At 38.2% G+C, this 72,089-nt stretch overlaps 1 protein-coding gene, 1 pseudogene and 3 gene segments (V, D, J or C); 3 read left to right on the top strand and 2 right to left on the bottom strand.

The window, feature by feature from the left end:
• The first annotated feature begins 26,599 nt into the window (after positions 1-26,599).
• Positions 26,600-28,546, top strand: LOC125263999 (GTPase IMAP family member 6-like). Its single transcript, XM_048183268.1, has 2 exons — positions 26,600-27,411; positions 27,521-28,546. The coding sequence occupies exons 1-2, from the start codon at positions 27,189-27,191 to the stop codon at positions 27,736-27,738; spliced, it is 441 nt and encodes a 146-aa protein (XP_048039225.1). The 5' UTR covers positions 26,600-27,188; the 3' UTR covers positions 27,739-28,546.
• A 1,378-nt stretch (positions 28,547-29,924) lies between these two features.
• On the top strand, positions 29,925-33,343 carry LOC125263996 (annotated as a pseudogene).
• A 15,492-nt stretch (positions 33,344-48,835) lies between these two features.
• Positions 48,836-50,172, top strand: LOC125264046. The segment is given in 2 exon segments: positions 48,836-48,852; positions 49,782-50,172. Coding segments are annotated over 2 exon segments (408 nt in total).
• Positions 50,173-68,129: 17,957 nt separating this feature from the next.
• On the bottom strand, positions 68,130-68,620 carry LOC125264003. The segment is given in 2 exon segments: positions 68,130-68,482; positions 68,572-68,620. Coding segments are annotated over 2 exon segments (387 nt in total).
• Positions 68,621-70,300: 1,680 nt separating this feature from the next.
• LOC125264001 lies at positions 70,301-70,973 on the bottom strand. The segment is given in 2 exon segments: positions 70,301-70,651; positions 70,760-70,973. Coding segments are annotated over 2 exon segments (432 nt in total).
• Positions 70,974-72,089: the final 1,116 nt, after the last annotated feature.

Here is a 72,089-nt window from a genome sequence, read left to right as displayed (position 1 = left end):
GAGAGAGAAATATAATGTTGATAAAGCAGAGAAACACATTAAGAGGAAACTGGATGAGAAATGGAGTCAGGAGCACAAGAAGATAATGAAAACAATCATTCTGAAAACTAAACAACTGGGATAAAAATATCTAGAATATATTATCATATATAAAGTCTGAAATGTGAAGTCGGACGTTTGTGTCTGTAAAACTACAAACAGTGTTAATAAAAATGTCCATATATCTGCCACTGTAAAAACTGTGATCATTTTAACTGTATATTTTGTTACGTCCCAAGCTTAAAGTTTGTCTAGGGAAAGGGAGTAACAGTGAAAATAAAATAAATGAGAAATAGGCTTATTGTAGCCTGAGTTTTGTCATTTAGTCATTGTTGCTGTCATCTACATGCTGAAACGCTCTGATGCCAAACGAGTCTGTTTTTATTGCCTAGATCCAGGTCACCTGATATCTGACTGCAAAGCGTGGAAACGGAAGTTTGCTGCTGAAAAATCCAAGAGTGTAGCTTTTGCTCAAGCTGGTTCTGTCTCTGACCACTCATTTCCACAGCTCCAGAATTCTGGTTACCAACCTTTCCTCTTAACTGGCTCTGTGTCTCTTTCAGCTGACTTACCTGGCCGACCTGTATCCATCCTGCGAGATACTGGGGCAGCTCAGTCCTTTATTCAGTCCTCAGTCCTGACACCTTACCTTTCTCACCCAAACGTACTCTGGTGCAGATGTTCTAGTTCGAGGGATTGAACTAGGCTGTGTTAAAGTACCGTTACATACTGTCTGCACAAGCTCGAAAGTGGGATGATGTTGTGAACCTCATGGATTTATTTATGAACCCTGTGTCAGATGTTTCGGAGTGCACACTGTTCATTAAACCTGAATTGTTTTCCTCTGTTGAAAATGCTAGCTCTTGTAATGACTGAGACAAATCAGACACAATTATTTGTTAGTTCACCAATAGTTTTAAGCTCACTCTGGGATCCGACTGTCCCCATCCCCCGAGAAGTTCTCAGTTACAAGTTTTATTGCACCAATAAATGCAGCATGGAGAGCAGAGAAGAGACACACAAAAATGTGCATTTTTCCTGCATTATCCACACATAACACAGACTCTCTTGCATTAATGTATAGACAGACTGTTCTATAAATGAACAGACACAATCCCAGGAAATGAAATATTATCCATTATTACTGTTGCTGTATTACAATCATTGTATTCACGTATGTATGTGTATGTTTTATGATACATTTAAGTTAACTTCAATCATGCCTATGTTTAGTGTCTATGCGTTCGTATCGGGAAGATTTAAATGCTTGTGTATGCGGTATGTCCATACCTGCGCAACACATAAGTATTACAAGAATCTTTAATAGTTCTTCTTCAAGAACTCATAATCTTCCTTGTTCATAAAAGCCCCGACAAGGGGGTGTGTGGTCACCCGGAAATACAACGACCTCATTGGCTGCATCAACCTTAAGAGGTTGGAATTTGACCAGAGGTTAAAAGCTAGAGAACAATGCCACTCCCTCTCTTTTCCTTGCCTCGTGGAGAACTGAACAGAACCCTCTTGGCCAAAGGCCGCTTCAGGCCAAGGCCTGTTAGGCCAAGGCCTATAAACCAGCCATGTGCTCGACATCCAACATAGAAAAGACTGGAAACAACCTCAGACGAATTCCTCAAGATCTCTCCTCAACCTGCAGATCCAACGCTCCTCAGCCTAAAGGCATCGTGCAAATATCGTACATTTTAACACTAAACAGCGATTTAGTATTGATTTGTAAGACTTACCTTTGCTATTGCTGAAGAAAATGATTCCTTTCCAGATTGTCTTTGACTTTCCTATAGCTCTAATAACAGCATCTCTTCCGGTTCAACTCTATCATTACTCATTCTGACCCACATATGTGTGTGACCCTTTGTGTATGTTATGTTACGTGTTTGTTTGTTAGTTTAGCTATGTGTTTGTGAGTTAGTTAATAAAGATTGTGCACAATACATGTTTGGTTCTGACTCCGTCTGCTAATAAACTGCCTCTTAAGTGATTCAGATCCCGATTTAGATATGGTACAATAAGAATGTTATTTTTCCATAACCTGGAAATGAACACATTTTAGAATTAATAAACAATCAACACTGAGTGTTCACTGGACAAACAGGTTAATTGACTGTAATATTAATCTTAATGTAGCTACATCCAGTTAATCCAATTAACGGATTTACATATTCATAATTAATCATAATTAATAATCATAATGAGTTATGAATAATTATTACTATTTCCCCTTTGAACCGGCCACAACATCCATAGAAGCTGGAAAGGAGAGGTTAACTGCTGCACAAAAGGCTGATCCATCTTTGTCATTCTGTCTAGATGCTGCTGTCAATCTGGAAAAAGCCCCCTGGTGGTCCAGTTACTTACTATTGGGATGATGGCATACTCATGAGACGTTGGCAACCGCAAGTGAATGGTGATGTGTTAGCGGTGCATCAGCTTGTTCTGCCTTCTGTTTACCACCCTCAGGTGCTGAAGTTGGCGCATGAGCACCCCCTGTCTGGTCACCTTGGCATCACTAAAACATAAGCGCATCTTAAAGTTTGTCTAGGGAAAGGGATTAACAGTGAAAAGAAGATAAATGGGATGTTGGGGTGAGTGAGTGAGTGTGCCCGTCCCCTGCCCTGCACGACAGAAGCTCAACAAAAAAGGTTTATTAACAAAAGATATTTTAGACAAAGTAAATCAAAAGGAAGCAAAAGAGACTTCAGGAGGGGGTATTGCCAAAATAACAAACAAAAGTACCCTCTGACTAGTTAAGGAGTAAAACTACTTAGACTACCAAAAGAAAACAAATAAACAACAGAAATGTACACCAACTCCCTAACTAGCCAAAAACAGGAGAAAACTTAATACAAAAATCAAATTGGCACCCACCTCCCTACAGCTTCCAACACGTTTGAGCATGTAGATGACAGCAACAATGACTAAATGACAAAACTCAGGCTACAATAAGCCTATTAGCTTTGTAGAAAAGCTACACCATCTCACACAACTCAGAGCAGAAGAGGGACACAACACTCTGAAAGGCAGGCTTCAGTTTGAAAGATTCTGGGAGCTTCTTTTGAGTGTGCAGACACAATGAGCATCAGGTGTAACCAATCATCACTCTCTCTCCAGCACCTGGTAGAGCAGCAGAGAGACACACACTACTTATGACACAATCATGGAACGTAACAATTTGTACAGTTTGTTACCACACATTTACATATGTTGTTCTCCCATTTTTTTAATAGTACATATGTTTTGTTTAAATGATTAAACCGTGTGATTCATTAATGTTTTATGCTGGATTTCTAAGAAACATTATTGGATTGTCGTCCTAATTATCTGAAATTCACTAATATCGTAGCAGGACCTTCTGCTCCTACAGGTGAGATAAATATCTTTGACTGTATGTTGTTATTTATTTATTTAATGCTATGGCATAATTTAATCATTGGTCGGCAGGAAAAACAGTAAGCCCATAGCCTAACTACATTTGTATTTGTTTATTAATACATGTTTGCAAATCTGCATAAAGTTGATTTAGAGACATTTTGAGTGAAATCCAGTGTGTTTTGACTGCTGCAGAAATCTGCCGGACGGGTGTTGTCATTTCACTGCCCTCAATGTAAGAAGTGTGTGTGTGTTGATGACTGGATCTGACTGAAGAAAACTGACTGCAGAAAAGAGGAGGATCACTAAGAAAAATAACAGAATATATGATTTGCTAAACTAACTGATTTAGCTTTTAATTCATCTGAACAAGTTGATATTTCAGTAGTTTGTGGTTCTGTATTTTGTGTAATATGATGTAGCTATGATAATAAACAGTAAATCTGCTAAACTATGTGATATTAAATAATCATTGTTCAATATCCTGATAACAAATTCATCATTGCTAATGATTTCAAGAGTAACCTTAACAATAAACCATGTGCAATCTATTTTTGATTTCAGTCTTTGATCAAATTCATCACTTAAACATTGATAAAACATCTCTAATAATGTTTATTACACAATACTGTGATCAACATGTCTGATGCTCCATGTTCAGTGAATTATAGCAAAAATAAAACAACAGACCATAATAATAATTTCTGACTGACACTGAGACACACAGATCTCTGTGAAGCTGCTTTGAGATATGAAGCAGTCGTCAAGTTCCCATTATTGAGTAAATGTATTTCCACGGACACATCTGCTCCTCCTTCAGCGTCTCATCATAACCTCTTCCAGCGCTGGTTTTCAGCAGGCGTTTCGTTCCTCCTGCTGCTGTTACTGTGTCTCCACACAGAAGAACAAATATAATCAAGGTCAGGACATTCATTTATCTGTCTTGCTGCTTCCTCCGACTGTTAAATTGTTGACTGTGGTGACGGGACAGTCTTCCTGAAAACTTCAGACTCGGACTGCAGTGGAACCTCTCTTCTGGTGATTGTTTCTGGGATTTACAGAGATATCCTCAAGTTTCTCCAGTTTCTCCAGTCCTGGTGTGTGTTTGATGTTGTTTTCTGAGTGTCCAGCAGGAGGCGCCAGATATCCATTATTGAAATTTTTAGTGTCAGTGATTCAATCACATGGAACCGAAAGTGAAAGTCCATCTGAACAGCAGCTCCACTCCTGGTGAGATCATATTTCCTCTGTTTTATGCACTTTTATGTCTTTTTAGATCAAATAAATCATTAAGTAGAGGCTTGGTTTAGTTTTTATGTTCTGGATGTGTTTGTTTTCATCTTTATAGGCTCGTTGTGGTTAGATTCAGTGAAAATGGCCGTGAGATGTGAAACACTGATCAAGAAACTGTCTGCGATCCGCTCCAGTCCAGATGATCCAGCGATCCGGATTCTTCTGATGGACAGAAACGCTCATCTGGAAACACTGTACTGGGAGAAAATGGATTTATTTTGATGAACAATCGTGAAGCTGACGTATCTTAGGACTGATTCTGATCTAATGTACTCGACTCCTGAACCGATGCTTGTGAATCGAGTCACTGATGAAGATGTAAGAAAACTGGAGAAACTTAAAGAAGCGCCTCACACTTTGAAAAAGCCTGATCTCCAATGGGATTGAGAAGCAGAGGAACAGAAGGATCAGAACTGTCATAGTAATCGGTTCGACACCTTACACTGAATGTAACTGGACTGGAATATACTGGACTGGACCGAGGAGGCGCTCGATCTCTGCTTGGATTCATTATACAGGATCATGCCAGACACACATCTGGAAGTCGCCGTGGTGAAATGGCATATTTCATTATGCACCTGCGAACTGGTAGACAACAATGGCCTCCGCGTGCGCGTGATCGTGAGGCATTCTGCTTTCAGAAGTGTGCTTCCTCGATGCGCGCGTCCGCGGAACCTGAAGCGGGATGACAGTAAAAGCGGCGTTACGTCACACGTCTGGGATAAATGGCTCGTGCAAAAACAGACCTGTCATAGGATTCCTGCACTTACTTTGAGGGAGGACCCGATTTAAGGTATGAAATATTTAAAAAAAAAAAAACATTTAATTACGGTTGACCGTGAACCGTTTTTTGTAAGTTTTCATGATTAGCATGGTTATTAAGTTGAATCAATATTTTATTATTATCCGGGGAGGATTTAGGCTGATGAATGAGGAATTTCAGAAAGGACAAACATAACAGAAATAGAAACTTCACTTGTCAGTTTAATCTAATGAAAGTATAACTGAAAAAAAGTGTTTTTATCGTCGCTGTTTGAATGACGGTTCAACTTCAGACACATAACTGTAAAACAAAACGATCACAATAAGCGATGAAATAGACAAAAATGAACTAACATTTAAGAAACAGAGCTAACATAGACAGAATTACAGTAAAATATGTCGAGTTTAAATCTTTAAGAAGTTTGATTAGTTTAAGACCCCAAAACAACGAGGAGTGTATGAGTTTATTTATTAGTCAAGAGTGCGTTTTTATTTTGATGAAAATCGCCGCTTCCCTTTGCGCGCTCCCGCTACTAGGACTCTCTTCTGCTGCTATCTTTCTATAAGAGCCCAGGCTTTGTTGATGCCCTAGGCGAGATTTTAGATATCATTGATGCTAATGACAGAAAGTCCACTGAGACACTCTTGGGCCATGGTAGACCTCAGGAAGGGTTTTTACTTATTACAACACAGAGAAATATGAGAATGGAATGCCTAAAATAGTCTAACAGACAACAAAGGCAACAAAATAAAGGCTACATATAGCCTAGTAATTTATTTGTAGATTTTAACCAGCAAGCTAGTTAATCCAATTAACATACTTCATTTCCATTTTGTGCATACAGTGGAAAATGGCATACTTAAATTATTTTAATTCATGAATGCTAGATTATAGTCCTAGTCATGGTCTCTTTCAAAAGACATTTAGGGCACTTTTTGGTGAATTAAACGCAAGCAGTGATGTACCTGAAATTAAAACAACATTACAGAAGCTTATTTTTATTTTGAAGAAAATAAAGTCAAATTAAATAAGCAGTTAACTCAAGCAAAATCGTTCACAGTGTGTTTCCATTTAAGATGTTCTAAAAAAAACTATTTTTAAAATACTGTATAAACATCACAGGCAATTTTATTTCACTCTAACATTTTAATCAGTTCGATAATCGATCAGTACTAAAATTGTTAATTGTCAGTATTTGCTTAATATATTGGTGTAGGAGCACACGATAATCACAAGAGGGCGCTCTTCCGAGACAAAATAAACTTGTGTGGCGCCCCCCGTCTTTTTTGACCCTAGTCATTTGTGCCCTATAGGCAACTGCCTATGTCGCCTATGCCACAGGCTGGTGTGGTGCCGAATTCCTACCCCCGCCAATTTATTACCCCCCTAGTATCGGTAGGTTTAGGATTAGCTGTGGGGAGGGGTTAGGAATAGGGGTGGGGTTAGGATGAGGCAATCAGAAAGCGACTTAAACGAGGGAGGTAATAATTTGGCAGGGAGTCGAAATTCGGCACAACACCTGCCCTAAGCAGCTTTACAGAAAAAAACATTACAGAACTAATGTCTTATTTTCCATGAGGTCCTCCTTGATCAGTTATTTCAAGATTTATTGAAAAATAAGAGCCTGGTTTCTGCAAAGATGTTCTTTCTCTTCTTATATTTTTCACTAAATGGTAAAGATAAATGATTATTGATAAAGTTGATTTGTAAAGCGCTTTATTCAATCCTGCCAGACATCTATCGGTTCATCCAGCAGCATGTTATTCCCCGATAACAACTGCTGAAAACAGATAACACAGGCTCATCCGGGTAACTGAAGTCAGCAGTGCTATATGCCTGATAGTTGTTCTTCATCAAAGTTTTGTGTTAGGTGAGCTAATAAAATATTAAAACTCTGTCAAATCCATATTTTGTGTTCAGTTTTTTAATTATGTCATCCAGTAGTGTCGTGGATCTCTCTCTCTCGTTTCATACAAAAGCAGCTGCTGACATTTTGCACTATTGTTTTGTACACTGTTGGATTATAAGAAAACAAACAGGTTCGATTTCAGGTATGATTTTTAAAAGGTTTAATCTCAGATCAATATCTCTTATCCCCATAACTATTCATGTGGTCAAATGTCGTTTAATAAGTGGTGTGACTGTACCGTCTCCCTTAAATGTCCGTCTAGTTTGAACTTGCCACACTAGCAACTGCTCTCTCCGCGGAAGCTTTGCGTTTAAAGAGCTAATAAAATATTTAGACTCAGATCAGTATTTTGTGTCTAATTATTTACTCAAGTGGCAAGTAGCCGTGTAATTAGCGTGAATGTACATCCAGCCGGTTGTTATTGCAGAATAAACCCCTGATGAAAGACTGATCCTCCTGAGGAGTTTATTCTGAGATAACAATTGGCTGGATGTACATTATCCCTTACTTAATCATCTCAACAGAAAGTGGCCATTTAACAATATTTTATCAACAGCTATTTAACTAGACTATGTATAATCTGCTACAGTCTTCACAACATTTGATGTAGTTAATCCACTTAAGGGGTTAGTTCACTTGAAAATTAATGAAAATTACCCCAAGCTTTACTCACCCTCAAGCCATCCTAGGTGTATATGACTTTTTTTCTCTTTGATGAACAGAATCTGAGATACATTAATAAATATCCTGACGCATCCGAGCTTTATAATGGCAGTGAGTGCGACCAAAGAGTATGAGCTGAAGTGTCTCCATCCACATTCATACATCATAAATGTGCTCCACACGGCTCCGGGGGTTAATAAAGGACTTCTGAAGCGATGAGTTTGTGTAAACAGATATTATGAAGTAAAATATCTAGTGTCCGCCTTCAAGATGAGTTTTCTGCTCGTATAGCATACTGTGTCTGTGTCCACTGAAAACTTGGTTCAGCTTGGACAAAGAATTTTTGCACATTGCAGTCGTTTTGAACCATTTAAGATATTTTAGACTTTTACGTCCTCGCGCTTTAAAAAATTTAAAGTCATTATTTTAAGGACAGATCTACAGATCCTGGTTTACAGCAGACAAAAATACTGACACATATATTACTCTAATAAAAAACATGATTTTCTGACAGAGGAGTTAAATATTGCGCATAATCAGAGCCGCATCGAGTCAAAGAAGGCACACGAAAACATTTTACACGTGAACTTAAGAAATATAATCATTTGACAATATAACAAGTCATAAAACAGTTGACAATGAAACTGTTGCCTATTAAAACGGATATCAGCTACTGAACATGTGTCATACCTGAAGCGAACTGCTGGGACAAATTTGATAAGAGCAGAAAGAAATTCCTCTTGCACCGCTTGTTTGGTATATGAGCTTCACCGGGCAAAGAGAGGGGAACCCAAACACACGAGAAACATTGCGTAATAAGCTGATAGCCAATGAGAAGAGACACACGAGAAACAACGTAAGCTGATAGCCAATGAGAAGAGTCAGCCTAAAATGCATGACAATAGTTTTTAAACAGGTCTGTTAGCTCCACCCTCCCTGTTTTAACCAATCAGATGTGGTTTGGGCGGGTCCTACGCCCAACTCTCTGGTGTCTCGCATGTAATTAGCATGTCCACCTGGTCCTTTGTTCTCAAACTTTATGGCTTTTGGATCGGCACTTTGAGAAATTAATTTCCCTAGTTCAGATATGGTACATCATACACAAATCATTTTTTATCTTCCTGGAGGTTGTTTCTTTATAGCCTGTGGTGCTTTTCACCTTGAGATGTCTCCGGATGCCTGAGTTTCCTGATTAAGATTGCAAATTTACACCTTAACACCTATTCAGGAAAAATTTGCGAGCTACAGTGAACTCCGATTCCACCGGTTCAGTTTTGGTTAATTGCAACAGCGGCTTGATCTCGTTCACGTCCAGAGAAATGGAGCTGTCAGCATTCATGGCACACAGAGCCTCTAGCAGCTGGGTATTTCTTTCACTAATGGTGATGAGATTTCCCCCAGCACGACATTCAAAGTGCTAAAGAATATGCGTTTGCACTCACTTTTGTCTCCATCATGTAGACCCACTGTGCTTTCAACCACATAATCCTGCATGGTTTTGTTCATGAGTCTTTGTCGTTCGCGTGTTGGTGTGGCAAGAGTGCTTGATACCTGGTGATATTCACATGCACTCCACAGGTTTTCAAACTCTGCATCATATCGTAGATGTTCAGTACACTCAAAGGTGCTGCGGACTAGATGGACACTGGTGTACAGATCAGCAGCCTCAGATTGCAACAGCTTATTTGAAGGATCGAGGAGGCCCAGGATTTTATGGCTCATATAAGCTATGAACCTGAAGCTTGGCTCGGTTGTGGCTTTAAGTAAGCCTGTTGCCTCAAGTCTCACATCCGTGCTGTATGAGTGAGTGGATTCGATCTCGATTTCACAATGACTGACACTGTAGCGAGGTGCCGAGTCCATCTCTGAACAAGCAGTCTTTTCAGTTTTTCACCAGTGTATTGTGCTGACACAGTGGGTTTCTGAAAAAAAATGTGTAAAGGGAATTGCACTCATTGAAAAAGTCCTCTATCGCCTCTCAGACGACAGTGCATTAAGCTCCACTAAATGCAACTGGTGATTAAAGCAGTGCACATATGGCACTTCACAATTTAATTTGTCTTGCAATAATTTCTGCTTTCCACCATGTTTTCCAGACATATCATTGGCACCGTCGTAACACTGACTTAAAATCTCTTCAAGGCTAAGGACAACATTAGTTATTTCAGAGATAACTAGTTCAGTTAAGGTCAAGATGTCACATTGTTTGCTTGTAGTCATTTTCAGCAATCACACACGACAACTGTCATCAACATATCTCAGTATAAAAGAAATGTTTTCACACCCAGTTGGGACTTTCGTTCCATCTACTTTAAGGGTGTACCATGAATCACTAATCTCCTTCACAATGTGCTCTGTGACAATCTCACTCGTTAGAGATATGACTTGGTTCTGGATGTCATGGGACATATACGTGGCATTATGTGTAATTGTGCTGGATGCTTTTTGTCCTTTTTCAGCGTGTACTCTAATGAGGCTAAGAACATTCAGCGGAGTGATTCAGAAATCAGGTGAGTGAATCAAAGTGAGAGAAAGAAAGACTTGAAGTGGGTTTGACTGAATCACATGATCATTCATTTTTCAGACTTTTAGCTTTTTTCCACCAGAATGGTTCGTGTTCTGGAGCCAGAGTCTGTTCTCGGCCTCAGGGATCCTGAATCTGATCCTGAATCTGCTGTCCAAATGAAGCTCAGATCTGATGAATCTGATTCACTGAATCATTCTGAATCTGAGCAGATCAACGGCTCGTGTCCAGAGGATCATCCTGTCATTACTTGTCTGGCAACATAATACAGCGCTTTTAGTCGTATCTGCGGATCTGTGTGAACGGGAATCATTTGATAACTCGAGAAAACTTTTTTGTCTTTAATATATTGTTGTTGTCGTATGAATGCACTCTTTTAACATTTGTACTTTTTTATCATTTACTGTCGAAATAATAGTAAAGAACCAACTGACCACATTAGATTTGTTGTTTTGAATTAAAGGGATAGTTCACCCCAAAAATGAGAAGATGTTGAAGAGTGTCAGTAAGCAGACAGTTGACGGTCACCATTGACTAATATAGGTTACCATGTTTGAACTTGAGGATAGTAGTTTACGCTGTAGTAACAGAAATGGGAATTGTGAATATTTCACTGGTCTCTAAAATATATTCAAGATAATGGATTCATGAGATGAGATTTTAACTTTTTTTAAGAAATCTTCAATGCAAAAACGATGAAAAGCCAATGCAGGTGGACGACCCCATAAAGTGCCTCATTTTGTTTTTTTAATATTCCCTTTCATGCAGTGTGTGATATATGATAATATAATGTATATTGATGTCTGTGAATAAAAACATTCAGTTGAAAGTGTACAATAAATAAAGTTATTGTCTCTTAAAAGAAAGCAGTAACACATTTGCAAACCTGGACATATATTGTTTCAAGAATCATGACAGATGATATTATTACAGACACAGAAGCTTTTCTGCAGGAAACCCTGAATGACCATATATGAACTTAACTTCCGTAGACACACCCATCTTATATCATAGCTATAACAGCAGTGCAGATTCATGCTCTTTCACATTGATTATGTCACTGATACTCTTTCTAAAGGTACATTAAGAGTGCATGTTAGATGGTACCAAAAGTGCACATATTAATACCTTTATAAAGGATCCCGTCCCAGTGACAGATTTAAACATTTATAATCTGACAGTGAACTCAGGTTTGTGTAGGAGGAGGACTAGAAAGTCTAAAGAATGATCTGTATAGTGCTGATATTGACTGATGTGTGTATGATCTGAAAGCTTCGATTGATTTTGAGAACAGCTGATATGGTTTGGGATGTATGGTGTCAGGGGTTTTGTGAATGTAGTCTAAAAATGTGGCTTTGAGAAAATGAGTGAATGTTTATTTTTAGAAAACACTTCTCATGCAGTAATTGGTTTAAGAGGCTTCCTGTTTTCTCTGTTGTTTTCTTTCAGAGGCGAGTGTGTTTCTGTCCTCAAAACATGATTGTCTTTCATTTGCTCAGGCTGTGTTTAAATATGAATAATTTGAGCTGCAGTTCATCAGGACAATAAACACAATCACGAGTCAATCCTTCATTAGCACTAGCAGTGATGCTAACAGCTGAACAAGTAAAACAAGACTCTGTTCTGTTGAAGCTCATCTCAGATCGTCTCTCTAGAAGCAGCAAGTCTCTGTGGATTCACACATACAGACACATAATGGAGAACAGGGGGAAATCTGATATATGGTGCTTCAAATGTTTTCTAAATCAACTTCAATATGCGTAGAGTTCAAATGAGGATATTTATGACTAAGACAGGAGACACTGGATTTCAGGAATAACCCATGTTTCACAATCACACAAAACACTTAACTCACATCTGAAGGTGTGAACTTTGGTGGTCTGAGTGTGACTGGTTAAACGTGGTTTCACATGTGAATCTACGTCACCGTTGATTTAGTGACTGTCACTCTTAATGTGTATTATTGAGGACAACATTCTCCAAAACTATGATTTCACAGACATTATCAAGGACTTTCACAGTCAATGTTGATGCTGGGAAATCTGAGGATAGTATTTTTCTGAAGAACAGTGATCAGTTTAACTCACTCATGAACACTCATAACAAAACAGTTTGTCACAATAACAACAGCAGTTACGTCATTCACAGATATCACTTCCCTTTCCTGCAGCTCTGCGAATATATGTGTGTGTTCAATAAAGACAATATGATTATGATTGTGTGACTTTGATCAGATGACATTTCCTGACAATTAATGCAGAAAACCAGTGAATTCCAAAGATCATCACAATATTAAGCATAACTCTCAGTTTTTATGGGTATAAATAGCAACACCTATAATAGCAGACAGAGCACAATACCTTGCTAACCGTTTAGCCCTTTTTTGGGCATCCCAAGCTGTTGAAGCCCCTTTACTACCAGCCTCTGTGTATGTCCTAAGCTGCCAAATATGAAAACAAGAAATCGAGCCCGATAACCTATCTCTGAAATGATGTTTAAAAGTGGTTGGTATTTAACAGCTTTAGTCATAAAGGCTTCCTCCATACTGGAGTCAAAAGTGCAAGCAACCTCCGAAATGAACACTTCTCTAGACTCCTCATTAGGGCTGCACGATTAATCGCATGCTATTCTCACGCGCATTTCGTCAGTAAAGCCGGTTCCCTGATTACCGCTAAATCGCCATCACCTGCTTTCAAATGAAGCGGCATTTAATAGACAGAGCCGTAGGTCACTGAAAAGCCACGCAATATCGCGTTCATATCGCAGATGAATCGCCTGCGATAATGAACGCGATATTGCGTGGCTTGTCCGTGAACTACGGCTCCGTCTATTAAAAGGCGCTGCGTTTAAAAACAGGTGATGGCGATTTAGCGGTAATCAGGGAACCGGCTTTACTGACGAAATGCGCGTGAGAATAGCATGCGATTAATCGTGCAGCCCTACTCCTCATTAACCACAACAACATCAGGTGTATTAGCCGACAGATGTGAGAAAGTTTCAAAGTTACTATTGCAATACTGAAACATATATAGTTTGTTCATCCTTCGCTAACTATCAGTAGAGCTGGTGAATGATGGTGTAAAGCCCAAGTATACTTTACAAATGCTGATACTATACAAAGTATAAGCCCAATTTTTGAGACCGCAGAGGGTGCGCGTACAACAGCGCATGCGCAAGTGACTCGAGCGCTTGAAAATCCACTAGACAGCGCGCACGTTTAATATAAAGGCTACTTTGTTAGGCTCGCGCGCCCAACTGTGCGCGAGATGGAGCGGAATTATTTTTACACATCTGTCCTGATACAGCTTTGTTTAATTTGATCTTCTTGATTAAAAACTCCAGCACATGGTGGAGTTGACCAATGACGTTCTTTAAAGTTGCTTCTGATAAAATAAATTGAGAAATAATGTCACACTGCATTTAGTGCAAGTATTCAAGTATTGTGGATCTGATGGGTCAGTCATGGAGTCACTTTAAACAGCCCGTGTTGTTATGACGATGATCAAGAATATTTTCAGTAAGATTAAAATAGCTAGCTGACTAGATCATGTGAAACCAGGAAACAGTGTGAAGTGAAAGCACAACACGATCAAACGGTGCGTTCCAAACGGGATATATCGCCCTCCAAAGGGCACTTCGGAGTGAAAATAATCATGGCCGCCATATTGAAGGGTCGTTCCAAACCGAAGTGCTCAAAACTGGCCACTTCAAAGGGCCCTTCGGAATGAAGGATTTCGAAGGGAACAACTGATGGACACTTCGGGCACCCATGATCCTTTGCACAGGGAAGTTTGACATCACAGAATGGGTACAGGAGGCTCAGAGTTTAACTATGTAACTCAGAGTTTAACTATGTATGTATAGTATTTTTCTATACTACTGAATATTTATACGAGTTAGATTTGGTACATTATTATGGTCAAAACGACATTGTACTTCAACAAAAATACTTTACAGCTCCCTTTATCAGTCCATTCAAATGTTTAAAATACATAGATACAATATAGCCTACATGCGATAAACCTAAAATAAATAAATAAATAAACTGACGTTAAACAAACGGCGCAGCTTGCACAATCTACTCCTCCTTGATTGCCTCGTTAAGATGACGCAGAAGTGCGTTCCAAAAGAAGAGTTTTTTTACCCCTACACCCTTCATCCCTTCGAAGCTCTCACTCCGGAGGGTAAACCCTTTGAAGGGATTAGGGCATAGGGATGAGCCCTTCCGAATGGAACGCAGGGACAGTCACACACAGCGCTCCTCTCTTCTCATTGGCTATCAGTTTATTACGTTGTTTCTCGTGTGTCTCTTCTCATTGGCTATCAGCTTACGTTGTTTCTCGTGTGTCTCTTCTCATTGGCTATCAGCTTATTACGCAATGTTTCTCGTGTGTTTGGGTTCCCCTCTCTTTGCCCACATTGGCTCATATACCAAACAAGCGGTGCAAGAGGAATTTCTTTCTGCTCTTATCAAATTTGTCCCAGCAGTTCGCTTAAGGTATGACACATGTTCAGTAGCTGATATCCGTTTTAATAGGCAACAGTTTCATTGTCAACTGTTTTATGACTTGTTATATTGTCAAATGATTATATTTCTTAAGTTCACGTGTAAAATGTTTTCGTGTGCCTTCTTTGACTCGATGCGGCTCTGATTATGCGCAATATTTAACTCCTCTGTCAGAAAATCATGGTTTTTATTAGAGTAATATATGTGTCAGTATTTTTGTCTGCTGTAAACCAGGATCTGTAGATCTGTCCTTAAAATAATGACTTTAAATTTTTTAAAGCGCGAGGACGTAAAAGTCTAAAATATCTTAAATGGTTCAAAACGTTTGAAATTTCCGTATCCTCTCAAATAATTCATAATCTCGTGGTTTCGTGCAAATAAAATTGTATTATTTACATCAAAGTCTGGGCACAATATGCTTTACATTAAACGAAACGTTTACACACTTTTATGCAAAAATGTTATGTTTTTAAAGTAAGTTTTTTATTGTGATTTTTTTATTGGGATCGGCAGATACCCGTGCCAACACTGACAGTCAAAGGGTTAACACTCAGCGCTTTACCCGTGTGTGTGTGTGTGTGTGTGTGTGTGTGTGTGTGTGTGTGTGTGTGCAGCGTAAACTTTCGATTTACTTCAACCAATCACAGTGAAGTGTGTTCGCAGATTGTGTTTATGCGTTTCATTTCAAGCAGACGTCATCGAGCATATCATTTCCAGAAATGCTACGTAATTGTTGGACTTGATCCAGCGCTGCACAGACTGATCGGTGTATGACATCAAAGTACCGCGAGAGCAAAAGCATACGGAGCGTCTGTTCTGTAATCACTCTCGCGGTACTTTGATGTCATACTACGATCGGTCTGTGCAGCGGCGCTTTAGGTCTCCCCTGTGCCAAAATGAAAACACGAGCTGAAGTCCAGCGTGTTTCCGGAAGAAAATATTTCAGTTTTCTGCTCTCGTTACTTATTTTGACTAAGGATCCATCGATTCAGTCTATTCAAATGGTGATACGATAGTCGTGAAGTTATAAAGTTTTAGCAAAGTTATAACTGTTATAAAGTTTTTGCACTTTTATGCTCAGCATTAGTTTTTCACACTTTGATAGTTTTGCGCCATAAAGGATAGGATATTACAAGACTTAAGAATTGTTTAAATGGATTATGATATTTGGAAGTTAGTATGGAAATATTCTAATAACGATGTGAATAAATCGAGTTTCAGTCAGTCAGTGAGATCTGAGCTGATTTACTCACACATTGTTTTTCTGAAACATTTTACATTTTAACATCCTCGTTTCCTCCCAAACTAATTTTTCTACTGTATCCATTTTTTTTTTTTTTTTTGCTGACTATTATGAAGGTTCTGTTTAGAATAATTAAGGTTGACTCATTTGTAGCACAAATGGATTTGTATTTTTATTGTTTGTTTGTTGTTGTTGTTGTTAAAGTTTTCCAGATTTTGCAGTAGAGATCTATACTTTAACTTTCATTATTTCATAGTTACCAGCGCCCTCTTGTGTCAAACATATAAACGTACTTTAATCTAAAATGTGATGCTTTGTAAGGAAAAGATTAAAATTGAGGTTATTTGTTGAAAACATCATATTTTAAGAGTTATTTTCACTGGTTTAAATGGACATCACTACAGCTTATCCACATTTGTTTAAATGTTTGTTCTTCAACATTTGTCATTCAATATTAATATACTGCAGTCATTTGGTTCTTTGGTTAAAACATTTCTATTCTGTTTTCAGCACTAAAACATGAACACAATCAATAAAACATGTGGAGAGATTCAGACTGAAGAAGGGTTTGAATACAGACTTCAGTCTAATATACTGAATCAAACCAGTGATGACTGTGAGCAGAGCTGGTATTCAGAGGTGAGTGTGTGTTTTTGTCCTCAAACCACACCATGACACACATATACTTGTATATGTGGTTTACGGGGACTCTCCATAGGCGTAATGGTTTTTATACTGTAAAAACTGTACATTATATCGCCCTACACAACCCCTAAACCTATCCATCACAGGAAAATGTATGCGTTTTTGAATTTCAAAACACTCTTTAGTATGTTTTTTAAGCCACTCAGTTTACGATACAGGAACTGTCCTCATAAACCATGTTTACGTGCTGACGTGAATCACAGAGTGCTGATATTTGATATTGTGATTCAACATTTTGACGGCACGAGTGTGTAAATAAATAAGAAATAACAACGGAGTGTCTTTAATACCCTCTTTTGTGCAGAACTAGGCCTATTTCCTTCCGCCACACATTCAAGTTTACAGTTTAACAGATGCGTTACTAATTCTAAAACATTACCTCAGAACTACTAATGAAGTAACGTTAAATTGCTTCATTGTATTAGTGTGTTATCACTGTATTCTGTGTAGAGCATTATGACAGAGAGATGACATTCGGTAATGGTGCTGGATTCGTTGGTTTTGCCATAACCATGTGATCTGTGACGTCTGAAGCTTAATTCTCTCAGAACCACATTACTGCATCGCTGTTATATGATTTGTTATTTTGCTGTTATTATGATTTGTTATATGATGCTAATTGTTTTTACTGTTTTTTCCTTTTCTTTTAAGCATTTAATAAAAAAAAAAAACATTACTGCATCGCATTCTGATTCAAATAACGCAAACCTCCTGCCATTCACTTCTTTGATAAGAACAAATTATAGGCCTACTACGAATACATATTTATGTGTAGTTTTGTGCATGTTCAGTTTGTATTAATCCCCATTCACAAGCATTTCAATGGGCTTTTCCACTATAATATTCAGTTATTTTGATCATATGCCTACATTAGACTTTTCCATATTTTCATAAATTTATTCTCAGACTCATTTGTTCATACATTGTGTAAGTAGAATGAAACATGAAAGACTGATATTTCTATAGACTAAATATTTTTATTTCTTTATTTATTAAACTGATGTATTATGATATTTCTCCAACAATTACTGGGTTATCTGGGATGCAAAGGCAGCTTCTTGTGATGCTGTTAGTGTGCACCATGTTGAACAGGTTCAAGCAATAAACCATTTTATGATACAGTTGAGGGGAAAGCCTCAGTGTTTTGCAAAACTTAATTTTAACATCAACCAGTCCCTTTCAAAATAAAAGTCTGTTGGGACTGAATCATTAAGACTTTGCTGCCATCTAATGGCGAGTTAATGCAACTTTCACTGAAATCCATGCAACGAACAATATTTAGCAATACCAAATACGGCATATTTTTTAGGCCTATATAAAATAATATTTATTGAAAAACTTTTAAATGAACAGCGATTCGCCATTATAAAAGACAATAGGAAATAAACACAATCATACAATTCAGTTAAACATAGGCTACATAAGCAGCGCTCTAGAACAGGATTTAAGTTAAATAGAGCCTAAATATAAAATTATGAAAGTTAACTTAGCCTATTTGCACATTTGAGGTCTAAATAACTACATTCTTGCCTAAAAAAAACTCTTAAAACTACATTCGTTATTTGCAAAAATATGGTGGATTTGCTCAACCGCCATGAGAGTCGCTGCAAGCGGAGTGACACAAACGCTGAAATGGTTCCAGTGCTGATAATAAAGTTTTGTACAGCTGGAGACGGCTCTCAGCCAATCAGATTCAATGAGTGGGTTTATGGATAGTGTAGTGAAGAAGCATAGTATATCAAGTCGTAATTTAGTCTCATATAAAACATCTTGATTTTGTGCGGCCCAACTAATTTTACTATCTTTGTAAGGACATTTGGTCATTTCTAACCAAAACATTTCTGTCCTTAGACTACACCATCATACTCACTCAGATACAATACTTGATCCTCTTGTGTTTGATTTGTTCAGGACGGGCGTCTGTTAGCAGATCCATCAGATCCACACAAACTGATGTATCCTGTGACGTCTGTAAAATCTGATCGACTCGTCACGTCTCACTGTGTGGATGAACTTCGTTATGAGATTCAGTGTCATTCTAAAAGAGTAAATCAACTCAATCTCTCTCAACATTCATCTGTTTTCATATTTAAACACAGAAATGATGATCATGTTCTTTTGATTTAATTATGAATCATTAGAGCTGCAGTTCAAGATGAACACAATAAACTCACACAGTAATGAATCCTTCATTAACACTAAACACTGCTCTGATGATTCTTTCTTTCATTTCAGATCACACATGAGACCATGTTCAGAGGTGAGAGACACTTCAGTAAAATACATCAATCTGTCCTGATTCAGATCAGACTCTGTGTTGAAGTGAATCTGTCCTGATTCAGATCAAACTCTTGTGTTGAAGTGAATCTGTCCTGATTCAGATCAAACTGTGTTGAAGTGAATCTGTCCTGATTCAGATCAAACTCTGTGTTGAAGTGAATCTGTCCTGATTCAGATCAAACTCTGTGTTGAAGTGAATCTGTCCTGATTCAGATCAAACTCTGTGTTGAAGTGAATCTGTCCTGATTCAGATCAAACTCTGTGTTGAAGTGAATCTGTCCTGATTCAGATCAGACTCTGTGTTGATGTGAATATGTCCTGATTCAGATCAAACTCTGTGTTGAAGTGAATATGTCCTGATTCAGATCAAACTCTGTGTTGAAGTGAATCTGTCCTGATTCAGATCAAACTCTGTGTTGAAGTGAATCTGTCCTGATTCAGATCAAACTCTGTGTTGAAGTGAATCTGTCCTGATTCAGATCAAACTCTGTGTTGAAGTGAATCTGTCCTGATTCAGATCAGACTCTGTGTTGAAGTGAATCTGTCCTGATTCAGATCAAACTCTTGTGTTGAAGTGAATCTGTCCTGATTCAGATCAAACTGTGTTGAAGTGAATCTGTCCTGATTCAGATCAAACTCTGTGTTGAAGTGAATATGTCCTGATTCAGATCAAACTCTGTGTTGAAGTGAATCTGTCCTGATTCAGATCAAACTCTGTGTTGAAGTGAATCTGTCCTGATTCAGATCAAACTCTGTGTTGAAGTGAATCTGTCCTGATTCAGATCAGACTCTGTGTTGATGTGAATATGTCCTGATTCAGATCAAACTCTGTGTTAAAGTGAATCTGTCCTGATTCAGATCAGACTCTGTGTTGAAGTGAATCTGTCCTGATTCAGATCAGACTCTGTGTTGAAGTGAATCTGTCCTGATTCAGATCAAACTCTTGTGTTGAAGTGAATCTGTCCTGATTCAGATCAAACTGTGTTGAAGTGAATCTGTCCTGATTCAGATCAAACTCTGTGTTGAAGTGAATATGTCCTGATTCAGATCAAACTCTGTGTTGAAGTGAATCTGTCCTGATTCAGATCAAACTCTGTGTTGAAGTGAATCTGTCCTGATTCAGATCAAACTCTGTGTTGAAGTGAATCTGTCCTGATTCAGATCAGACTCTGTGTTGATGTGAATCTGTTCTGATTCAGATCAAACTCTGTGTTGAAGTGAATATGTCCTGATTCAGATCAAACTCTGTGTTGAAGTGAATCTGTCCTGATTCAGATCAGACTCTGTGTTGAAGTGAATCTGTCCTGATTCAGATCAAACTCTGTGTTGAAGTGAATCTGTCCTGATTCAGATCAGACTCTGTGTTGAAGTGAATCTGTCCTGATTCAGATCAAACTCTGTGTTGAAGTGAATCTGTCCTGATTCAGATCAAACTGTGTTGAAGTGAATCTGTCCTGATTCAGATCAGACTCTGTGTTGAAGTGAATCTGTCCTGATTCAGATCAAACTCTGTGTTGATGTGAATCTGTTCTGATTCAGATCAAACTCTGTGTTGAAGTGAATCTGTCCTGATTCAGATCAAACTCTGTGCTGAAGTGAATCTGTCCTGATTCAGATCAAACTCTGTGTTGAAGTGAATCTTCTGTAAGTGAATCATGATGATTATGAATGTGTTTTTCAGTGTTTAATGACACAGACTCCAGCAGCGGATCGACGCAAACTCCAGATTCACGTGAGTTCAGATGATGAAAGATCACATATAAGAAACACCAAAGTTTAGAGAAAGAGAAGAAATTTTTTAATATATAGTTGATTCATTCAGATGATTGTATTGTGTTGTTGATTGTCTAGATCAGATCTGATTTTATTTTGTATGGCTTGTATAGATCAGTTCTGGTGGATTTCTGCTCTTTTCTTCATCACTGTTGTTCTTCTGCTCTTGATCTGTTTCATGCTGCGTAAAAGGATCTTCAGGTGAGTCACGAGTGATTCATTGTGTTTTAAAATAGTCATGGAAACTAAATTATGAGTCTGACTTTATAAGTGAAAATATTATTTATCATTTTACTTTATCAAACCATGGAATATCTGACATGAAGTCATATTAAATGAAGAAATCAGTGTAGAAAATACTTTGAATATAACAGTATAATGATCAGATTAAATCTGTTTTCAGCTGTGTTTCGAGAGCAGTGACACGAATCTTCCAGCACAGTGATTCAGAAAACAGGTGAGTGAATCAAACTGAGAGAAAGAAAGGCTTGAAGTGAGTTTGAATCACATGATCATTTCTGAATCAGATGGATGATGTTTTAAGTGTCAGTTCAGACTCTGTGAATGTATCTGAATGTGTTTCTCTCAGGGATCCTGAAGCTGGAGTCCAGATGAAGATCAGATCTGATGCTCCTGATTCACTGAATCAATCTGAATCTGAGCAGTTAAACGGCTCAGTGTCCAGAGCATGATCAGTGTGAATCAGCTCAGGTCATGATTCACTCAAACTCAGGGCTGAACGTCACTGTGATCTTTGACATTATGAGCTTCTCAACTCTGTTCATCCCTCATCTTTTAACGCCGCAACATTTTAAAGACTCGATCTGAGACCCTGCTGATCTTAGACACTCCCATAAATTCTGTTTTTAAATGATATATTCATCATTTCATCTTCATCAGCTGTTCTTCATCATGTCACAGACAGATCAGTGAAACACTTTCAAACATGTTATGGAGATTTTTATGAGCTCAGAGACGTTAAAGCATTTGTTCTGTAAACTTACTGACACGCAGATCTCTATAAAACTGCCTTGAAGTAATGTGTACTGAGAAAATAATACAAATACATTCATGACACGGGAAACAGAATCCATTTCAACCATTTACAGTCAATCACATTTAAACCATTTATTCACTCATTCTCATTTACCCATTTATACTATTTATATATTTTGTATTGTTGTATTTCTTGCTCTTGTACCACAGTAAAATCAGCAGTGTAAAAATTGCAGTGTTAAATGTTATTAATTCCAAAAGAGTTGAATTAACAACCTACAGTGCTAATGAGTTCTGCTTTTCAGTGTAGTTACAGGGTGTTAAATTATGTGATTTTATTTTTACACTTAAAGTGTTAAAAAAAGCGCCAATTTGTCTTGACTCCGCCCCTATATGACTGTTGCCTTTTAAGAAGATGAGTCGACAACGCCATTTTCTTCATGCGACTGAGACGGTAAGTGTGATTGCGTTCTCTCTTTCTCTAAAATTAAAAAGTAAATAAAATTGTGTCAGCATTATTAGTAAAAAATATAAATGGAGTTGGACAAATTTGAAAATTACTAACTGCGCGTGTTTTTGTCAGGAATGCTCCTTAAAGTTCATAGACTTGCAGAAGTACATGAAGTTTCTGACGTCGATTCCAAACTTTCGGATTTCCTGGATGAAGGTAATTTTATAAAATAAATTAGTAGTTAGTCCTGTGCTGACATTGTATTTTTAGTTCCTTGGATTTTGGTTTGTTCACAGCCTTCGTGAAGTTCGGCATTCCCGCCTCTAGTCAGGCCGAGGCGAAGCTTTTCGACGAGTCTGTAACTGAAGTGGACGAGGATGTCTTTGGGGAAGTTCTGAAGCAGCCAGATTTGGGCGTTTTTCTGCTCCGATTGGAGAATTTGTCAAATGGTAAATTTATATTTACTTTGAAAGCGTTAAGTGCGGTATTGCTTTGTGTCTAGTCTTTGTGTGAAGTCTGTAAAAGTAGAACTGAAACGCGTTTTTTTTGTGACTCATAACGTCACTCATTTAAAAAGTTATAGACCACTTTGGAGCAGACGTCACAATGACGTCACTTGCAGCTGCGCGCGCATAGTGGTTGCAGAAAAATAGCGGCAGCAATTGGAGGAAAATGTGCAAAATCCACAGAATAAGAGAAAAATGTTTTGTTGTGCCTCTGGATGTTGGAATCGGAATGCAAAAAATATAGTCTTCATTTTTAAAGAAAACCATCGTTGAAAACGTCCTTTGAAGCTAAACAGAGACGTTTCACAGACTGGACTGATGACACCCGCAAGGATTAGTCTACTATTAAAGCAGGAATTTGATGTAAACAGTAAGTCTACATAATATTCACATATTCAGTTCAGAGGGCATACATACATAGCAGTTACAGCATTGAAATAATATTTAAACCTATAACATTTCACATAGATAACTTTTAAACAGTCTATACAATTTTAATTTCACAATTCTGACTTTTTTCTTGCATTTGCGTGTTTATTACTCCCAGTTCGGACTTTATTACTCGCAATTGTGAGTTTATTTCACAATTCTGAGGGGAAAAAAGTCAGAATTGCGGGATAAAATGCAATTCAGAAAAGACAGAATAACGAGTATATCTCACAATTCTGTTTTTCTTTGTAAGAAATGTGAGATATAAACTCAGATTTGCGAGAAATAAAAGTCAGAATTGTGAGATATAAACTCGAAATTAACTTTTTATTCTTTTAATTCGTGACTTAAACAAAAACAAAACAAAAAACAAAGTTGTACGCGTCAAGAGGCACTCTTTTAGCTTCTCCTGAGTATAGGCTATACACTTGAGGTGTCAATCAGGTAAATATATATCTCTGGCCACTGGATGCTTGGCCATTTCGTTTCGTCATTTAACCACTGACAAGGTGCTATGGCAAACGGATCCGTAAGCTGTATCCCACTCGGTAATGTTAATTTTTTTAAATAACAGTGCTTATCGCTGGGTGAAGCTGCTGCAATCGTTAGTTTATTTAGCTTATCTGTAGTTTATTAAAAGCTTATTTATTCTGAACGTTTCGCATGTCCATATTGGACCAATTGCGACATTACACTCCCTTGGGTCCGCAGCAACACACCCGCCACGTGACAATTATATGAACGGTTCTCGACATAATCAAATGCAAACAGACAGACGTGAGCCAACATATTCAAATAAGAATATGTTGGCTCACTCTGCTTGTGTTATTGATACCAGACAGAATTCACGTAGGTGATTTTTGACATTTCACAACTGGCGCTTTATTCCCCATGAAAGTCGTGTAACTGTCCATCGCAAATGTTATGCCATCCACAGCATTACTTAAAGGTGCTCTAAACATTTTTTGTCGCATACAGTAAACATCTCCTCACTATCCGCTAGCTGCCTGTCCCCCGAACACACTGTAAAAAACCGTGGTCTCGGTAGTCGCCACAAGCTCCAAAAACAGCAACAAAAACCATGAAACATAATAAACATGCTCCAGCCAATAACTGATAAGAATGATTTTAAATGCACGTTCATGACTGTTTCAGGAGGAGGAGGAGGAAGAGGGAGGGTCTAGCTAGCCTCTGTTTTGTTTGACAACGCTTCGAACGTCAACAGGAAGTTACTCCCCCCCCCCAGGATCGCTTAGAGCACCTTTAAAGGGCATATTGCAGGTTAGAGCTTTAGTGATTCAATGTGTAGAAAAATAATGTATGAAATAGATTTTCTTGAAAAAACACGCATAAATACGCTACATAGGCTTCTGGAGTCGTTTTTTGTGAGAGAATTTTACTTCCGCATCTGAAAAATGCCAAATCGGACGTGACGTCACTGAAGGGAGCGCGATCAATATAAACTATAGGAAAACAATGGATCGCAAGTGACAGTTCGGATGCTGAGGAAATTGTAAATGCTTATTTATACTCGTATAACTAATCACAGCCATACAATTAGCCTGCTATGTGGTCAAGAGAGCAGGACAGGCCAGAATTAGACAGAATATCGGTCAAAAGAGACAAATTGAGCTGTTGTGTGAGGAGAACCAGTGGAGAACAGGGCAGCGACCGATGTTAGCTTATAACGTTAACGACGTGCTCAGATCACAATATTGTACAGATTATTATCATGAATCAGGCAATAGCAAAGCTATTGGTCATCTAGGAGTAACTGATTACTAATAACCGAAACGAATAAACTTTGATCAAGCGTATGTCACACGCGTTAATATCCGTCCACACTAACGTTACGTGATATAGCCGTTTCTCGTCACGACTGATTTGGTAGTTAGCAAATGTAATAATCAAACACAAAACTTAAAATGTGCACCGTAAGTCTTCATCGAGCTGCATCTCTGACGGATCCGTGATCATGTCTCCCGCCGGCGGCCAAACATAGTGTTACTGTATGTGTTTCATGTTATCCTTTATTCATTAATTCTGTGTTATGAGTTTATTCCGTGCCCATTCACTGATTGTGTGAGGATGTATGACGCCGTGATTATGTAGTTGTGTGAACTTGAATGTTTATATAAGTTTACATACATGGCATGCATGAAATTGGAGTATTTACATTACCAGCACATCATTCAAAACTGTTTTGTGTGAGTGTGAGACTGTATGCATGTGTACATAATTTGTATTCATCAGTGTTGAAATTGATTCAAGTAAAAACGGTGAAGAAGCATAACGTGTGTAAGTTTATTCATTTAATATAATCATTTACAGAAGTATTACAATGTTGAACTCCATCATAATCGCCAGGATGATAATCCTCCAGTCTAAAATGAACGCGTTTTTCGACGCAGATGTAGAAGTGAAGTCCCGTCTCTTCACCTGCACAAAACAAACCCCGGCACAGAAGATAGCAGCGTAGTTTTTCTTGTTAGTAAACCTCTGTACTCGATGTCCTGACAGGCTGAAGTTTGTGCAACCTCCACAAACACAATAATTTACCATTACGATGATAAATAGAATACAAAAACTACCGAAAACACACTGATTCACGGCCGCTGTTGCTAAATACCAATATATTCTGCACTGAATCAACACTGAGCTCTGCGAACATCTCCCTGTAGTGACGTAAAATGACGCGACGCTGAAAAAAAAGTGTTTTTTACAGAGACCGTCACTTTATCTACTAAATTAATGCCCTTATGTCTCGCAAAACATTTTTAAACCCTGCAGTACCTTTTTATATGGTATTTTTGTACAAGGTTATATATTCATCTCGAAAAAAAAGTTAAACCTGAAATATGCACTTTAATACAGAGATTATTTGATTCAAAGGCACCATAATGTAAATGCAAAAGATCTTTTAAAGATGTGAATGGAGGTAAAGGTCAGTTCGGGTTAATATCTCAGAGTAGAGGCAGCGGCGTCTGCAGATGTACGGCTGTACTGTAACGAGGCTTTCCCGTATATCTGTTGAACGAACCAGAGATGTCAATCATTCCTGAATTCTTTTCCTAATTTGACCAGTGTGTTTGAACTGATTAGGATTCGTGTGGACCGCTCTTTCACTGAATCATCTAAGCAGATTCTCAGTCAGTAAAACATGAATCAAACTGAAAACTTATGAATCTCAAATCAAATCATTTTTTATTTGTCCCCTCAAAGATTCACACTTTTTTTCAAAACCTTATTTCAATAAAAACACAGTAACTTCATACGTACTTTTAGAGTTTTTTTTAAGGATTTCAGTAATGTTTGTTCCATAAATTCTGTCAAAGTTCACACAGTCTACAGACAAGATATATTTACACTTGTTTGTGAAACAGACAAACTATATCTGATCTTTCCTTACTCTTGACCTCCAATGAGAAGAATAACATCTTGACCAGGTGTCTTATTCCATATTTTTTATTTCAGAGATGTCAGCAATCAGCTCCAATCCAGATGATCCAGTGATCTGGATTCTTCTGATGGGCAGAAACGCTTCTGGGAAAAGCTCATCTGGAAACACTATACTTGGGGAAAAAAAAGTTCAAAGCCCAAAAACATAAGAAAAAAAATGATGATGAAGTTTGTGAAGAAGTAGCTCAGATCGGAGAGAAGCAGGTGTGTGTGATTGACTGTCCAGATCTTCTGGATCCAGATCTGTCTGAAGAGAAGCTGGAGATGCTGAAAGAGCAGCTGGTCTCTGGATGTTCAGCAGGTCTCAGTTCAGTTCTGCTCACCGTTCCTCTAGAGGAACCTGTGGGAAATGAGGAAGAGATCCTGTATTTCATCAAGTGTTTATTAGGTCCTGAAGTTCAGCAGTACATCATGATTCTGTTCACACATGGAGATGAGCTGGAACAAATGAAGAGGAATGGCAGCAAAGACCGTCCTCGTGTCAATTGTAAGTAGTCACTAATAAATTACTTTAATAACACAAACATGTGAGGGATTTTTCAAGTTTGAGTCGGTTGTATGTCACACTGAAAAGTGATTTGATGTTTCTGTTGTAGTTTCAGGAGATTTTCCAGCAGATGAGACTGATGTGATTCCTGGGAAGAAAGACCAGATCAGGCTGGATCTGCTGGGAAAAACTGGATCTGGGAAAAGTTCCACTGGAAACCCCATCATCGGCAGAATCCTGTTCACATTACTGAAACAGTGTCATTCAGAAACTAAACAGATCTCAGTGATCGACACACCAGCACTCGCTTGCATCAACTGTTCGTGAGTTAAAACCAAAGCTTGTTGTGATGTAAAAAGTTACAACCTGCTGCACATTAATCAATATTTGATCACTGCAGCATTAAACTTAAGTACAAAGTATACTTCGTTTTTTTAGCGTACGCACACAGTTACTTCCTTTGACTCCTACGCATACACAGGTGTTCAACGCATGCGCAGTTTTGAGCAATTTCTCTAGAAAGTTACAATCCATGTAAATATATTTGTGTTCTTTCATGCTAAAGTTGTACAAATGAGGGTACTTTCTAACCTCTTCACACGATCTCTCATCTATGTAGGCCTCCGTTGTCGCTGTAGCTTGCATGTGTTCCAGTCTGTTCTCTTTATGCAGTTTTTCTTTGATTATCTTGTAAATTGAAGCCCCCAGGGCACGGCTGCCACTTTGTGGATAAACTAATTAATGCAATAAAAAAAATTAAAAATGTAAATGCGCATGTGCAACCTACAAAAATCAACCTACAAAAATCCGGCTGTGCACATACAGTACGCTCATACTTTTCCTGAGGACGTAATTCGTGTCGCGCGCACACGAGGGTCAGCATACAGTGCGCGTGACGCAAATTTCGTGACTAAAAAGTGAAGTATACTTTGAATTGAAAGCCTACATATAAGCTAAATATTTATGGAAAGCTCAAATCAAGAATAAAATAGCAGATTGATTGAATCACATCAGTACACTGCTGGTGTTGGTGGCAGAAGTAAGCAAGTACACGTGCAAATTAAGTCCATGCACGCAGATGTTAAAATGAAACTGTCTCTTTATTTTGTTCATCAATAAACACTGCTTCCAGTCAGCTTCCTGTGAGCTCTCGTTCTTTACTGTTCATGACACACAAGCATAAAGTTCATACCCTGCAGACAGAACAAACACTTTGTCCATAATCCATGTGAACACGGTAAGCACTCATCTGTGTGTTAAAGCACGGTCAAAAACTGTTTGCCTCCCTGCTGCCAAACACACCTGTAGTCTCATTAACACCGTGCCAATCCAACCATCTTAGAAAAGGTTCATCCTATTTTGAACTCCAAAGGTTCGATCTCTTCTAAGAGTGAGTTTTATGTTATGTGTAATGTTGTTAAATTAATGTTTATTGCACCTTTTACTGTCGTGTTGTCATGATGGTGTTTAGTGTTTGTGCGAATAATACTGTACACCATCTGTGAACAATATTTGAGAGGAACATTTGTATACATAGAAAAAGATCTTTGAGTTCAGCTCATGAAAAATGGGAGCAAAAACAAAAGTGTGGTGTTTATAATTTTGTTCAGTGTATATTGTAGTATATATTATTTTCAGCTTTAGAAATGTGATTAACTTTGATTCATCATGTGACAGATGTTAGTGCTTCTTTTGGTTGTAAATTAACATTATATCAGTTAATGAAATAGATTTTTATTGTAAATTGAAGTTAAATTTGTAAAAGTTAAAAGACCATATTTTTTTTACAGTAAATTTCTGGCAACCACAGCAGTGTTTTTTAACAGTGTGTGTTTTAGAGGTACATGACTGTACTCATAAAAATTAATGTATGTTTAGAATTAAAAGGTTTTATATGATTATAATGATATTTTTTGTAGAATTACAGTAATAAACAGTAATTAAAGGATAAGATATTACTGTTTTTTTACAGTTTATCTGTTTTTTTTCTGACATCATTACAGACATTTTCTGGTGCCAGAAAATTACTGTTTTTTTTTTTTGTTTTTGTTTTTGTACATTCTTTTTTTACATTGTATGTTGATTCCCATTGACTTCATTTGTATTTTGTCCATAAAATAAATCAGCAGAAGATTATTATTATTGACAGAATGGATAACGTTTTTGAGCTTATCTCTTATGACAATGTTTCTTTGATTCTGTCTGCTGTTGTCTTGCTTTAGACTTGTGTTTCTCATTTCTGTATTCAGTGTGTGAAGCTGGTTTGATCAGAAAGCATCAGTTTCTGTGTTTGATGTGAGATCATGTGAGTTTGGTCAGTGCTGTAGTGAATAAGGTGCCTGATGATATGAGGAACATGAGGAACAAAAAGTGAAAGTAAAGTAAACTCAGCAGCTCGGGGTTTTCCAGAACCATGTGGCATATCAATAGTTTGATTTATTAATGTTTACAGTATTTGTTTTCTAAGAATCTTTCTATTGAACACGTAAACTGTCTGGATTCTGAGTTTGCATTCACTAAAGATGGCAGAGGGACCTTCATCTCCTACAGGTAAGAATATCTTCACATGAACAGCGACTGTAGATTATGTCATTCTGTATTTGAACAAATATTGTCGTAGTTAAATAGATTTTTCTCTCTGATATGATAGAGTTGTTATCTGCATGTTTCTTAGATTTTTCGGGACAAGTTTGTTGTCAGTCAGGAATATTTTTAGAATGAAAAAAAGGGGAAATGTGTTATTCATTCTAATGAGGAAAATGGGGACAAATATTCAAAACTTTGCTTTTTTCAATGAAAACATGGAAACAATCTGTTATAAAATGCATTTAATTTTTGCACTTCAAATGAAGTAGTTATAAATCCAGAACTAATTTTATGTTTATCTGTAAACTACAAAAAAGAAGGCAAATGAAAATGCTTCATTTTCCCCAACTGTGGGGCACGGCATCCTTTCTGACCACATCTATAAACCCCACAATCAAGACTCATTGACACATTTTACAACAGAAGCACAGGTAAACCAGTCAGGCTGAAGGAAAAACACATTTATCACATTCACGGTACATAGTTACCGTCCTTACTATTGGTACGTCCCCTGGCGTTATTAAGGGATATGGCGGAGAATAACATGAAATATCGGGGTCTGACTTCGGTCCGATGCCAGTGCAAGCAAATGAAACCAAAGCCTAAAGGCAAAAGCAGCAAGTGTTTATTTACAATGATACAGTGGGAAACTCATACACCAAAAGATGGTATCGGAAATTTCGTACTTCCCACATCTGAAGTCGTGATACGAGCTCATCACATTCACATTTTGACCTGAGAGGATGTTCATGTCTGATTTTTTAAAGGTCCCGTTTTTCGTGTTTTTTTGAAGCTTTGATTGTGTTTATAGTGTGCAATATAACATGTTCATGTTTCGCGTGTAAAAAAGCACAGTATTTTTCACATAATTTACTTATCTGTATACCGCTGTTTCCACTGTCATAAAAACGGGCTGATGACTTCCTTGTTCTATGAAGTCCCTCCTTCAGAAATACGTAACGAGTTCTGATTGTGCCAGCGGTTCCTGTGTTGTGATTCAACAGCTCTGAGCGCATCTTGCCCGGAAAGGTCACGCCTCTTACCATAACGTGGAGATGCATGCGCTCAGTGTTATTGTAAACATGTCTTTAATTTTACCCTATCAATTTGAGCCGGAATCAGACCCGGTGATTGGACTGCGGGATGAAAATAACAGCGTTTCGACGACATGGCGACAAACACACTCTACAAACGCAACTCTTGTGTATTCCTGTGGGCGGAGGTTAAGGTGCGTTCACGCGGCCTCGTAATTCCTGTAGTTACGAGATTCTAGCTTGTAAAAAGTGTTCACGTCCTCGTAGAGCTCGTAATTACAGCTGGTAAGCTGGGAGTTTTCTGAAAGCTCCCACATGTACCACGTGGCCGCTGTACCACCTGACCGCTGTAGATTCATTTAGGCGTTGATAGTGGTGCCATGGAAACGCTTAATTCCCAGTCAAAGAACGTGAACAGCTCCGAATATAACGTCACGTGTTGTCATTTCAAGATACCGGTAAATACGAGGTGACGTGAACGCAGCTTTAGTCAAAAAACTGTTTTAGTGACGTCATTAAAGAAGGAAGTAGAGGGATGTAGTCCAAACTGGCCGTTCGATGTAGGCGACTTCTGTTAAATAAAATATCTCGCTTGGCATTGAACTTTGAGCTTTAAAATTTTACAGATTTTATTTATACTCTAACAACAACATTACACACTAACTAAAGTTTGAAACATGGGATCACGAGGAACGGGACCTTTAAAACTAGGAAACTATTAAGCCCATTTACGATTCCAAGAGCACGTGAAGGCTGACAGTTATCTTTCCCTGAACGAGTGAGCATCAGTAGAGATTAGCCACGAGTCGCACTGGAGTGACGCCAACTCCCCTCTCCCATTGATGACGTCATCGCCTCCAAATATGTTTGACAGGGATCAGAACCAATGGCGCAGAGCTAAGAAAGTGAAAGTAAAACTTGTAAAAATCAGCCTTAAGTGTTTCTTCTGTGCTTCTTGGCTTGTTTATTGTGTTCATTAAACTGAGCATCTCTTATCACTGTCCAGCAATAGTCTGTATGATGCAATACTGCTTCTGATTGCATCATTCGTTGTTTTGGCTAAAAAGCAGGTACCAAACCCAGTCATAGATTTATTGATAGATCCAGTCAACATTTGTATTTCAGTCAGTTATGTTTTAAATAGGGATCTCTTCCCTTTATTACTCAAATCCTCTGCCAATCCCAAGTCAAGGGTTCTAATACTGACCAATATATCTTTGAAAACTACAGCCAACCATCAGTTTTGGTTCCCAGTGACACAGAGTTAGTAAAGTTGGACTCCATTTATTTCAGAAGCACTTTGGCTGTAGTGTTATCAGACATGTTATGCCACACTAATGGTGTAGTAGTCTCAAATTTAACCGGGATTTTTCCCCATGAAGACACAAAGTAACTTCATATAGATTGAGAGTTTTTTGAAGGATTACAGTAATGTTCATTCCAGTGGAAATAAAGTTCACGCACACCTCCTTTAAGACTCATTTACACACTTAACAAAACAATATTAATGTTTGTTTGTGACACATAGGCATTTGTTCTCTTCTTACTATTGACCTGCAATGATCTTATTTCATATTTTTATTTCAGAAATGTCAGAGATCAGCTCCAGTCCAGATGATCCAGTGATCCAGATTCTTCTGATAGGCAGAAAGGCTTCTGGGAAAAGCTCACCAGGAAACACTATATTGGGAGAAACAAGGTTTAAAGAGTATGAGTCTGAAGTGTGTGATGGTAAAACACAGATCGGAGAGAAGCAGGTGTGTGTGATTATTTCTCCAGATCTACTGGATCCAGATCTGAATGAAGAGAAGCTGGAGATGCTGAAAGAGCAGCTGGTCTCTGGATGTTCAGCAGGTCTCAGTTCAGTTCTGCTCACCTGTTCCTCTAGAGGAACCTGTGGGAAATGAGGAAGAGATCCTGGATTTCATTAAGTGTTTATTAGGTCCTGAAGTTCAGAAGTACATCATGATTCTGTTCACATATGGAGACGAACTTGGAGGATCTGGAACAGACCACCTGATGAACAATCTAAAACAGAAAGATCGTGCTGATCTCCAGCGACTGTTGACTGAATGTGGAGGAAGATTTTACTGTTTCAATATCAAGAGTAAATCAGATGGTCAGATACAAGGACTACTGCAGAAGATTGAAGGAATAATGATGAAGAACGGAGGGAAATTTATCATGGAACGAATGAAGAGGAGCAACAGCAAAGTCAATACTGTCAATTGTAAGTTGTTTTTTTGTTGTAAATGACTTTAATAATACAAACTTATGGCAGATACATTTACATTTAACCATTTAGCAGACGCTTTTATCCAAAGTGAACTTACAAATGAGGAGAGCAATAGAAGAAATCAAACCAAGTGTAGGGCAACAAGTGCTGTGACCAGTCCCCGGTTTGTCCAGCACAGTATGTAGCAAGTTTTTTTATATATATATATATATATATATATAGATATAGTATAGAATGTTATAGTATTAATGAGTCAAGTGTTGGTGAAAAAGATGCGTCTTCAGTTTCTTGAAAATGGCTAAAGTGTCAGCAGCTCGGGTTGAGTTAGGCAGGTGATTCCAGCACAGTCCAGGTAAAGTCACAAGCATGTCACACTAATTTTCAATGAAGAATCAGAGATTTATTTGATATTTCTAATGTAGTTTCAGAAGAATCTCCAGCTGAAGATCCAGATTCATCAGGTTCCTGAGAGGAAAGATCAGATCAGGCTGGCTTCTGCTGGGAAAACAGGATCTGGAATAAGAGCCACTGGAAACACCATTCATCGGAAGAAACATATTTGAATTCTCCATCAGCACAATCTCTGCAGAAATTACAGCTAAATGTCACAAACAAAGTGCCTAATTAAACACTTCAGAATACTGGAATAAACTAAACTCATCTGAACTAAAGTATCTGTTTGAAGAGAAAAACATAAACTGTATATCTCTGAGTATTGAGAATCACAAACTCTATGATGACCCATCAAGACAAAAGACCAGCTATAAAGTAAAAGCTATTAAATAAATGCTGTTTCATACTATTAATGCATAATCTGATTTAAGACAGACTTTTTTCATCACCATGACAGTCTTTGTTTAGTTTAATGTTCTGTGGATCAAGTAAAATATTATTAATGTGTCGAACACCAGCTGTAAACCTGGAAATATTTCTTGCTTCTTAACAATTTCAAATGAAATGAAATAATAAAAAAACAAAATAATAGTAATACCACATGGAACAATGGAATATTGTGTCACCTGTCATGGGTGATCTGTGTTTGTTTTGGATTTGGGTGGGTTTATCACTTTTTCTTTTTTTAGTTCTGTGACCTCATTTTCAGTTTGTTTTCTTGGTATTTTTACACCTGTTGCTCATTTCATTGATTATGTAAGGAATAATTGACGACGGCCACGATGCAAAGCGTCCGTGTATGCATTATTTTCTAATAACTGAATGTCCTGGAGTCAATTATTCCGCTTATATAGGGGACCTTTAAGATGTACACACACAGAACAAAAATCAGCGAGAAACTGGACCAGATCAGCACAATGATCAATACAAAACATCTAGACATGAAAAGTCTTTGATTAACATTCAGTTCTGCTGATTTAAACCAATGAAATTCCAGAAATAATAGTCAGTTGATTCAGAGATCATACATTTAAGTGCAATATAATAAATATAACAACAAATAAAAAATAAACTAACAAATAAATACATACAATATCGCAGCAAATATTGACATTGTCCCTCTCAGACAGATTTATGGATTTATAAATTGTGTACATCATATTTTAGGAGTGCTGGAGTGTTTTATTCTTACATGTACATCCAGCGGTTTGGAGGGTTCCCCTCAGTTAAAATCACATTCCTGAGAGGACGTCCTCCTTGGTTAAAATCACACAATATAACTGAAAGGGCACTTTACTATAATGATTAAATGGGCAGGGGCTCACTCATCACAGTTCATCGCCATCTCACAAAGCTCCATAATAATCCATAAAGCTGACTGCACATTAATGAACATTAAAGCATAATCATAGATAAGCACTGGATCGCTTGCCAATTATGTTTTGCCAATATGCTATTATTAAGAAGAAAGCTGATCATAGACCAGAAGTTATGGGCAGCTTTTCCCACTAAAAGCATGCTGGAGTTTAGTGAGGAAATTCCATGCAAGTTCAAATAGTCTGTGTTGACTTATTTGACCCTTATTAATGTGGAATAAAAGAAATTCCCTGAATCTCATAGGGGGGGCATCTCAATACAAACATCAAATGCTCAGAAACAGAGTAAAAGATGAATACCTGACATTAGGAAAATGCACATTGCTGGGCTCATCTGCACAGGATCGAGCCCTGAGTCTCCTGCAACATCTCTTTAAAGGCCAGAACACACCAATCCGACGCCGACAAACTAGTGGAGACGAAAGCAGACTGTGGGGTTTGCTCACGTCGGCAGCGTCTGTGTCCAAAGTTGCCCTGCCACACCAAACCGACGCTAAACAGCCGACGGCTAAGCAGCACGTCAGTTCTGCGCCTGCGTGATATGAAATGCCTTTCCGAAACAGCAGGCGGCAGTAGCTGAACAGCCAATCAGAATGATCAGATGGCCCGACGGACCGACGAGCTCCAACGCCGATTCAACATTTCGAATCGGCCGAAAAAAGGCCGACGAGGACCAACTTCAGCCGACGGTGCAGAACACACCGAGAAAACTTAGTCGGCCGACGAAGAAAAACTGCCCGACGGCCGACCGTCGGCTTGGTGTGTTCCTGCCTTAAATACTCAGACCAAGACAGAAACTTCTTTCAAATGGAAACATGAGTTCACAATAGTAATTTGCATTAATCAGGGTCCCAGACTGAGTAGTTTACACCTTTTCGGGACAGAAGTGCATTTGCATGAAAGACCCTGTGAAGGTGGACACACCCACTATAGGGGGCAAAATAACTCTTAAAATCTTTAAACCTTTATTACCTCCTGGTTTACTTCTATGGGAATGAGACCCTTGTACCAGTCGCACTGAGACATTTCAAATGATACCAAACATGTATAGTATTGTATGATAACTGTTCACACTAAACCATATAGATTTTGGGTGAATTTCATGTCATCTCTGCATGTAGAGAGAAGAGATGGGGGAAGAGGGTGTGAAGGAAGGGAGATGTAGATTAAGACATTGCTGAGGTGTGATCGACTGATTACGTCTCAAATGGGGATGCTAATTTTGCAAGAGAGAGTTTGAATGTTAATTTCCTTTGTTTTCTCAACGAGAGGCCCTTTCTCAGTCCAGACAGTCCAGCATTAGTCTTACATTAGCGTTACCTGTAGATTTCAATGTCTGTAGCCACTCCACAGTCCGAAGTCTTTTGATTTTTGACTACGGGTGAATCTCCAGTTGTCACTGATGATTGGATCTTTCTGGATTACAATCCGCCATCAAAATGATAAGTTTAATTATTTCAGCTGCTGTTAGACAAGGCTATAAATGTGCCGCTACCGGCAGCATCCTCACGTGATAAAACCGTTTAGCCTCTCAACGGGACTCCTTCCTTTGTTTACGGACATGACGTAATGACGCACAGACGAACTGCTGCATGCTTGAATTTCCCGTGGAAATCCGCCATGTCGCTCTTATTATAAAACATTATTACAAGCTTACTGTTGTGAATTGAGACAAGATAATGAGATAGTTTTAAACACTGGCTGGTTATGTACTTGTTCAAAAATTGATTTTGGATAATTTTTAACCAAAAAAGTTACGGACTGCAGCTTTAAGTAAAAGCATTGAAATGCGTCCAGATACCACACATCTTCTTCAACTGCAATGACGTCACCAGCGAGGCTCAGTTCGCCGAGCCCAGTTCACCTGATGCACGTCCAAACAGGTAAGTAAGGTCAGCGATCTTAAAAAACGGTATTAATAAATGAAACTTTTTAATCATGTGACATGGGTCTTCTGCATTTAGACACGGCTGATTGTGCAAAAGACTGCTTCATAAAGAGTAACAATGTCAGAGCATGGTTGTGCTGCCCTAGTGGGGACTCTTATTATGAAAGTTTGTAGCACAAACAGACAGAAGAGAACACTGTTCATTTTTTTTATTATTTTTATGATAGGCCTATATATGTTATATATATAACATAGCTTTTTATGTTTATAGGTGACATTAATGAAATAGAATGTATCACAGAATGTATCAACAATACATCCATATCGGGCATGATGTCACATTTCACTTCCCTTCTTTCGGTGTAAAAAGTATACACGCTATTAATGAAACAAAGCCACATATTTGTACCGGACACATGTGAAATTAATGTGGAACAAAAGAAATTCCATGAATCCTCAGTAGATTTACACAAACTGAGAAAGTCAAAAAGTTTTAGGTTGTGCCCCGCTCTCCCCTATAAACCTCGGAGGACTAAGGATATTTTTATTTTATTTTATTTTTATTTTATTTTTAAATATAACTCTGATTGTGTTTGTCTAAAAGAAGATAGTCATATACTCCTAGGATGGCTGAGGGGGAGTAAATTTTTGGGTGAATTAACCCTTTAAATTACACCTTTTTAACTGAAAACAGAAGACTTTTAATGTGTTCTTGTCATTCATTTACGTGTTTAGTCTATAGGTATGTGCGTTTGAATGTGTATGTGTGCAGACGCTTAGTCTTTTTTACAAAGAGACATCACCATATTACTTGTCTGGCCCGTATAATACAGAATTATTAGTCGTTTCTGTGCATCTATGTGAACTGGAATCATTTTGATAATGTTTTATCTATACATAGGGAAAGGAAAGGGAAGGAGTCCTTCGCAGGGGATAGTTGAATTGACACATCAGTGCCAGTAGCGTGTTTACCCACCACACAAAGCATTCAATTGCATGGGGCCCCCGTGATTTCCCCCTAAAGGGAACCCCCCAGTGGTGTACACTACGTGATACATAGGTATATGCCATATACCCACTAAAAAGGATTTCCGTATATCCACTTTACAAAGCAAGAGGATACGGATCTGGCGCTCTTTAATGTGGCACGACTCGTGACAGATCGCTGTAATGCCTCAGTTCAAAAGAAGCTGCAGCCTGACACGCATGTAAACTGATCCTCTCCTCTCTTTAATACCAGTTACAGCGCAAAATAAACATGAATGAACATCTGAAGGTATGTTAAAATATACAGTACAACTTACTGAAATCCATATCATGTCTCGTGTAATAGCTTACTCAGTGTTCAACAGCGGAAAGATGGTAATAAAAAAGCTAGTCATCATCATCATCAGTCCCCATGACCTGGTGTGGGCATCGGGTCAGTCACTGTGATTTTGTTGATCCTGGAACAACATTCCTGTCTGAAAATTTAGTTTAATCCTATTCCTACCCCTAAACCTAACCCTACCCATAAGTTATCCCCAAAATCAGAGGGGAAAGATAGGTGAATAAAATTGACGTAGAAGCACCTAACCCTGGTTGCAAGCCTAAACTTGACATAAATAGTAAACTTGTCCCTAAAAATCTGATTGGTTGATTGGAATGTTGTTCAAGGATCAACAAAGATGTTGATCCAGAAACATGACCTACTTGGCAAAATCACGGTGACCGTGTCGCTGTTGAGGTCTCTCTACTTGTCTCAAGCATGTGCCTGTGTCTCTGCAAAGCTATTCATGGTCCATTCTGTGATGTTATCCGCCCACTTCTTTCTCTGTCTGCCTCCTGGGACACTACCTTGGAGGATTGTTGTGGACAGGTTATTGGCTCTGACGACATGTCCGTACCATTTCAGCTTTTTCTTTCTACCTGCAGTAAGTAGGTCTTCATACTGATGATGTTTCTCACTGTTTCTTATGTGATGTGGTCCTTGTAAGAGATGCCAAGGATGATTCTATAGCATCTCATTTCTAGTGCCTGAATTCGTTGTTGCAACTCTGCTGTAAGGGTCCAGGACTCACAGGCATATAAGAAGACTGAGAGGACAAGTGCACGCAGAAGTCTTGTTTTTAGAGATATTTTTGTCTCTCCATACAGCTTTCAGCTTTGACATAGCTGCTGTTGTTTGTGCTGTCCTCACTAAAACTTCTGGTTTTGACCCCTCTTCACTGATGATAGAGCCCAGATATTTGAAATGACTCACAGTTTCCAGTTCTTGTCCTCCGACTTCAATCTTAGTTGTGATCTGCTTTTTTATATTTAATAACATGCTATGATTTTGAATGAGGCCCTACATGTCCTTCACTTCAATAGTTCTATAGTTTAGTCATAAGTATTGTTATGAAATATAATAATTAAAATACACTAAACTTTGTATCAGAATGATGGCTTGCAATAATTATATGACCAGCAATATTTCCATTGTGCCTGTTTCTTCAAATGGCATTAATAATTAACAAAATAATTAATTACATAATTAACAAAAATTAATGTTCTATGATCAAATGAAAGAGGTGCCTCTATATGTGCAAATAAAACAATAAATACCAATTTACACATAATTTAATTTTATTTAATTTTACACATAATAATGCAAATATACACAGTACAGTTCAAAAGTTTGGAACCACTAAGATTTTTAATGTTTTTAAAAGAAGTTTCGTCTGCTCACCAAGGCTACATTTATTTAATTAAAAATACAGTAAAAAAACAGTAATATTGTGAAATATTATTACAATTTAAAATAACTGTTTTCTATTTGAATATATTTCACAAAGTAATGCGTATTCCTGTGATGCAAAGCTGAATTTTCAGCATCATTACTCCAGTCTTCAGTGTCACATGATCCTTCAGAAATCATTCTAATATGCTGATCTGCTACTCAAGAAACATTTAATGTGTACAATTGTACAAAATATTTGTGTACAATATTTTTTTTCAGGATTATTTGATGAATAGAAAGTTCAAAAGAACAGTGTTTATCTGAAATCTAATCTTTTGTAACATTATAAATGTCTTTACTGCCACTTTTGATTGATTTAATGCATATTCCTTGCTGAATAAAAGTATTCATTTCTTTAATTTCTTTTCAAAAAAATAAAAATAAAAATTCTTACTGACCCCAAACTTTTGAACGGTAGTGTATAATGCTACAGAAGCTTTGTATTTCAGATAAATGCTGTTCTTTTGAACTTTCTGTTCATCAAGGAATCCTGAAAAAAAAAGTACACAACTGTTTTCAACTATTGAAAATAATCATAAATGTTTCTTGAGCAGCAGATCAGCATATTAGAATGATTTCTGAAGGATCATGTGACATGAAGACTGGAGTAATGATGCTGAAAATTCAGCTTTGCATCACAGGAATAAATTACTTTGTCAAATATATTTAAATAGTACACAGTTATTTTAAATTGTAATAATATTTCACAATATTACTGTTTTTTACTGTATTTTTAATTAAATAAATGTAGCCTTGGTGAGCAGACGAAACTTCTTTTAAAAACATTAAAAATCTTAGTGGTTCCAAACTTTTGAACTGTACTGTACATATATACAGCAATGGAAAAACTTAAGAGACCACTCCAAGTTCAGAAATCAATGTTAAGTGGTCTCTTAATTTTTTCCATAGCTGTATATATATATATATATATATATATATATATATATATATATATATATATATATATATATATATATATACACACACATATATATATAATAATGCAATATTTCTTTATTAAGGTGTTATACCAAAATTTGTGTTAAATACAGCTTCCAAACTTATTATACAACTTTTGAATAGTTTCCTGTTGAATGTCATCAATTAGAACAGTTGCCAGTTTGGCGGTTAAGGTTACAGAGGCTTATGCTAAATGGGCTCCAATGATTTGCTCTTTTTGGACGTCTGACATATCACCCATCTTACCCATGGCTTGTACCAAATACTGCTGAAAACCACTTACACTGCATTGATATTCAAACTGGAGAAGATAAACAGCAACAATATAAAAAAGACAAATTGTAATGTTTGTTTTTTCACCAGAGCCTTCACAAATGATATTGACCCCTATGATAATGGGTGTTCAGTTTATTTTGTCCAACCCCTGTAGAATTTAGGTGAAAATTACCCTAACGGTCATGGATGAGTACATGGATTAAGGCTATCAGCTCATTAGTAGTGACTCAAAGATCTAAAATGGGTGTGTCAGACAAAGGAGACATGCAAAATGTGCAGTGTTGGTGGGCCTCCAGGAATGTGGTTGGGAACTTAGAAGAACAATAAGGTCGAATAAGCTACCAAATAAAATGTCTGTACTTACCAAGATGCGCAAGGCTGCCAACGAAAAAGATATTCTTTTCTTCCCTTTAAAGAACGGACAGACAAAAAAAATGTATCAAGATCTGTTACATCATTATATTTCAAGCTAAACAGCACAAGGAATAAAATAACTGTTTTCTGCTACAGTTATTTTCATGTACTTGTCTACCTAACAATAATATAATTGGACAATTTACTGGTCAGTGAAACTGTTTAGGGATGTTGCCAGTTACCAGTGCTGTTAACTTACTGTTTCAGTAGCAAAACTTACATGTAACATTACAATTCATTTGAAGGTTTTAAAAGAGGAATAAACAGTAGTAATGAAGTTGTTTTTTATCCTTCTTTATTCTGACCAACCTCCCTATCTCTCTCCCTCACAACCTCTCCATGGTACACATCCTGGCTGTTATGTGAACATTCTGTAACGCAACAACATGCATCCATAATTACAACTTAATTAGACAATAACAAAAAGAAAATGTGTGTTAATTATGTGTTAATTTTGAAACCAATCAAAAAAAAAAAAATAGTTTGAAATAGCTTTCAAATTAACTGAATGTAGTTCAACAATAAGCATTACAAAGATGGAAACATTACCATTATGTATTTGTCTCCCCTTTCTTTTTATTGGCTTGTAGAACACATTGGAAATATTGACTGTAAAGGCGGAGTCGTTGGGCACAGAGATGTGGTCGTTAAATGCAGGGGTGGGGTCATTTGACAAAGAAGCAGTTCCACTGGTCTCAAAGGCAGAGTTGCTGGACACAGATGCAGGGTGATTGGCTGCAGTGGTGGAGTTGATGGATGCAGAAGCGGGGTCATTGGACACAGACGGAGGGTCACTGGACGCAGAGGCAGAGGTGTTGGACACAGAGGCAGAGGTGTTGGACACCGAGGCGGGGTCACTGGACGCAGAGGCAGAGGTGTTGGACACCGAGGCGGGGTCACTGGACGCAGAGGCAGAGGTGTTGGACACCGAGGCAGGAGGTGTTGGACACCGAGGCGGGGTCACTGGACGCAGAGGCAGAGGTGTTGGACGCAGAGGCAGAGGTGTTGGACACCGAGGCGGGGTCACTGGACGCAGAGGCAGAGGTGTTGGACACAGACGGAGGGTCACTGGATGCAGAGGCAGAGGTGTTGGACACAGAGGCAGAGGTTTTGGACACCGAGGCGGGGTCACTGGACGCAGAGGCAGAGGTGTTGGAACGCAGAGGCAGAGGTGTTGGACACCGAGGCGGGGTCACTGGACGCAGAGGCAGAGGTGTTGGACACCGAGGCGGGGTCACTGGACGCAGAGGCAGAGGTGTTGAACGCAGAGGCAGAGGTGTTGGACACCGAGGCGGGGTCACTGGACGCAGAGGCAGAGGTGTTGGACACAGACGGAGGGTCACTGGATGCAGAGGCAGAGGTGTTGGACGCAGAGGCAGAGGTGTTGAACGCAGAGGCAGAGGTGTTGGACACCGAGGCGGGGTCACTGGACGCAGAGGCAGAGGTGTTGGACACAGACGGAGGGTCACTGGACGCAGAGGCAGAGGTGTTGGACACAGACAGAGGGTCACTGGACGCAGAGGCAGAGGTGTTGGACACAGACGGAGGGTCACTGGACGCAGAGGCAGAGGTGTTCCCTGTAGAGGGTTAAGAAAAAAGAACAGTATTTAACTTATTTATACTGCTGTTTACCTATACAGCCTATTTGCCTATAATGCTCTAGCTCAGGGTGCACAATCATGTTCCTGGAGGTCTTCAATACTGGTCAAAAATGGAGACATTAATGTTTTAATGTTTTTGTAAAAAAGTCTCTTCTCTGTTCATCAAGCCTGCATTATTTGACCCAAACAAAAGACAAAAACTGTAATATTGTGAAATAGTATTACAAAATTAAAATTAAAACAAAAATAATGGCTTTCCATTTTAATATTCTATACCATACAATTTATATCTTTGATGCAAAACTGAACTTTCAGCATCATTATTCCAGTATCAGTCTCACATGATCCTTTCCTCAGAAATCATTGTAATATGTTGATTTAATATCAATGTTGGAAACAGTTGTGCTGCTTAATATTTTTTATAACCTGTGATACTTTTCAGGATTCGTTGATGAATAAAATGTTTAAAAAGAAAAGCATTTATTTAAAATAGAAATCTTTTGTAACAATATACACTTTTTTTCTCTTTAAAAAAAGAAAAAAGAAAAAAAAGGAAATAATGAAATTAATACTTTTTTCAGCAAGGACATGTTAAATTGATAAAGTGACAGTACAGACATATATTGTTAGAAAGGATTTCTATTTTGAATAAATAAACTTTTTATGCTAATCCTGAAAACAATATCACAGGTTAAAAAAAAAAAAAAAAAAAAAAACAAAACAAAACAAAATATTAATCAGCACAACTGTTTCCAACATTGATAGTAAATCATCATACTAGAATGATTTCTGAAGGATCATGTGACACTGAAGACTGGAGTAATGATACTGAAAATTCAGCTTTGATCACAGGAATAAATTACATTTTAAAGTGGTAACACTTTACGATAAGGTTAATTAGTTAAACATTAGTTCATTTATTAACTAACATGAACTAACCATGAGCAATACATTTGTTACTGTATTTACTAATCTTCGTTAATGTTAGTTAATGAAAATACAGTTGTTCATTGTTTGTTCATGTTAGTTCACAGTACATTAACTAATGTTAACAAATTCAACTCTTGATTTTAATAGTGTATTAGTAAATGTTGAAATTAAAATTAATAAAGATTAATAAATGCTGTATAAGTGCAGTTCATTATTAGTTTATGTTAACTAATTAACCTTATTGTAAAGTGTTTCCTTTAATGTATATTAATATGAAAAAACATTTTAAATTGTAATAGATTTTCACAATATGACTATTTTTTTCTGTATTTTTGATTAAATAAATCCAGGCATGATGAGCATAAGAGACTTCTTTCAAAAACATTCTAAATAATAATGTGTCCAAACCTTTTTGAACAGTAAAGTTCAGCTCCATTTCTGACCAAACTAACACTAATTAAATATACAGACCTATACAGCAATCAAGACATGTTAAAATACGTGCACAAGAAAACCTGTCTGGAGTTTTATATTAACACGTCTGATGACTGTGAGCTGCATTACACGCAAGACTGAAATGGTGGCTAACAAAGAAATTTCTAACATTAAGTTTGATCATGGCTTGTCTTGAAAAATGAAGACAATTTAGATTGATGTCATAGGGGAAGTCACACTGCAGGATTCGTGTGCCAAATCTTCTGACACTGCTAGAATTCTGTCTGAGGTCAAATCTGATTGCAATGTCCTGTCAGTGAACGTCAAACTAACAAGATTACATATTTTAGCCTAGGATCAGAGGAATCTTTTAGTATTTCTTAAATTTGTCCAAGGTGGCCAAATTGTGGTCAAAATTGTACAGTGTAAACCTGGTTTAAGATCTTCAGGAGCACTTGATAATTAAATACAGCTGTGTTGGATAAGGATTGGGTTTGAACTCTGCAGGTAGGTAGATCTCCAGGATTGGGCACACCTGCACTAGATCCATTGTATTTAACGGATCTTCTATCATGCTATACATCACGCTCCTAGGTCATACATCTTTTGATAGTACATAGAATAGAACTAAAGAAGGTAGAGCGTTTTCACATTTGCTTCCTCAACTCTAGAATAGTCTTCCTGATAATGTGACTCTAGATTACACACATCATATAAATTACCATTCACTCACTGCATCTATACAAAGAGTGGTATCTGATGAAAAAGTATGAAATATACCTGATCGTCTTCTGCCTGAAATGCAATGAACTGCAGCTACGCTAATTCTTTTTAATTTGTTTTCCTGATTTTGCCTCGGGATAGCCATCCTGAGGAAACTACAGATTGTGCTAGTTCCAGTCTTTCCAAAGATTTCAGATGACTCCAAATTTGGATTGTAATTCAAAACTGTCAAATATGTTTCTTATATTTTAGTCATTATGAGCAGAAACTGCTTACATTAAGAACAATTCCAGTGAGTCAGCTTAATACATGATATTAACTAACCACATAACATGTTTTATATTATAGCTATATTAATTCCTGCTATATGGATATTATTTTGACAAAAAAGGGTTAAAAAGATATATTCAACCATCTAAAGAGGAGGTACTATCAAAAAACATGTTAATCTTAATTGAAGAAAAGATGCAACACTATTAGAACTTTATTCACTTCCAGGCCAGTAGTTGGAGATGTCACTTTGTCAAGAAACACGCAATACAAATGTGAACAGGTAATACGCATTACCATGATGTCACCGTTTTCACAAATTCACATTTTTGTTGTTTATGTGGTGACTGTAAAGGCATTGTTTTCAAAAACCTGCACTTTAAATCCTATTTTCAAAAGCATGTTTTCATGCCCCAAAAGTGTTCGTTGTCGTGTAAATGAATGGACAAAATGCAAAATGCATAAAATGTTTCCATTTTCAGTTTGTTGTGTAAACAGCCCCTCAGTTTAAAACATGCAATGTTTTAGCCACTGTCAAGGCCTTCATAAGACATCAAAAACAACTTCATCACACACTGCTTTTAACATTCTACAATACAACAGGTGTACTCTACTAACTGTGGGAGTGGCTTCTTTTACAAGATCAAAAGGGAAAAAGAGAAATTTCAATAAAACATACCATAGCCTATTACCTAAATAGGCTCTTTGGGAAACAACAAATCTAAAGTAAAAATCCCAAAAGTTTCCCTGGACCTATGATTCACATCAATATCTCGTCCCTGGCCTAATACATGAACTTGTTCAATGTGAATGCTATCTGAAATATTGTGCTACAGGGTGACTAACATCCTCATGTCTTATGGCACTACAATGTTCGCATATACAAGTTCTCTAGATGTTTTTCAAACATACATCAATGCCCACATGAGAAATATATAGCATACATGACATTGCATAAATTACAGGTGATGATACTTTTTATGAATACATTTATTTTTGCCTGTTCTAGGGGTGAAACATATTTCAGCATCCCAGTGTATAGACATTGGGTACCATGTCCAGACTTTCAGTAATGGTCTGTACTTAATGACTGTCCAGACTTGGTGACATGGACATCCAAAATATCTAAAGGTGATTGTGAGAAGGTGTAAAGCATTGTGTGATATAGTTGTTCTTGACAAAGTCCTTATGCTCTTGACAATGGCTAAAATGTTACTAAATTTAAACTTTTTTTCTCTTCTAGGGCGAGTGTTGCAACTTTTCTTCAATTGACATTATTTTGACACTCATCTACAGCTGATAATAGTCCTTCCTAACTATAATATAATAATAATAATAATTTTAGAGTAAGTTATGATTTATATATATTGATGAATACTAATGAAACACTAACAGTAGTTATGCCACTACATGCACTCTAAAAAAAAACATATATTTAGTGTGACATCATAACAATCTTTTGGAGACAAGAGTAAATGAGTAGGTATTACAATGAGAAGTTTTTCAAATTGTGAATGCAAATGTACAAATAAATACCTCTTGTAACAGCCTCATAAAGCCTCTGCATAACTGGAACTGAGGGATGGCTCTGAATGTATGAGCTTTTAACTAAGACTTTTGTAGAGCGGTGCTGGCCTTTCTGTGTTGTAATGAAGAGCATTGGTGAGACACCTAGTAATTCCAACTTATGGAGCTGAGAAGAGAGAACAAAATGTTTTAAACAAGAGTATACATCAAAGTTAAGAAACTTACTTTAGTGCTAATAGGCTTTTGTGTCTTTTTTTTTTTATAATTTCATTTAAAAAAAAAAAAACTTACAATCAAGTCAACAGAATTCATGATTTTGCAAATATTTCCATCTTTTTTTAATTTGGCTGCCCACTGGTGATCAAATTTAAGTTTTTGGTGTTCCAGACTTTTCTTTTGTTTAACTGTTATTCCACAGTGTTTACATGATTTGGAGGCACTTCCTATCTGTTTATAGCAAACAGTACACTGCTGTGATGTGGCTCCAGGTGCCATGTTTTTGTGTGTGAGAAAATTATGTAACGTCCCTAAAATGTCCCTAAAAATCTATAATTAATGTAGGCCTAAGTAAAAAGCGTGCATGGGGTGGGAATAAAAGGTGACAGCATTAATGTGTGTGTGTGTGTGTGTGTGTGCAAGTGTGAGTTTGAGTGAGTGAAAGAGTGTGTGTGAGTGTGTGTGTGAGAGAGAAAGTGAGTGAGTGAGTGAGTGAGTGTGTGTGTGTGTGTGTGTGAGAGAGAGAGAGAAATGAGTGAGTGAGAGAGTGTGAGTGTGTGTGTGTGTGAGAGAGAAAGTGAGTGAGTCAGAGAGAGAGAGTGAGTGAGTGAGTCAGAGAGAGAGAGTGTCAAAGAGAGAGAGAGAGAGAGAGAGAGAGAGAGAGAGAGAGAGAGAGAGAGAGTGAGTGTGTGTCAGAGAGAGAGAGAGAGAGCTTTTGAAAGAGATGGCTCTTAAAAGAGCCGTTGGGTTGATATGTCGAAGGAAGTCTATATGAAGGATTAGTGTAGGATCTGAAGTAACTGCAAGGTAGAAAAAGAAATGCTGAATTAGAATTTTTGCATAGTAAATAAAAGGAATTAACAGCATAAATAACAAGGACTATATATAAATAAATGCTTGTGCTTTAGCTACAGATTAACACAGTAGAATAACAGTAACTATAGTAAAAGCATAGTAAGCATTGCCGTATTGAGCTATAATTCCACCAATATGAACATAATAAACTGATCGAAGCTAGCTAACGCTAACGAGTTTAATCACCCTAGCTAGCGATATATGTTCAACTTTTTGGAACAAAACATGGTAAGAGATGGCAGATTAAATCCAGCGAGCATTATGGAGCCGATTTGATTCATAAATAACATATAATGGACTTATATAGAACATTATAAAAGGACATTAGGACAGCATATGACAGACTACTTACCGAGATGTGGCACGTGTAACTGCTGTTTAATATCGCGATGCTTTCCAATCGAGAGTTATTCAACGCGAACAAGAAATCGTACTATACAGTACGATTTAACCACGTAATTAAATCGTGCGAATTAGTACGAATTCGCCTTGACGAGGTTGTTTTAAATGCAAGGAACAAATCGTACGAATTCGTACGACCCAGCTCGTACGAATTCGTACGATTTAGCCACTTGGTTAATTCGTACGAAATAGTACGAATTCGCCGTGAGATAGGGTTGGTTTATAGTCATTGGATCTTTGTTTTCCTCACAGATAATTCAATTATAAATGGTTAAACTCAATATTTCCAAACTCTTGACTGTATTTTCTCCTAATAAAGCGTCTCTGAGGAGTGAAAAGGTTTATATTTGTGGAAATGAAGTTTAAAGTTCTAGTGGACGAGACACACAATGTTTCCTTCATGATTTCTTTGTCCATCTTAAATTGTAGTGAATTCCTGCAGTTCTTGTGTTTCTTCACATCTGATCTTTGACTCTTTTAACCAAAGCGAGTTTCAGTGAAGTTGATCATGAAAATGACACTTCAAATCTATTACTGCAATATGACTTTCATCGCTTTGTAAAAATTAGTCTCTAAAAACATTCAGATCAACTTATTGAAAGTTTAATGCTGATAAAGTGAATCAAGTACAAACATTATAGAGAAATAATAGTACTTCTGTTTCTATTTGTTGTTTCGTTTGGACTCTTATTTGTCTTTTTCAGGTCACTCTAAAAATGCTGCATTTCTTTTAAGTTTCCATATAGACTGAGTTTTTGTGGCGATTCAAAACTCCATGATATTTTTTTTAAAATTTATTTAAAGCTGCTGTCCGTATCTTTTTTTGGTTAAAATTCATCCCAAATCAATTACTGAGCAAGTACATAACCAATCAGTGTTGAAAACTATTCTTACATTAGCTCGATTCACAACGGTAAGATTGTAATAATGTTTTCTAATTTGAGGTTCGGGTCAGTTTCTGTGGGAAATTGGAGTTTGCGTCATTACGTCACGTCTGTATTCATAAAGAAAGTTGGTAGTGCGAATTATTGTAAAACTTTTTTTTCCTCAGTCGTTCAGAACAAAAGTGGCAGACATGTTACGTACTTGTTCAGACGACATTTTCCAGTGAAACTTCTTATTTTGAACAAACTTCCAAGACGTGGAATCAGTAATTGTGAAGTAAGTGAAGATCCACACTGGTGCGGTGACTGACAGCCACACAAACACCTCAAAACATTAGATTCGTCCGCGCTGAGGAGCCGTGCCGACGCACAACCCATGTGAGGAAGATCATTCCACAAATAACTGCAATTGCAGGTTTCAAACAGAGATGGAGACAAAGAGACAAACTTACAGACTGCAGCTTTAATAATTAATCAGCATATTTACCAGAATGTGAAATGAATTCTGAACATTTTCTCTTTTGTGTTGAAGGAATAATGATGGGATTTTCTGTGACTTTTTCTGTGACTGTTTTCTTCATTTTGTTTCTCTCGCTGTTGGAGAATTTCTCCTAGTTTTCTCGTGAATCCTAATGGAAAGCCACTGGTAACTGATTTCTCTGTGCTTCTCTCAGGCGTCACTCCTCCTAAAGTGAGCGTCCTGCCGCCCTCCAGCGCAGAGATCTCCTCTCTGAACACAGCGACACTGGTGTGTGTGGCCAACAAGGGCTTCCCGTCAGACTGGAGCCTGAGCTGGAAGGTGGACGGGAGCAGCAGATCTCAGGAGAGCAGCGCTGGGCTCCTGGAGAAGGACGGTCTGTACAGCTGGAGCAGCAGCCTGACTCTCTCTGAGGAGGAGTGGATGAAGAGCGTCTCGGTGAGCTGTGAGGCCACACGGAGCGGCCAGTCTGCGTCCACTGGAGACACTGTGAGAAGACAGCAGTGTTCAGAGTAGATCTGCTGACTATATGTGTGCTTTTACACTCTTGATTTTATTACAATTCAGTCAATAAAACATAATTGTAACATTATGTCCTGTTTTGTGTAATTTTTGTTTCGGCTCTTTCATTGGATCAGGGCTTTAGCTCATATTTTATAAATAAACTTCACTCAATGGAGCATGAAAACACCTGCAGATACATGATGAAACGAGATCTGCTCAATTCTCAGAGGAACACAATCACAAATGTGATGCAAATGAGTTTAACTCCACTCAGTTTCACTGTTTGACTTGATATTCTGAGCCATATATATATGAAATAAAATAAAATTATATGATGTCAAGAGGACTGGAGGTAATAATTAAATTAATAAGGGGAAAAAGGAGTTGATTTCCTGCCTTCAGAGACTGACTATAGCGTGAACCAATAACATTTCAGTGCGGCTGTGAAGGATCATTTCATTGGTTGATCTTCAGAACGAACATGCAGCCTCTTCATTGGGACAGAGCCATCAAATATGCTTGTTTCTTTCCTGAATGATTCAGTGTTTTGAACAAATCAGTTGATTAATAATTCATTGATTCACTCATAAAGTCAGTCTCTTGTCTCCATCTACTGGCGTAACGATGTAACTTGCAGAAAGAGTCTGTAAATCACCAGCACTAATGCTGCAGGTAAACACATCTGTCGTGTCCATGATGGAGGATCTGTTTCTGTCACAAGACTCAACTATGAACATCAGGACTTCTGAAATGAATTAAAATGGACATAAAGGTGGAGATTGTAGGACTTCGCCTATTTATTAGCTCAATTAATTATAAAGAGGGGTAATTAAGTTACAGGGAATAAAAATCAGCTCAGTGTGGCCCAGGCACGGCGCCAGGAATCCAGTTTTGGATAGGTCTTAAATTAAAAATGTTAAATAAATTTAAAAAAACGTTATCAAAAATATATAATAATAAAATAATAAAAAATATTGACTAATATAGCCTACTGTTATATTATCTGTGCATAATATAGATTTTAATAGCTTGATGCTCTTTAAATATTTTGTTGCATTGTTAAAAGTTTCGGTGCATAGGACAGACCTATCCGCGATCGCTCTCCATGGTTCTGACCAAAGAAGAGCGCTTTGGAATCTCCATTACGCATGAAACGCATCATACCTGGGCTGCGTTTCCCGATAACATTGTCTCTTAGCGCACTACGAAGACTCTTAAGGTATAACTTAACTAAAGGTATACTACCACTAAAGGTATATCATTGCTAGGCGTCTTCAGGGCTATCATCCACTCGCGAGGCATAGGCGCTGAAAGGCAGAGGCGCTGGCGCCCTCCTAGCAACGGCGCTGTTTTTGGTAAAACATGATTTTGACGACTTCATTAAGTTTTGTTTTATATAAAACTCTTTTTAAAAGATATTCGTTTTGTATAAATTGTATCTTAATTTTGATCAATGTTTTATCAATCAATTGCCCGTATTTAATAAATAAGAAGCAAATATATGGCAGACAATGTTAGTGTAATTGACAGAATTACTAAAAAATATTTTGCTACCTAAAAGTTAAAGATTTTTTGTGTCACGCATGCATGCATGTCTATTTCCCTCATATTAAATATAAAACGCATGTGGACTGATATTTTTCCAATGTCTGGACTCCTTTATTAATGGAGCATATAAACAGACGTTTCAATATATTGGTATTAAATGCATTTTCTGAGAATTTATATTTCAAGTTTTTACTGCAAATGTCGAAATGCGTGCTCTTTGGTCCATCAGTGCTTGAGTCACTGATCACATTAGAATAAAATATCTCATAATAAAATACAAAATTGACTGATTTATGAATGTATATGCATAGTTCTCATCAGTCGGAAATACAGATAAACGCTTTCATTTGTTATATTTTTGATCCTGAAAGAAAACAGAACAACAAAAGAGCGAATCATAGGCCTACATGGAGTCTAAGCCTCGTTTACACTGTACGCGTGTGCGGCGCGTTACGGGTCCGTGTACGTTTTGATAGTTTGTTTTCCAATTTGAAATGAAATACGCAGAAACGAGAAAACCGTCGTTTCCCTTTTTTTGTTTGTTAAAAAAAAAGGAAAAACGAGATTTTGACTCGATTTTCGTTTTTTCGGGTCACGGATAGAAAATGGAAACACGACTTCAAAACTCGTTTTCCACATGTGGGCGGTCATTACACGCCCCTTTCAGCCGATTGGTCAATCAAATCTGAGCCAGTGACGTCATCTTCAGTTCGTTCAACAAAATAATAGTCCTCTGCCGCTATATCAGTAGATGTCATAAATCGGCTTTCTTCTGTGCAACCTAACGCGTATTTCACAGAAATATTTATTTCAGAAATGTTAATCAGCACACAGACTGTTGTAATGCTGTTTGTAGTTTAATATGCATAGTGAAACTACCCACACAGAGGAGCGGATGAAAAGCACAGATTAAAAAAAAAAAAAAAAAAAAAAACTACAGGTTTTATTTTATTCTATTTTGAATAAATAGAATAAATCACAATAAATAAATAGTGTAAGCAATTTTGAAAAACGAACAATAGCTCATCTCTATTTATTTATTTTATATAGCTAGCCTAACATTGCCTGCTGAAATGTTAATAACCCTTTGGTTAAAAGATTGAGGGAATATGTAAAGATCAAACATTAAAGATCAAAATTACAGCTACATAGCTATTTTAGTTATGACAAAAATAATATATAAATGTTAAGCCAAAACGAATTAATTTAAAGGTGAACTGAAACAGAACCCGGCGTTATAACTAGGCTACCTCTCTAATTTGACACAAATCGTCTCAGGTTACGTATGTAACCATGGTTCCCTGAGACAGGGAACGAGACTCTGCGTTGCCACGCTTTGGGGAACCGTCACGTGACCCAGGTGTCGAAAGCACTATCCAACAACTCCAATTGCTATTGGCCGGCGACAGCCTATGACGTCATATGGCGCGACCCGGATGTATAAAGGGACCACCTGGAGAGACAGTCACTATCTTATCGTCTTGAGGGACTGTTCTGAAGGCAGGCAACCTGAAGCATGGCAAAGGAACGCAGAGTCTCGTTCCCTGTCTCAGGGAACCATGGTTACATACGTAACCTGAGACGTTCCCTTTCGAAGGGAACTCAACTCTGCGTTGCCACGCTTTGGGGAACGATATACCAACGCCGCCATGATTAAGGAGAGTGCCTGCCAAAAAATATGGCTGAGGCAAAGACCTCAAGGCAGTTCTCAAACTGCCCAGCAACTCCCCCTTGGGTCACACCAGGCTGTCAGTGACAGCATTCCCTTTGGCCAACAGCCCAAGCTGAACTTCCAAAAGGCTACTACCTTTCTCTCTCAACAAATAGAGCCTAAAGAAATCGCTAAGGCGTCCGGGACCCACTTTCCCGAAGGAAAAAGTGGTCCCTTTAAGGGAATGTGGCCAAGGAACCAAAGGGAACCTCGGCCAGCCACTCTTGAGGGGAACGGGGTCACCCTCATTGCCACCAGGGAGGCCGACCTGGTCTTCTATGGGAACAGACTTAGTCCAGGCCAACCCTGTCTGAATACAGAGTCTCTAGAATGCATTCTTGAAGAAGAAAATAGGTAAGAGTGACTGCAGAAAGGCAGAAACCAGCTCAGACCCACGCGTAGAGACGGGCATCCTGGAGAGCAGAACTCAGCTGAATGCTATGAACCCTCATATCGAGGGGAGATAATCCGTTCACCTAGGATCTACCCAGTGCTTAATTAACGCACTGAGGAGGCTGTGCGCTGAAAACCCTGAAAGGGGGAGCACAAACCAGCCTAGGGCTGATTCTTAAGATGGGGCCTGATGAAGGCCTAACCATCATAACCAGCTTAGGGAGCTAAGCACTATTACCAAACCCAACCCCCAAGGGGGAAGCGCAGAGCTCACCTAACAGGTAGACTATGCCAAGAGCACATAGTCATGGAGGCCCAAGAGGGACTTACAACATGACAACAGAAGTACACTCCAGAAACGACCCGTTTTAGTAAAACGCCTTTCTGAAAACCTGTCTAACGCACAGAGACAGATAACTTCCATGGCAGCCGTGGGAAAGCTGCACAGTGCTCCTTAATAATCCACCCCACACAATCCGACAAGCAGTGTACTCAGTAAAAAACACTTTTTACTCTTTAAACAAGAGGAGTACAGCGTACGCCAACACGTATTAAGGAAGGCCTGGAAGGCCTATAACCTCAACAAACACGTGGCATCAGCTCGTGGTAGTGTTTAGGTCCCAAGCCAGGTAAACAGCCCGCAAAAGAAGGGGTTGAATCTACCACTTGGGCCCCTGGCCAGCGAAAGTGTATATGACTAGTTCTCAGAGAGAAATACACCCAAAACAAACATCAGTATGTCCAAAAAAGGCAGCCCGCAGGCTTAGCATCCTTCAGGACACACGGCGTAAGTCTCGTGGCCGTTTCCAGGAGCACAAAGATCCAACCTAAACGCTAGGTGGCTCTTAGCTCAACTAGAATCATCGACTCAGAGGCAACAATAGGTTAAACCAAACCTCAGTAAGGTTTCACTACTGACATCTCATCCAGAGCCGCACAGAAAAAACACAATCTGTGCCAACATGTAAACTAAAAAGGAGGCCTGAAGAGGCCTGCCGATTCAATGACACGTGGCTTCAGTTCGTGAATTCCCAGGGAACCAAGCTACAGGGAACCAGCTGTAACCCAATAAACTATGGGAAGTTAACTGCTACCTGTGCTAGGCTACACCAAAAAACAGTATGTGAGCAGACTGAAATCTATTACACAGCAGTGCTAACTAGAAGGAGGCTGAGCAATCTAGCCTACAATCACCGTTATATGCAATATAGCTGATAAACAGATAACTGAAAGGGAGCTGACAGATACTAACTTTTCTCAAAAAGTGATCTAGCTACCCTGAGTATGCAATCCAACAGGTGATGCACTCAGTAACACTGGGGAAAGGATTCACCAGCACTTACATAGAGGCCGCTTTTAAGAAGGCCTACTATCATAAGCGGGTGCCAACCTGTGGCAGCATATCAAGCTCACATACCAAATGTAGGGCAAACGTCTAGAACTCAAAGGAAACTTTGAAATACATGCCATTTGACAGAGAGAAAAAATAAAATCATTGCTACAGATTCTCAAATCTGTTCCAAGCCTTAGAGGACAGAGCTAAAATGCTGGCATAGTCAACTCAAACTTGAAGAAATCAAGTGGCTCGGAAGAAAATATTTTTTCCTCTCAGCATGAATGTTCTAGAGAGTGGGGCCTAGCAACATTAATAGCATAAACTTATCTACGCAAAGATAAGGGCCTACCACCTGAGAAACAGCATCAGGTCTCTAACCAAGCAGTCTAAAAACCTAGCTGTTACACTCATCGTTGCACCTACATAAGCAATGGGATAATCTGGGCAAAAAATTCAGCCACTCCCTCAGGAGAAGGCCAAAAACTAAAATACATATGGGAATTATTTATACATACACCATACATACACTTAGTTCTAGCCTGGCCAAAAAACATACAGGCCTATTCAAAATAACAGGCGCTATAATAAGCCTGATCTCTACCTCGAAATTTCAAATAAGAAATACAGCAAAGATCACAGCTATCACGCTGGGCGGCCGGAAAGGACCGCCACAAACGCATAAACTGAAGTGATGAGTGCCAGTTCGAACTACACTGAAAATAGTCGAACGGCAAAATATACAGAGAGAAAACTGAACAGCAGCCATTCTGTGGCTCGCTCAGTCAGTCTCAACACTCCAGTTTTTGCCCAAAAAACCCATTATCATTATTACTGTTACACACCCAGGAAATAACACAGGAATAAAAACAAGGTCGAACATTTAAGCGATTAAATCAGACCTTGTCTTACCTTCCCGCGGCTCGAAGACCAGAGATTCCTTCCTCGTTCTTTCAAAGGAGAAGAATGATATCCCCGGTTCCAAAAGCCTCACGAACCTTCTCACTATCAAGCCAGAAGGCGGGCCTACAGAAAAAGCTTCATCATGGGCCGGCCACCGGCCTGACTGTTCAAAGATGTTATCCTGAACGTGCACAGATTTTAGATAGGGGATAATGGGCATATGGCCTAACAACTCCCTCGGGAGGAGGCCAGAACTAGGAACTATACAACCTAATAAGGGATAGTATACGTAAGGTTATGTAAATAACACACCTAACCTAGCTCTAGCCTAGCCGCTAAGCTACGGGCCTTCTTACAGGGCCACAAGCCTAGTGAAGCCCGGGCTTCACCTCCAAATCTCATGGATAAGAGAAAGAAAGTGAAGCTCACAAGCAAACAACGTCAGGCGGCCGATTAAGACCGACCTAAACATTTACATATTAACTGAAGTGACAAGTGCTATCAACTTCAGTCTGCCCATCCCCTAATTTTCTTGACTACATGCTCAGAAACCTATACAGGAAAATAAGGTCTTATTTTAAATGAATAAAATATAGACCCTCCTGCGGCTCAAAAACCAAAAACTCCTAATGCTCCTTTTTACATGAAAGGATGGAATCTAAGGTTCTTTTAAGCCTAAAAGATCCTCTTACTATCAAACAGAAACAGCGGGCTGATAGAAATAATGACTATGGGCCAGCCATCAGTCTGACCATAAGAAGCATCTGAGCATGATATATGTCCATACATATATACACATATACACATCTATATACAAACATGTATATAAGCATACATATATATATATACACATATATATATACATACACACACAGGAGGTGGAAGAAGAAGAGGAGAGGGTAGATATAAATCACCCTATAGCTGGGGATCGACTACAAACACAACAGTGTTTACAATCGATCACCCGTCTCACTCTCTCTTCCTCCCCCTCCCGCCTGTCTGGGTTCAGATACAAAACTGAATGGCTAGGGGTTTTTCCATGCCTTCCCGATCTCAAACACGGAGATCAAACGAAGGAATGGAAAGTATGGAAGCTGCCGTATTAATAGACAGAAAGGAACCGCTCGTCGAGCCGTCCGCGCGCGGCCCCTTTCCTAATGCGCTCTCCCGGCAGCTGCAGCCCGCCGAGAAGTGCGTCCCAAACACACAGCAGCTCGCATACACCCGCCAGAGGAGCGCTCGCCGCCGGACGCGATGACGTCAAACACGAACGTCATCGTCATCCACTCGTTCTCGCCCGCCCCGGGGAAGTTAGAGAGAATAAAACTTTCTCAAACTTCCCAACGAGCTCATCTGCGAGCCCTATGATTGCAGCCACCGTTAAGCCTCAGCACAAACAGGGCCCGGAACCAACAGGCAATGATGCAGACAGCTCTTCCCTCGGGAAGAGTGACAAACGAGAACAGCGTAAACACAGACAAACATACAGCAGTGCCCTCAAGCACTGTGTATGCGTGCTCCTCTCCAGACAGAAAACGCCCAGAAAAATATGTATATCAAGTGTCAAATTTTTCCTGGGACACAGATAAACACATTTATGAACGTTTGTAAGGCATATATTAAAAACCCTCCCGGAGTTGGTTATAGATGCAATCAGACAGAACAGGACCGAAAGACGAAAAAGATAGTGACTGTCTCTCCAGGTGGTCCCTTTATACATCCGGGTCGCGCCATATGACGTCATAGGCTGTCGCCGGCCAATAGCAATTGGAGTTGTTGGATAGTGCTTTCGACACCTGGGTCACGTGACGGTTCCCCAAAGCGTGGCAACGCAGAGTTGAGTTCCCTTCGAAAGGGAACCAAATGTTTCAATATTCACGATTTGGAGGCTAAACTATATTTATTATTTAAACGCTTTTATTGTAGCCTACACAGACTACTTAAAATAAGCAGTAGGCCTATAACTTTTTATATATTTGGTTGAATGTATATATTTTGACAGTTAACATGCTGTGGTGTCAAGTTACTAAAACTGCTGTTGTGTGTGCTTGAGGCGCTTTCATTTTGGTAATGTTAATTACTTATATGAAATAAATTTCGCGCATAGACATAGGCTATTTATTCCTTTTATATAATTGAATCCTTTGTTCTCCGTTCACAGAAGCGCTGCAGGTGCGTGATGATGATGAACCCTCATGTTCTGTTGTTTATTCTGGTATTTGTTTATGTAGGCTAAAACTAAACCCCTGGAATTTTTTAATGATTCACAGACATTTATCAAATTTCGTTTAATTATAATTTAATATAGCCTAATCTTGTCGGTTAATGAAACGATGATCGCGTCAGTTGAAAGTCAGGAGGAAAAACAGAAATTATATTGACAAGGCAACAATAATTTTCGTTTAGTTTACGTTTTTCAAAACATCCACAGAACTGCATACAGTAAATTTTCCCGCTGTTTAAGCCACGAATATTTACAAAATAAAATAATTACAAAGATGATAAAAGATAATAAAATAATTACAAAGATAATAAAACTTCCATGTTTAATATACGAGAGTTTTTGTTTTGCTGTTGTCCACTGAAGCAATTGACGCAGAATCGCCAATAGCCGTTAAATCGAAATTGAAAGTAAAATGTTCAGGGCCATTTATAGCTAATTCATTCAAAAGCGAAGGAAAGACAGAAAAAGTGAGGATAGCAAGTAAACTGTGACATATAATAGTAATGTTCACTGTGTTAATAAAAGTGCTTAATTTAAGAGATAAAATCTGTATGGCCATTTATAAGCTAAGGAAAACTAAAAAGCCCCCCGATGGTGATACCGTTATTAGGTGTTGCCACCTAGTGGATAGACTATTTTCTAATATGACTGCATAGTCTACTGCAAGGAATGCGTCTGCTAAATGATTGAATTTAAATGTATAAAATGTAAACAAAACATTAAAATAAGAAAAAAAATGAGTGCAGTAGCCACTGATCTATAATAGATAGCTAATAGTCTGTCATTATGTATAGCCTATTGATCGGTGGTAGTAGCCCAAAGGATGTCATGCGCTTGGTAACAGATGTAGAGGCATTTACAAAAAACAGCTTAAAAACAGACTTAATTAAATTGACTGTAGGTTTTTTTAAACTTTTTTTTTATCTGTGCAAACATATTTCTGTGAAATACGCGTTAGGTTGCACAGAAGAAAGCCGATTTATGACATCTACTGATATAGCGGCAGAGGACTGTTATTTTGTTGAACGAACTGAAGATGACGTCACTGGCTCAGATTTGATTGACCAATCGGCTGAAAGGGGCGTGTAATGACCGCCCACATGTGGAAAACGAGTTTTGAAGTCGTGTTTCCGTTTTCTATCCGTGACCCGAAAAAAACGAAAATCGAGTCAAAATCTCGTTTTTCCGTTTTTTTTAACAAACGAAAAAACGGGAAACGACGGTTTTCTCGTTTCTGCGTATTTCATTTCAAATTGGAAAACAAACTATCAAAACGTACACGGACCGTTACGGCTGCGACGCGGCTGCCGGAGCTGATTCGCGGCCACTCTAGTCAATGCTCGTGTTTACACCAGCCGCGCCGCGGTGCGTTTGAGAAGCGTCCCAGAAGCTCGCCGCGCCACTTCGCTAAAGATAGGCGCCTCGCCTATTTTTGACGGACGCCGCGTCAAAGACGCGCAGCTCAAATACAAAATAAAGTCAAAATAATCACCCTGAGTAAACTCCTGGTCATATTTCGCATCACTACGATGCCAGAAACTGACGACAAGAGATTCGAAGTTGAAAAACTTGAAATTTCTTTGTTTTTGTTGTCCATAACTGGAATTTTAAGTGTATTAACTTCATCTGTATGTCTACAGCAAAATAAAGTATGGCATAGCAATAAACACAATAAAACCGGACAAAATATAACAATTTAGCCATTAAAAACACGAAAAAAATCAATGAAAAAAACGTCAGACATGCAAATCTCGTGGTATCGGGAATTCAGCCGCTTCGCTTCTGAAATGCTTCTGGTGTGAGTTGACACCGCTCAGAAGACGGAACAAAACCTTGCCGGAGCCGTAATGCAACGCACACGCGTGCAGTGTAAACGAAGCTTTATGCTTCTTACGCGGACTTTTGGGACTCAGTTTTGAACTGGTGTCAAGGCACAATGAATGAAATGCACAAATGGTAATTAAATAGAACCCCTGAAATGAACGAGGGCGAGCTGTTTTATTTTCACATTTTGGAACATGAAAATTCATACCGGTAATATCAAGCCACTGAACGAAAGAAACAGCTGGCTGACCCCTAGAGGGGTGGAGAAAAGGGTTGGGGGGGGGGTGGAGGGGGGCGGCCCCCCTGTTCCAACGTCTATGGTATCAGTACATCTGAATCAAATTAACTTGTGTATTAAAGCATGCTAGCTGATATTGCTCACTAAATAAATAGTTCCAGGGGATGTTATCAGATAGTAGATTAGATATAGATTAAAACAATTTATTCATCGTTGTGTAATTAGAGAAAAAGGATTCTAAACGGGGTTAAATATAACTTTGGGGCTTGTGGTGGGTGAAAGTGGTAAAATGAGAATATCCTTATTCCTTATTAAATGTACAACCCAGATGAAAAAATACTATAGTAAATAGTATAGTGTTTTTGAACCATACTATAGTAAATTGTAGTATACTATATTATAGTATTTACAACACGTTGTTAATGAATGCTACAGCATACTGCAATATAGTGAACTGATAAACTGTAATAATTACTGTATATGCTTCAGTTTTTTACTACAGTATACTGTAGTGTATATTGTAGTAGGCCTATAATATACCCTAAAGTTGTAGAAAACTTAGTACAGTATTGGGTAACGTAATTTGTTTATATTACTATAGTTGTTATATTATCACAGCAACTATAGAATTACCACAACAAATTAATTCAAGTACTTTACTATAGTATGGTTCAAAAACACTATGGTATTTACTATAAATTACTATAGTATTTTTTCACCAGGGAATAAAGAAAAAAAATCCTTATTTTAGAATATATATTCGAGAATGTGTTGATTCTGTTGACTGTCTATTATGTGACTGTATATTATGTTTTTGGATTGATGGGGAGAGGGAAGTTTATAAGTGAGATTAAAAAAAACAATGCTTAAAAGCAGCACAAAAAAAAAAATTATATATATATATATATATATATATACACACTAGGCTAAATGGGAAATCATACTAAATACCAAAACTGTATACTACTACTGTATTTAATTTCTCCCATTTTGTTTCCTTTTATCTTGCTTTCAATACAAGCACAAAGGGGATTCAGATCCTGAAGACTCCATGCAATGATGCTGTCACCGCCAGTCTCTGCTCCTTGGATTTTGCAAGCTTTTCCTTGCTCCTTATTTTTAATAAACCTTTAATAAACATAAAAGTTCCCAGTGTTGTTTTTTGTGAAAAAGGGCAGATACACCTGTATATGATTAACACACAACTTGGCGCACAATCTTTAGTTCTATTTAGATTGCTCCTACTGACTAGAACATAACTTTCTCCTTTCCGTGTCAGTGGGGAAACCATGCATTCATACTGCTTTCTCTGAGTGACTGGATCATCCTCATGCAACACTGCAAACCATAGCGGGGAGACTACAAGAACATGTAGGAAAGGACAGACGAAATGCTTGACATGCAGTTTATTATAAATGTATAAATCCATTGCACTAAATCAGTGCAAAAGTCAATGTGTGTATAATCATGTTTTATTTAAGAATTGAATATATTGTGTATGAATGTATATAGTAATAAGTGAATGGGGTGCATAAGAATTGTTAACATTAAGATTAATTAAATTTCACTTAATAAAATTTTACATTTCACTTATTTGCAATGGGCTTTTTAAGACAATCACCTGTCACCTGCAGGTCTCCTGTGAAACCATAGTGAACATGACATGATTGCCCTTAACTAACATACAAGTTAAAAAAACATAAAAATACTTAAAAACAACTGCAACGCGATCTTTAAACAAGGTAATGTTAGCCAGAAATATATTAACAAGGCAGGCAACGCTGGTTGACAACACTAATCCTCAAATATTAGCAGGTTTTTATCTTTTAAAAACAAAATTGCTGTAACTACATACACATACTACATTCACATGTCGGTGTATTATATAAATATTGAAAACCAATGTATTTATTGACTATAAATTACCAAAAATCACGGTTCTATCTCTCAAACCCATAGACAGTAAAAGAAATGGACACAGCGACCCCATTGGAACTCAATTGAGAGAAGTGAAGCCCATTTTTAGCGATTTTTAGCACTTCCGTTTCTGACGCGCAGACTCAAACTAAGCTTGATGACGTCCGCAACCTGTCTGACAGATGTAAATCTTCTAGTAGCTGTGCGTGCAAACTGCCATCGTTAATCTTGCAGAGACGGCGAGCTTGAGCGGGGAGTTCTTTGGCGTGAGTAGCAGGAGTAATTATTCTGATTAATTATTTTGTATAGTATTTTAAAATGTAACGCCAGTACGCCATATTAAGATAATCACCCCGATTGCCTGCGAGCTTCTCCTCCTGTCTGTACGGTAATTTCTCTACTGTGCGACAGAGAGTCGAGTGGTTATGACGCAATCGTTAGCCTATTTTTACAAAAACTGTTTCTACGGGGCCATAATGTAACATAGAAGGTAATGGAGCCCTTTATACATTGTCGTGTATCTTTAGAAATAAATAATGGACAAATTGAGTCTTTAAACGCCTCAGATGTAAAGTTATTCACTGTCAAAGTGACGCCAAAATGAATGGGAGTCAATGGGGATGCTAACGCAAGTGAAGTTCTGCTACAAGATGGCGGCACCCGGCCGACTTCAACTTCCGGTCGACTTCCTTGGGCACTGCTCAAACCCTATCATTTTGAATTGCCGCCGAAGCACTTCCTGGAACTATCTGAAGGCTACACGAATCACGTGACGATCAAGCGTTTTGAACTTCCGTTGTCGCAACTCTCTCTCTCTATATGGCTCTGGTTGGCTCCATCCTTCAGATGCGATCCTCCAATGAGACGTTGCTACGGAGATTAGACACGTCCCGTCTATTGTCTGTTGATTACATTGCGTGATATCTGTGGAACATTCTCCTGTTTTATTAACAACTTTATAACGTTTCTTAATATCTTCCTGATACTGAATTTCAGTGTTTCATTCACACAGAATTACAGAGAATTATAAATCCTGTATTTAGAGCTCAAACATGACACACTTCTTACACACATATTACTAGAATGACCTAATTAAAACAATGATTACAAGAGAAAGAAAATGCATACGGGAATACAAACATATAATGCATTGACTCCAACATGTTAGTAATCACATCATAGCATGTGTTATTCTGGATATAGTTAATATTTTAAATGATCGACAATTGTCCTTTTGAGATTCAAGATTGAGTCTGTAAGCATAGAGTCATTGAACAGCGACCAGAGTCACAAATGACCGGGTCAAAACGGACTCCTAATCAGGAGGATGTCTGTGTGGATCGTTGTTCTTTTCAGGTCTGTTTAATTAGTGTTTCCTGTTCTGTTTGTTTGATACAAAAGGGTTTTGTGAGCGTCTATAAATTTAATGTGATCAGGAAGGCCTCAGAACAGATATTCTCTGTTCTTAAGTCACGTTACCACTTCTCTTAATGCTGACTAGCTGGAATTAGGAGCTATCCAGTGCCCCCAGGGATTTTGGTGTCAGCAAATGAATCCTTGGTCAAATGAAGCTTTGTTTAGTCATATTGGTAACGTCATTTGGTAAGTCCTGTCGAACGACGCCCTACAAGATGGAGTGTCCATGGAGTGTATTTGACTCAAACGTGTGACTAATCTATAAGAGCTCAAAATCTCTATAATTATTAAGAGTGGCAGATTAATTTAGATGATTTTATTTCAGATGTTTGTGTGATGATGTTGTTTCAGATCCTCCTTTGAGCAGCTGCAGTATCAGTTCAGTCACTGTGACTCTGACTGACGGAGGTTTTTGTACGACTCTTTATCACTGTGTGAATGTTACATCACTCACACAACCACCAGAATTTGTTCTGCAATTAAAACTCTGACAGTAATAATTTCCAGCATCTTCAGTCTGGACTCCACTGATGGTCAGAGTGAAATCACTGTTAGATCCACTGCCACTGAATCTAGATGGAGTTCCTGACTGGAGGGTGCTTGCATAATAAATCAGGAGTTTAGGAGCTTCTCCAGGTTTCTGTAAGTACCAGCTGAAATAGTATTTCCCGCTCCATATGAGCGCATCTGTGCTGGTTTTACAGTTGATGTTCACAGTTTGTCCTGGTTGAGCTGCTGTCATTGAGGGACTCTGAGTGACGGTGATCTGTCCTCTACACTCTGAAACACACAACAAGAAGAAAATCAACTCAAAACTTTGACAATATACTTGAAGAAATGAATTGATATCAAACTTGTGCTCCACAAACCTTGAGCAAACGCTGTGAGAGTCCAGATGAAGATGATGATGAAGGTCATGTTGATGAAGATTGTTGTGTGTGTCAGTGATGAAGTGTTAAACTCACAGCACTATAAACACTCTCAGAGCACTGAAGCATCTGATCAATATGCAAATGAACTCATTCTGTATTTAAATGAGGCTCTAAATGAAGGTTCAGGAGGAGCTCGTTCATCTCATCCTGTCAATCACAACATCAAATATAATTGTGAACTTTAAAAAGCATAAAATAGCATAAAATTTAGAACAATTCAAACCACATATGAAAAATACTGTGAAAATTAAATGTAGATGAAACTTATCATCATCTAAGCAAAAGTGCTTTAGTGATCATCAGCTCGACTGTAATTCGGCTGCAGGTACGAGACCGCAGGTGATCACAGCTGTACTGATGACAGAAACCCTTCAACAGTTTTATTCATGTTATCTTGCACTACATCACTGTGCCACTAGAGGGCGGTGTGAACAGACAGACACACTGAAGAACAGGAACGGACGAGGTGAATAATAATGAGTTAAAGGTGCTAAAGAGGATCTTTTCGTCGACTGAGAAACCAAAGACTGTTACTGAGTTTTTGAAATGAGCGCATGCGTAAGAACAACCCCCCTCCTTTGAAGGAACGCCTCCCAAAACTCGTAAACACTCGTATTGGAACACGAGTGTTTACCACCGGCATTCGCTGTATCATGTTAGTGGATTCATTATGTCGGACTCACCGCAGGTAACTCATAATCTGCAGTTGTTACTCCTGTCTCCTGACAAAAACATTGCATGCAGCGCCTGTAGAGTGTGGAAAGTTACTGGAGCGCACAGCCGCGCTCGTCTCTCACAAGGAACGTCACGGCAGTGATTGACAAGTCAGAGGGCCAATCGTTTACGCGATGATCACATAAACAAACTTCATCGGGCGAGATCAGGCGACAAACTTCACCTAGAAAGAGATGCTGATCGCGCTTGTGTTTTACTCGACGGGTGAGTTGTTTTGATTCGTATCTTTACAGAAAACGTATGCCATTATAACGATCAACACGATTAGTATTATGGGGCATACACGCCAAACGCGGGGCATCGCGTCTCTAGATCACCGCGAGGACGCGTCTGATCCATAGTCTGATCACGTCTTTGCATTGACTTTGTATGTAATCTAGTCGCGCAAATCGTTGAACTCGCGTTTGCTATGTATGCCAAATTATTGTGTTTGAATGTACACGAGTGTATATATTTGTTGAACAAGTGGTAATCGTTTTCATATCATCTGACTAAACAGTAATCAATTAATTTGATAATTTACTGTCAAACTATATTTGCTGTATTGTATTGCAATATAGCATGACGCAATATGTAATGGTGGCATGTGAAAATTGTCTTTTTCAGACACTTACGAAATCCAGTATTGGATAGATTTTGTTAGTTACTGTAGCAGCTACAGTGTAGTTATCATAATTTTACATCATAACCTCACAATAAAAATTGTGCTGTCAATACATATGATACATATGGTAAAGCGGAAGCAGCGCCGGCGATTGTGGCATAATAAAAGTCCCGCTGCTCGTGAGGCGTGTGTTGTGCAATTGCTCCAGCTCCTCGTTCAGCTCCCACAACACTCGATCCTGATCTGCTTCATACTGCAGTAATGTTAATAATCGCATCCATTAACATGTTTTCTTCCCAAGTCCTATTGCACTGTCTGTTGAGGTGGAGACCACATGTCCCAAGATTCCACACTCAAACTTGCCGTCATCAAGCTACGCCTTTGTTTTGAATAGGCCTCTAGCGACCTCTAGCGGACAAAATTATTACATACTGCACCTTTAATGCAGTGATGAATTTATTCGATGGGGCTCCAGTGTGTATTTAAACGGTTAAACACTATCCCTGCATCTCAATCAGCTCCCTAGCTCCCTAGGTCGTGAATCAGTATATAATGAAAGTGAATGTGGCTGATACCCTGATCAGTGCCCTGACTACTGAACTAGGGAGCTGATTGAGACACACGGTATGTATTATAGCACTATATGCAATCGCGCCTCCCAAAGTGACAAACAGGTACTGTAGTCCTGGCCTAAAGTCATTGGTTGAGCCAAAGGATACATACAAGCTGCCTAATATAGTGACCTACAAAATGGCCGTAACAGGTTATTATGACCTTCATCTCTGAATCCCATTCATATAAATGACTGATTTAAAAAACTTCTGAAAACTTTCTGAAACTCGGCATGTTTACTCAGAAAGTCTTGTTGTCCATGTGTATGAAGTTCTGTGAATTTTGGATTCAAACATTCAAACTGATGGAAACTGAAAAATAGATTTCTTCTCCTGTGGTTCCCTCTAGTGGACAACATTAGTACAACATGTTGTAGTCCGTCGGCCATCTTGAGTTGCCGAAAACTTTTTTCGATCTCCTAAACCACTCGACTGATTCACACAAAATTTTGCATGTCATCTATAGACACTAATGACAAAAGTTATCAAAAGGATTTTAATTAGTCAAAGCGTTTAGAAGATAGTTCATTTAGCCATGGCTCAATACACTTATAAAACTATATCTTCTCAACAATCTGATGAACCCAAATTCTGTTGATCACTTGTTTGATGTCTTCAGGGTATCTAGATGATACACAGATAAATTTGGGGTTAAACAGACAAATGGTCTAGGATGAACCCTTCAGTGTTTGGATCTCTGATAATCTCACCTGTGCTCGATATTCTCAGTCGTCTGAAGCTCTAAAATGATGTTATTGACTTCAAATCTTCTCATCTGCTGCAGCCCTCATATTTGTGAATGAACTTATTCAGTGTTTCTAGCACAAATCACTGTGACTCTGACTGACGGAGGTTTTTGACTCTTTATCACTGAACCAGGATAGAGGTTGATGATCCCAACTCTGATAGACGTCAGGACTGCTTTTACAGGACATGGTGAATGTGTTTCCTAGATGAACAGATTTCACTGCAGGCGTCTGAGTCGCTTCACCAACTGATTTATTATTATTTATAATGTTTCCTGAGGTGCACTTATAATGTTAATATGATTTTTACATCAAATAATTGTCATAATTTAGAAATAAATGGCTATTTCCACTCTGATTTTAGCGCTCTGATTGTTTACATGTGGAAACTTCTCGAATACTATCACTACATTTTTACTATCACAGCTGTCTAAATGAACGAATGGTGAAAAGTGTTGATTATTGTAATTATATTATAACAGGAGTTTTGGGAAGTGTCCAGATAAACTCTCGCTGTGTGATCAACAGCTTCAGTTCCTCAGATCTTTACTGTATAGCTAAGATTAGGAAGAAAAAATAATAAAAGTACATGATCAAAAATATCAATGACTTTAAAATATTGAGTGAGTGGAAATGAGGATAAATAAACCAGAAATGATCTAAAAATGATGATAACATCAAAAGAATTTCTAATTATCTGAAGAAATACAGATGAAGCTCAACAAAGCTGATATTAAGATCATATTTGTGTTTCTGCACTGTTGAGTGTGTGTGAAAGTGTGTGAGCAGCTGCAGTATCAGTTCAGTCACTGTGACTCTGACTGACGGAGGTTTTTGTACGACTCTTTATCACTGTGTGAACACCCAGTTACTGTTGATGACATGTGCACTCTGACAGTAATAATGTCCAGCATCTTCAGTCTGGACTCCACTGATGGTCAGAGTGAAATCACTGTTAGATCCACTGCCACTGAATCTAGATGGAGTTCCTGACTGGAGGCTTTTTGTATAATAAATCAGGAGTTTAGGAGCTTCTCCAGGTTTCTGTAAGTACCAGGCTAAATAATGTCCATAAGAACTACTATAATACACATCTGTGCTGGTTTTACAGTTGATGTTCACAGTTTGTCCTGGTTGAGCTGCTGTCATTGAGGGACTCTGAGTGACGGTGATCTGTCCTCTACACTCTGAAACACACAACAAGAAGAAAATCAACTCAAAACTTTGACAATATACTTGAAGAAATGAATTGATATCAAACTTGTGCTCCACAAACCTTGAGCAAACGCTGTGAGAGTCCAGATGAAGATGATGATGAAGGTCATGTTGATGAAGATTGTTGTGTGTGTCAGTGATGAAGTGTTAAACTCACAGCACTATAAACACTCTCAGAGCACTGAAGCATCTGATCAATATGCAAATGAACTCATTCTGTATTTAAATGAGGCTCTAAATGAAGGTTCAGGAGGAGCTCGTTCATCTCATCCTGTCAATCACAACATCAAATATAATTGTGAACATTAAAAACTTAGCTGAATATTAACAAATAATGATGTGCATTAAAAATCATTTATAATAAATACTGCAACATTATGGTCAATTTTGATTTCATGGTGATTTTAAACACAGAGAGGTGAATTATGTATTTGTCTTTCTCTATATCAGAGCCGCAGCCATGGATGGAAAGGCTTTTGTTGGACTGAAGATTGTTGTCAGCAGACGGTGGTCTGTAAGCGTTGTAAACTTTCGCCCGTACAGATATTGGTAGAAATTCAGTACTTTCTTGAGTAATTTCTTGCTAACACTGATGCAAGGTTAAGGATAAATTGACTGTAATAGTTTACAATTCCCAGAAATGAACTAAGTTGACTGACGTCCTTCGGTGCAGACGCATCCACGATTGTCCTGACCTTTTGATGTGCCCCAAATACTGCAGCAAATCTTTAAAGAATTCACATTTCTCGTGTTGGACACACAGCCCAAACTCATCCAGATGACTGAGGACTGTGTCTACATGCTTGAGATGTCACTAGATAGCAATGAACATTGTAAAATCTGATCCATGGCCCTTTGAAAAATTGCAGGAGCTGAAGCAATACCAAATGGTAATCGATTGTAACAGAAGAGCCCCTTTGACGTGGTGATAGTGAGGCATTTGTGTGAATCTTCTGCCAAGGGCACTTGTAAGTCTGCACTGGAGAGGTTCAGTTTGGTGAACCGTTGCCCCCCTGCCAATGATGTGAATAAATCCTCTATTCGTGGAATCGGGTAACGTTCAACACAAAAGCCTGGATTCACTGTTACCTTCAAATCTCCACAAATCCTCACATCTCCATTCCTTTAACAATTGTCTCGATCGGCGTGATCCATTCGCTGCATGTCACAGTGGAGATGACCTGTTGACTGCAGTTATGAGAACTAAATCTTTCTGCAATCACGATCGGTTTCTGAGAGAAATATTCTTTCAAAACAGTTACAATGTCTTCGTATGACTTCACATTGGGCTTATCTGGAGCAATTAAGCTTTGCAGACATCCTGATGTAGATGAACTCATTACACTCATCAACACCGCAACTCGTTTCTCATCTGCAATGTCATTTGTCAGTGCTTTATCATTCAGTCACTGTTATATTAAAATTCAGTAAATAAATAAAACACAAATGTACCTTTATGTCAGTGTGTCCTTTTTTGTGTCATTTTTGTTTTGGGTCTTTCATTGGATCAGGGCTTTAGCTCATATTTCATAAATAAATTTCACTCATGAAAACACCTGCAGATACATGATGAAACAAGAACAAATTATGAACCTCACAGATATAGTGTTAGATTCATTTAATAAGATAAAGAGTTTTATAGTTTAAGTATTTTCCATGTGAAAATGTTTTTTTCATACTAATGAAAATCTTCACTGTTGAGTGTGTGTCAGTAGTGTGTGAAAGTGTGTGAAAGTGTGTAAGCAGCTGCAGTATCAGTTCAGTCACTGTGACTCTGACTGACGGAGGTTTTTGTACGACTCTTTATCACTGTGTGAACACCCTGTTACTGTTGATATAGTGGAAACTCTGACAGTAATAATGTCCAGCATCTTCAGTCTGGACTCCACTGATGGTCAGAGTGAAATCACTGTTAGATCCACTGCCACTGAATCTAGATGGAGTTCCTGACTGGAGGAGGTTTGTTGCATAAATCAGGAGCTTAGGAGCTTCTCCAGGTTTCTGTAAGTACCAGCTAAGACACTGTCCACTACACCAGGATTCTGGATCACTGCTAGTTTTACAGGTCACAGTGACTGATTGTCCAGTTTGAGAAAGCAGCTCTGAGGGAGTTTGAGTCACTGTCACCTGACCAACAGATTCTGACAAGAGAGAAAGATTAGAAATCACAAACACTTTTACAACCATATATCTTCACAACACATAAAAGTAACAAGTAAATAATGTCTGTAATCTTTACTGACACAAACCTCGACATAATACTGCCAGCGTCCAGATCAATATGGTGCTGAAAGTCATTTTTGTTGGTTGTAGGTTCAGTTCTAGTGAAAAACAGTTGTTGATCATGTTTGATGTTTGACAGAGTTATAAACACATGCAGAGCACTGAAGCGTGTGTCGCTCATGTAAAACACTCTCTCTATGCAAACGCTTCAGCAGTGACAGGTTTAAGATGGTTTAATGTGGTTTCATTGAGATTTCACAAAACATTTCACATCTTCATGTTTGATATAAAGAAACATCAGATGGTCTGAATGTCTGATCAACATTGACTTATGAGTAATTTACATATTAAACTCAATATTGACAATAGTTACTTTGTTTTTGCTCATTCAGCTGAAATGGTTCCAAACGAACAGCACATTCCTGAATGAGTCAGTGTTTTCAACAAATAATTTAATTGAATGATTCAATGACTCACTCATAAAGAATACACAGTAAAATCCCCAGTGTTAAATTAACACCCAAAGTGTACATATGAGTCCATCTTCCCGGGTGTTAAAAAGTAACACTGAAGCGGTGTTAAAGTTAATGAGATTATTGATTGATGATTGAGTGATGATTGACAATTAGTGGTGACACCTGATGATAATAAGCAGAATCATTGAAGGAAAGAGAAAAAAAAGGGTTAATTAATGTTTTCTGGAATGTTTCATTTCAAGTCACCATGAAAGAGGTCAGCGTTTGCTTTAGTTGGGCTCTTGACTCTTTACCTTTTATTATTAATTTTTCTCTGGCTGGTCCAACTTTATGTTTGTAAAGCACTTTTGTTACGGTCAGAGAAAATATGGTCTGAGCTGTGTTTCCCAAAAGTGCAGTGAGCCGAAGTTGATCAATTTAGGTTTACAATGCTTTGGGAAGCACAGTCATAATGGTTGTGTTTTCTCATTGTGAAATGGCCAGATTCATTGGTGACATTCAGTATTAACTGGTGATATAGATGTTATATTATTTCTTTATAGTAAATCTGTTAACACTTGAGATCCAGCAGAGCTTTTATAATCTGAAAGGTTTTTTTTTAAAAAAAACACACAGACATCAAGAATCAGCATATGATCCTCAACAATGGTGACAATCAAACAAAGTGCTTCATGTTGCAGTGCATGATGGGAGCCACCAATCAAAACTTATCCATGGCTCCCATCATGCATTGCTGCATGAATAAATTATGCAGCTGAATTGTCCTGTAATTTTCATAGATTGTTCATGTTTGCTTTATTTCTCTGTTGTTTTGTTGTGACAGTAGCTTGTTTTGTGATGTTCAGAGTTGATCTGTTTGTCAGTATTTTGTATTTAATTA

Source organism: Megalobrama amblycephala, linkage group LG3, assembly GCF_018812025.1.
Source record: "Megalobrama amblycephala isolate DHTTF-2021 linkage group LG3, ASM1881202v1, whole genome shotgun sequence".
NCBI classification, from domain to species: Eukaryota; Metazoa; Chordata; class Actinopteri; order Cypriniformes; family Xenocyprididae; genus Megalobrama; species Megalobrama amblycephala.
The sequence above is the reverse complement of the archived record's forward strand: the minus strand, read 5'-3'. Positions and strand labels throughout refer to the sequence as shown.

Excerpts from the sequence above, each read along its gene's own strand:
- LOC125263999 (XM_048183268.1), top strand. The coding sequence starts at position 27,189 with ATGCTGAAAGAGCAGCTGGTCTCTGGATGTTCAGCAGGTCTCAGTTCA. Across the intron at positions 27,412-27,520 it reads AGACCGTCCTCGTGTCAATT|TTTCAGGAGATTTTCCAGCA; the intron begins GTAAGTAGTCAC and ends TTTCTGTTGTAG.